The following is a 72089-nucleotide window of genomic DNA, read 5'->3' on the forward strand; positions in this document are numbered from 1 at the left end:
TTTGATGGTAATTCTGATGTACAAAGGGGCCCTGATGTGGATCCTGATGTAAGGGGGGACTCTAATAGTGACCCTGATGTAAGGGGGGAATCTAAAGGGTACCCTGGTGTAAGGGGGGACTTTGATGGAAACCCTGATGTAAGAGGGGACCCTAATGTAATAGGGACTCTGATAGGGATGCTGATTTAGGGGGGGACTCTGATGGAAGGGGGGACTTTGATGGGAATTTTGATGTAAAAAGGGGCCCTGATGTGGATCCTGATATAAGGGGCGACTCTAATATGGACCCTGATGTCAGTGGGGACCCTGACGTAATGGGGACTCTGATATACGGGGAAGCCCTGATAGGGACCCTGATGGGGACTCTAATGTAATGGGAGACTTTAATATGAGGGGGGAGCTCTGATAGGGACCCTGATGTAAAGGGGATTCTGATGGGGAACCTGATGTTAGAGGGAACTCTGATGGTGACCCTGATGTAAGGAGGGACTCTGATGGGGACTCTAATGTAAAAGGAGACTCTGATAAATACCCAGATGTAAGGGGGGAATCTGAAGGGTACCCAGGTGTAAGGAGGGACTTTTATGGAAACCCTGATGTAAGGGGGGACCCTGATGTAATGGGGAATCTGATAGGGACGCTGATTTAGGAGGGACTTTGGTGGAAGGGGGACTTTGATGGGAATTCTGATGTAAAAAGGGGCTCTGATGTGGATCCTGATGTAAGGGGGGACTCTGGTGGGATTTTTTTTCCACCCACAAACATTTGTAAAATATACATTGTGGCCCTCATGCTGAAAAATATGAAGTCTTCACAATAGAACATAAAACTTGTGCACAGTGTTGTGAAGTGTCTGTCCTATTGGACGCACACAGAACGTATCGCAGAGCAAATCCCAATTCATCCCAACTCTACACGGGTCCTATCATGTACAGGTGACGGGTCACACAGAAACTGTTTTGGAGGCACTGTCATGTCTAGAAGACAACACCAGAGGGAGCCCTATCCTATTCTGCATGACCATCAGTGTTCCTAGGTATATACTGTATACAGTACCTCTCAGAAAGGTGGTATAATGTCAGGTGTACGGTGTCAGGTGTACGGTGTCAGGTGTACTGTTTCAGGTCTACGGTGTCAAGTGTACGGTGTCAGGTGTACGGTTTCAGGTGCACAGTGCACAGTGTACGGTGTCAGGTGTATGGCGAATGGATTCATTCATGCTTCTGGGCATTTTTTCTGTCTAATGCACATTGCAGCATTTGTCACATATATACCATGTTGCCAGGTGTACGGTGTCAGGTGCGCGGTGTCAGGTGTACAGTGTCAGGTGCACGGTGTCAGGTGCATGGTGTCAGGTGCACGGTGTCAGGTGTACGGTATCAGGTGTATAGTGTCAGGTGTATGGTGTCAGGTGTACGGTATCAGGTGTATAGTGTCAGGTGTATGGTGTCAGGTGCACTGTGTCTGGTGTACAGTGTATGTTGTCAGGTGCACTGTATCTGGTGTACAGGGTATGGTGTCAGGTGCATGGTGTCAGGTGTACAGGGTATGGTGTCAGGTGCATGGTGTCAGGTGTACAGGGTATGGTGTCAGGTGTACAGTGTCAAGTGTATGGCGAATGGATTCATTCATACTTCTGGGCATTTTTCCCATCTAATGCACATTGCAGCATTTGTCACATCTATACTACGTTGCCGTATGCTCTGCTCTTGAACCATATTTGCTGCCTCTTTTCTGGCATCTGGATTTTAAATTATTTGAAGCGAAATTCTCTGCATTCATATAATGACCCAGTTTCTGAAGTGTGTCTGTATCTAGAACCTTTCTGGTCTCAGTTGGAGATCTTTAGTTAGACCTCATGTAGAATACTGTGTCCCGTTCTATTTATAAGGCGGGAAGAGTCCAGAGACGGGCAACAAAAATGGTGAAAGGACTAAGGCAGGGATCTCCAAACTTTAAAAACAAAGCGCCAGTTTACTGCCCTTAAAACTGAGCCCAGTGGGAGATGAAAATGCCCCAGCACTGGTGAGAGTAGACAATGCCATAAGCTCAGTGGTCAGTGGGAGGAATAGTGTCTCATCATTGGTATCAGTGGGAGGAATAGTGCCCCATCATTGGTATCAGTGGGAGTAATAGTGCCCCATCATTGGTGTCAGTGGGAGGAATAGTGCCCCATCATTGGTATCAGTGGGAGGAATAGTGCCCCATCGTTGGTATCAGTGGGAGGAATAGTGTCTCATCATTGGTATCAGTGGGAGGAATAGTGCCCCATCATTGGTGTCAGTGGGAGGAATAGTGCCCCATCATTGGTATCAGTTGAAGTAATAGTGCCCCATCGTTGGTATCAGTGGGAGGAATAATGCCCCATCATTGGTATCAGTGGGAGGAATAGTGCCCCATCATTGGTATCAGTGGGAGGAATAGTGCCCCATCATTGGTATCAGTGGGAGGAATAGTGCCCCATCATTGGTATCAGTTGAAGAAATAGTGCCCCATCGTTGGTATCAGTGGGAGGAATAGTGTCCCATCATTGGTATCAGTGGAAGGAATAGTGCCCCATCGTTAGTATCAGTGGGAGGAATAGTGCCCCATCATTGGTATCGGTGGGAGGAATAGTGTCCCATCATTGGTATCAGTGGGAGGAATAGTGCCCCATCATTGGTATCAGTGGGAGGAATAGTGCCCCATCATTGGTATCAGTGGGAGGAATAGTGTCCCATCATTGGTGTCAGTGGGAGGAATAGTGCCCCATCATTGGTATCAGTGGGAGGAATAGTGCCCCATCATTGGTGTCAGTAGGAGGAATAGTGCCCCATCATTGGTATTGGTGGGAGGAATAGTGCCCCATCATTGGTATCAGTGGGAGGAATAGTGCCCCATCATTGGTATCAGTGGAAGGAATAGTGTCCTATCAATGGTATCAGTGGGAGGAATAGTGTCTCATCGTTGGTATCAGTGGGAGGAATAGTGCCCCATCATTGGTATCAGTGGAAGGAATAGTGTCCTATCATTGGTATCAGTGGAAGGAATAGTGTCCTATCATTGGTATCGGTGGGAGGAATAGTGTCCCATCATTGGTATCGGTGGGAGGAATAGTGCCCCATCATTGGTATCAGTGGGAGGAATAGTGTCCCATCATTGGTGTCAGTGGGAGGAATAGTGCCCCATCATTGGTATCAGTGGGAGGAATAGTGCCCCATCATTGGTATCAGTGGGAGGAATAGTGTCCCATCATTGGTGTCAGTGGGAGGAATAGTGCCCCATCATTGGTATCAGTGGGAGGAATAGTGCCCCATCATTGGTATCAGTGGGAGGAATAGTGCCCCATCATTGGTGTCAGTGGGAGGAATAGTGTCCCATCATTGGTGTCAGTGGGAGGAATAGTGCCCCATCATTGGTGTCAGTAGGAGGAATAGTGCCCCATCATTGGTATCAGTGGGAGGAATAGTGCCCCATCATTGGTGTCAGTGGGAGGAATAGTGCCCCATCATTGGTGTCAGTAGGATGAATAGTGCCCCATCATTGGTATCAGTGGGAGGAATAGTGCCCCATCATTGGTATCAGTAGGAGGAATAGTGCCCCATCATTGGTATCAGTAGGAGGAATAGTGTCTCATCATTGGTGTCAGTGGGAGGAATAGTGCCTCATCATTGGTATTATTGGAAGGAATAGTGTCCCATCATTGGTGTCAGTGGGAGGAATAGTGTCCCATCATTGGTATCAGTGGGAGGAATAGTGCCCCATCATTGGTATTAGTGGGAGGAATAGTGCCCCATCATTGGTGTCAATGGAAGGAATAGTACCCTGTCAATGGTGTTAGTGGAAGTAATAGTTCCCCGTCAATGGTATCAGTGGAAGGAATAGTTCTTTATGATTGGTATCAGTGGGAGGAATAGTGCCCCATAACTGGTGTCAGTGGGAGGAATAGTGCCCCATAACTGATGTCAGTTGGAGGAATAGTGCGCCATCATTGGTATTAGTGGGAGGAATAGTGCCCCAAGGGCTGGAAAAAGGCAAGCAAAGGGCCACATCCAGCCCATGGGCTGCAGTTTGGAGACCCCTGGTCTAAGGGATAAAACATATCAGGAGAGACTTCAGGAACTTCATACAGTATGTACAGTCTAGAGGACAGATGGGAAAGGGGATACATGATTGAAACCTTTAAATACATGAATGGGATGAATAATGTTCAGGAGGGCAGGATTTGCATTATGAAGCCAAGATCAAGAACACGGGGATGTGACTTCAACCTAGCAGTTCAAAACTAATCTTAGAGAGTATTTTTTTTACCAAAAGAGTAGTTGATGCTTGGAGTAGACTCCCAGCACAGGAAGTGAGTCAGCCAATAGTAAGTGGATTCAAACATGCTTGGGATGAACATAGATCTATAATCAACAAAAAAGGTTAAATAAAGAACCAAACAAAACAAAAAGTGGCAGATTGGTGGACCACTTGGTCTTTTTCTGCCATCACTCTTCTATTTGTATGAGTAGGAAACAAATTAAAATTGCGGTCAGGTCTTTAGTGCCAAGTACAGGAGAAGTGAGAGGTGCTGGATTCTTTGTTCGATGACTAACCCAACTGGAACCCAAGTTTGACCATGAAAGACAGATTCTGTTTTGGCAGCTCCTTGGTGTTCAGCAGGTGTGGGCCGGTGCATATAATAAGCCAATTGCTGAGCAGGAAGGAAGGTTGCAGAAGCATTTCCTAAAGTCCAGATCCAGAAGATGATTTTATTAAAAGTCCATTAAGTAGAAGCCAACATGTTTTGGGCGGTTTGAAGAGTCCTTCTTCATGGAAACAGCTGAATATGCAAAAAGGAAACTTATACTCAGGGTCAGGCAAAGGCAGAAGACGCACCCACCTTTGGTGCCATTCTATGGGGGGTACAGATGGAGTGGGAGCTTCCCATGCCTTGTCAGCCTATATCAGGGGTGTCAAACTGGTTTTCCTCCAGCTGTTGCAAAACTAAAAGTCCCATCATGCCTCTGCCTTAGGGAGTCATGCTTGTAACTGTCAATGCCTCATGGGATTTGTAGTTTGGCAACAGCTGGAGGGCCGCCAGTTTGACACCTGTGGCCTATATATAGTGAATGGGCTACAGGGCTGGGCTACGGCAGAAGAGGAACCTGCCTTTTGTGTTGTCTTGCAGGAGATGCTTCTGAGACAGGAACCTCTTCTTCCTCTGCATTGTCCAGCTGCCCCCTGCACTGTGGAGGACCGAGCTGTCAAACTGGTAACTCCGTCCTGAAAATTACACAGGAAGATCACTTACCACTTACCAACCACTGCTGGATCTCCAAATAGAGCTACTGCTTGAGGGCACGATACTCTGGAAGCTTTGGCTGGCATAAGGAGGCTGTTAACTGGAAGGCACCGATCACCAAAAGTACGACACTTCACTCTATTCTGTCATATCCTCTGAATGGAGGACTCGACATTACTGAGGAGAGTTTGATCTGCTCGCCAGAGTGGTGAGAGCCAACAGGCACACTTATGCGGTGCTGTCGCCATTTGTGCAAATCTTTATTACCAACTAAGACCAAAGGTCATTGGCTCCACCACACAACAAGGGTTGTACCCCATTTATAGCCTATTGAAGATTTCCAATCATTACCCTGCTGTTCCATGATTGCGTGTTCTTACAGCGTTCTATGCTTAGGGCATTGGCTGTATCTGGACAAATTTGTTATCATTATCCAGTTCAGGGGTGGACTGACCATTCGAGCACTCAGGCACTGCCCGAGGGCCTGGGGTCAGTAGGGGGCCCCATGAAATGCCCCTGGTACCTTTTTGTAGGCTTCTTTGGGTGTGCTTTGAGTGTGGGCAAGGACACAGGGGCCCCATGATCCCCTATTGCCCCCCATGAAATGCCCCTGGTACCTTTTATAGGCTTTTTTGGGTGTGCTTTGAATGTGTGCAAGGACACAGGGGCCCCATGATCCCCTATTGCCCGGGGGCCCCATGAGTTGTCAGTCTGCCCCTGATCCAGTTCATCATTTTACCACCACGTCCAGGTCATGGGCTTTATCAGCCTGCCCTCTGTCTTCAATCTGATGGAGGTGTCTGGGTTTGGTGGTTGCCTGGAGAACGGTACTTGCCTGACTGTATTGTGCCAAGTGTAAAGTTTGGTGGAGGGGGGATTAAGGTGTGGAGTTGTTCTTCAGGGGTTGGGCTTGGCCCCTTAGTTCCAGTGAAGGGAACTCTTAAGACATCAGCATACCAAGACATTTTGGACAATTTCATGCTCCCAACTTTGTGGGAAGAGTTTGGGGATGGCCCCTTCCTGTTCCAACATGACTGCGCACCAGTGCACAAAGCAAGGTCCATGAAGACATGGATGAGCGAGTTTGGGGTGGAGGAACTTGACTGGCCTGCACAGAATCCCGATCTTAACCCAACAGAACACCTTTGGAATGAATTAAGAGCGGAGACTGCGAGCCAGGCCTCCTCCACTGACATCAGTGCCTGACCTCACAAATGTGCTTCTGGAAGAATGGTCAAACCTTCCCATAGACACCCTCCTAAACCTTGTGGATGGCCTTCCCAGAAGAGTTGAACCTGTTATAGCTGCAAAGGTGGACCAACTCAATATTGAACCCTACGGACTAAGACTGGGATGCCAATAAAGTTCATGAATGTGTAAAGACAGGCAGCCCAATACTTTTGGCAAAATAGTGTCTGTAACAATGTAGCAGAAGTTTGTTTTCACCTGAATGGTCATCTGAGCTGCTGGTTTGAATTGTGCTTGATGGAAGGATCATAGAAAAGCCGAACTAAAAGGGGTCTTTCCATTCCATGGAAGTGAAACATTTCGCAGTTGTATTACACCCACTCAACCCAACTGATACCCACCAATCAAGGCATTTTGATGGAAAATATTGAATTCCAAAAGTCAGAAAGGTATGTATTTTCTGTAACAAAAACTTTCCTCTCAGTGCCTTTAGTAATACCCAAAGTTTGAACCTCCTTGGTCACTGCTTGTCTAAGCCCTGGTTCACACATATGCAACGAGAGGAAACACTGTGATCCCTGTGCTGTTCCCACGCTGCATTGCAATTGCACTGTGTAACGGGAGTCACTTTGGGTGGGGGTCCCATGGAACCCAGCTCACTTTGGAGAGGTGGGGAGACCCCTGTCTCAGCTCCCCATATCCCTATTATGTGTAAGTCATCCTGTGCCTGTTAGGGGTACAGGGTGATCTGTCCTAATATTGGGGTGGGGGGTTGTTGATTGTTTAATGCCATGTGGTTGCATCCCATTGTTCTATTGTGTGTCTTGCTTGGGAGCAAACTATTATGGGATGTATGTGTTTATGTGTATTGGCTTGGTGGGGGTTGTCTCCAGCAGCCCTCCCTCCTGATGGGACTGTCTGATGGTGTGTCTCTTGTTACTAAAGGTAGATTGCCCCACCCCGTGTCATTATGCAGGGAGGGGGGTTGTCCCCTGAGTGTATATATCTTGTATCTGTGTTAAAATAAACTAGTCTACCTCCTGGTTTACTTCAAGATTGGTGTCGTCTAGTCTTGTATGGTCTGCTGCAGTGTCTGTGGTCGGTGTTCGGACGAGGAAGGTATCCTAAGGGAAGTACCCAAGTGCAGTCTGGGTCAGTTCCGTTACACACTGTGTTTGTGATCATCTGTAGGTGTCAATATAAAGTTAATGAAACCCCAAACGCATTGCAGTTTTCCTGGTACATGGTACAAAACAACCATGTGATGTGGCGCAGCTCCAAAAAGCGTGCCTGCACTTCTTTGGTGCAATGCGGTGCAATTGAGCCATTCAAAATGAATAGTTGGATTAGCGTCTGAAAATATTGAATCCATCCGATTCAAATCTGTCCAATTTGATAATACTGTATATCGCATATATAGCAATCTTCTCGAACAACTGCTAATTTTTTTAATCCACCCAGACCAAAGAATAGATGAAATGAATGCCAAAGATACTAAATGAATTATGAAAACAAATTGGTTCAACATAATGAATAGTATGAAATGAAATTCTTCAAAGAACGAATGCATCCGAAATGAAACGATAATTTATCGGCGTGCCCATGTCTAGTCTGAGCCGGGAATGGAACAGTCAGTTCTCAAAGCGGGTGGGAAAAGATGCAACTTTTTAGGGAGGGTTTCAGGTCTGAGCTGTATGTTGACTCACCTTGGGTTGCAAGGAGGTGGAACATGATCAATAGATGTAGTTAGTCATTTCAGCACATCCTTCATTTATAAAGACATCCTACTTTCTGATTCGGGTGATATTCTTCTTTAATCATTTGTCTACTAAGGTACATTTATAAAAGGCACAGTAGAAAATGCACCTCCCCCCTTCCTTTGGTGGTTCCCTGGCTTTTCCATTCCCCCGGGATCACCAGAACCTGCTCATACAACGATAGCAGAAGGAACACTGAAAACTTCAGTTCCCTGATACCTCCTGGAAGTGATGTGTAGTACATCACTTCTGGGGTTACAGCTGTAATTCCTTGGCTTGTGTAGCCGAGGATGCAGCTATTCAAGTATAATCTGTGCTTGAATAGCTGCATTAGAAGACAGGGGAGACATTGGGGGGGGGGGTCTAACAGACTCCAATGTCTTCATAAAGAGGACTTGTCACCTGCCAATGTCACCATACAGGGGACTTGTTAGCCCCCTTGTGATAGCAATAAAGTTTAAAAAAAGTTACAAAATTAAAAGTTAAATGATTAAAATTAAAATAAAAAAAATGTAAAAGGGTAAAAATTATATTATTAATATATAATAGATTATTAGAATTAAAATTAAAATTTTTTAAAAATGCTTAATAAATAATAATTTAAAAATAAATTAATATATGATATAATAGATTACTAAAATTAAAACATTTTAAAAGTGTCAAAAAATTGTATTATTATTATAAAATAGAATTAATTCAAAGAATTATATACAATTAACAAAAAAAATTTTTTTTAAAACACCACATATTGTATAAAAAACACAAAGTAGGGCGATTTTGTGTATGTTAACATCAGTTGTGCCCAGGGGCGGACTGACAACTCATGGAGCCTCCGGGCAATAGGGGATCATGGGGCCCCTGTGTCCTCGCCCACACCCAAACAATCCTATGAAAAGGCCAATGAAAGGTACCAGGGGCATCTCATGGGGCCCCCTACTGACCCCAGGCCCTCGGGCAATGCCCGAGTGCTCAAATAGTCAGTCTGCCCCTGGTTGTGCCACACGTACCATATTATAAAGTCCCTGTCTTGTCCCTTTCATTCAATGAGGCTCAGTAGCACATGTGGCGGTCGTACAAATTTTGTACAAATGGAACGCCCACTCCTCTAGACTAACACCCACCCATCAAGGCACTTTGATATTTGCATCCAGGCTGAGGGCTATGATGTTTTCAGGAAGTCATGTACAGCACCCTGCCAGCCCCTCCCACCAGCCACAATCTGCCTGCACTGCATGGAGAATCACAGGGACCCAGTGATGACATCACGGCTTCTAAAATAATGTATGTAATGAAAACCAGTATTAACTAAAAATGTAATTAGCACTTTGATTGGGGGGCTGTGGTGAGAGAAACCAGGGAAGGCTAAATTTCAACAGATTACAATTCAGCTTTAATTGATTTAAACAAAATGCTCCTTTGAGCTTTAAATAAAATGAACAGGCAAGTAAATAATGAGACGCAGAGGCAGATAGGTAAACGGGAAATTCAATATGTATTGACAGTACAATGGTAGACATATAAAATCAGTGCCATTAAACAGCCTTTCCAAGAGCAGGTATAGAGAACAGTTAACTCATGTGCTCTGCGGCAGCAGGAAACCGCCATTCGCGGCTCCCATCGCGGCAAGCTGGCTTATTTAATTTTAATTTTCTTTTTAGTATGGTATGCGTAGTGACAAGGTGGCAGGACATCAGAGCCTGGGTTCCTAGGGTACGATTCTTTAGGTCTTTGCGGATGAGATGGTCGACCCCTCCCGTTACATCCTCCCAAATTCCCATCCCTAAGCTTCTCCGAAAAAAAGGCGACATTTTTTTTTTTTTTTGCCGGTCATCTCTTTAACATTCACAAACAAAGAAAGGAAAAGAAAAAAAAAAGCAATAAAAGAGTCTCGGTTGCTTAATATTGTGCTGGGCAGTTCAGGCACCCCGTGGAGTCCTCAGTCCAAATTGTATAACGCCACCACCTTCTACCTGGAAGCTTCTTCCTTCATCTCTTTGTTTTTCCTAACTTCTTCTGCATGCTTATCCTGTAGAGGAGACAAGTCGCTGATGATTAGAGGGGGATGGGAGTATCACATTTTGCATGACTATAATATGTTCTTGATTCTTCTATACCTTTTACATGCTTCACATTTCATATTTTAATTATTATATTTTATAGTCAGTATTGTAACTGCTCCCTCTAGTGGCAACCTGTACATTAGGGAATGTGATTACCCTGCTTAAAGTGCATGTAACCTCCATTTGGATGACATTTATTAATGTCCTGGGCAGGGGCGGACTGACAACTCATGGGGCCCCCAGGCAATAGGGGATCATGGGGCCCCTGTGTCCTTGCCCAAACTCAAAAAACCTATGAAAAAGGTACCAGGGGCATCTCATGGGGCCCCCTACTGACCCCGGGCCCTCGGGCAGTCCCCGAGTTTCCAAATGGTCCTGGGTATCGTAACCAAGAGCATAAAAAGCTGAATCTTAGTGCTGCCAAATTCCTGTAACCTCCTTCAGCCATATCTCTGTACAGGTTCTTGCTCCAACACCATTAGTAAGGTGTAGGCTCTTGGACTTGCTCTGAAAGTCTTGAGGGGGACAGCACATGGTCTTATGGTCAAGTTTTCCCCCTCCCATGGGATTCTCCTACAGGAGAGCCCCACCTAGCCTTGGCTGAGCTTGCAACTTTTGTTTGCTTCCGTGGTTTCCTAATCTTACTACTGCGGTCTTGAAACATCCCAGATCAACCTCAGCACTGCGCATTGCTGGTTGACTAGAGGAGGTCATTGAAGCCAGTCTGGCAATGCCACTTGTGGCAATATAGAAACAACACATAAGATCATAGATGAGATTCTTGGTGACACCGTAGTATTGCCAAGAATTTGGTTGCCTTAACTGGAAAGCATAGCTCCATTGCAGACCGGAAAAGGATGACACTATAAATATTTCAAAACAACAATGTAATTGCCAAAATAATATTGATGGTTGGTCCAATTTATTGCTGCAGTCTCCATCAGACCCTTCAGCATTCGACACTGCAAGAACCATTGGATGACCGTGTTCCCTTCATCACGCTGTGGTTTCATCCTCTGGACATCCTCCTCCAGGACACAAGTGTGACCTAAGACTCAACTGATGGAATCGTGACATAGGGAAGGGGACACTCCAAGAAATGTTGAATGAGAAATGTTGAGTGTGAACCATTGGATGACCGTGTTCCCTTCATCACGCTGTGGTTTCATCCTCTGGACATCCTCCTCCAGGACACAAGTGTGACCTAAGATTCAACTGATGGAATCGTGACACAGGGAAGGGGACACTCCAAGAAATGTTGAATGAGAAATGTTGAGTGTGAACCATTGGATGACCGTGTCCCCTTCATCATGCTGTGGTTTTATCCTCTGGACATCCTCCTCCAGGACACAAGTGTGACCTAAGACTCAACTGATGGAATCGTGACACAGGGAAGGGGACACTCCAAGAAATGTTGAATGAGAAATGTTGAGTGTGAACCATTGGATGACCGTGTCCCCTTCATCATGCTGTGGTTTCATCCTCTGGACATCCTCCTCCAGGACACAAGTGTGACCTAAGACTCAACTGATGGAATCGTGACACAGGGAAGGGGACACTCTAAGAAATGTTGAATTCTGAAGAGTCTGACAGAAGTTGAAGCACAAGTAAGAGAAGTAGTGATGAGCTCAGCCATGTTCGGACCTTCCAGACAGCCGACCAAAAGATGCCACCTGTACTAGGCCAATCTTCTGCAGAGTGTATAAGTCTTGATGTAGGGATGACTTGGCCACTGATCATTGGCCTAGTATAGGTCACAGCTTTCTGGTGGGCTTGCTTAGGTGGGTTAGGACTAGAATCTGAAAACACCTGAGTTCATCCCTGTAGGTAAGTACAGTATAATACCTCTTCTTTTGCAGGGACCTGCTACGAAGATTTTTTTTTTTTGGCAACGACAGCATCACTTTTATGTTCTCAGAGGTGAGCATGAAGAAATGAAATTTTAAATAAAAAGTTTAGAACGCGAGACACCACTTTAACTAACCTTTAACTAACCTTCTCCTGCAGACGCTCGAGCATAGCGGCTAGATGGGCCTCCCTGTTCTCCTTGTTGACTTCCATTTTCTGTATCAGCTTCTCTTTGGCCATTTTGCTGAAATTGTTGTTCTCCTCGATGGCTTTCTGAATGACTTCACGCTCGTGTTCCCTTTTCTCTGCCAGGTGTTTGAGGAGCTCGGCTTCTTGACACTAAAGAAAAATCAAATGGGATTAGTATCTATAACACTTGCAGTGGTTGTAGCCAGTGGTGTATTTAGGTTTTGTGCTGCCCTAGGCAACAAAAAAATTGGTGCCCCCCCCATCAGGAAGAGCCTAACATTGACCAAGAACAGCCCTGCCCTCCACCTGAGCCTTCCACTACCACTGCCCCCCATATACCAGCCACCATCCCCTATGGTGAGAGTGAGAAAGACACTCACCTTCACAGCTCAGGACATCCGCAGGAACGCAAGTCGGGCTGTACATACACCGACATGAAACCCAAAGCATCTTATGGAACCCACCAGGTCCCCATGCCTCGTGTTTCCCTTCTTCCATGCCTTCTTCCAAGGGGCAGTACTGCCCCCCACCCCCGAAAAAAGCAACCCTAGGCAAATGCCTTGTTTGCCTTGTGGTAAATACACCCCTGGTTGTAGCTGTATTAGTGCACTTTTGCAACAACACTCATGAGTACTGCCCATGATACTTTTTTAAATTTGCCCTTTCATGACAAACATTTGCTTGCCTCCTAGTTCAAGGTCTAAGCAGTATTCTTTCTTGGAATGAGAAAAAGGGGGTAAACCTTGGAAAGCTTTTCTTGAAAATTGAACAAGGAAATAATAAAAAAGTATCACAAACACTCACTGTGTTGTGTCTATAATACAACATAAAGTAAAGGGAGGTCTCTAAAGATGTGGCCCTTTGCTTGCCTTTATCTACCCTCTGAGGCATTATTCCTCCCTCTGACATTAACAATGCGGCATAATTCCTGCCACTGACACCAATGATGGGACACTAATCCTTCAAATGATACCAATGATGGGCACTATTCCTCCCACTGATACCAATGATGGGGCACTATTCCTCCCACTGATACCAATGATGGGGCACTATTCCTCCCACTGATACCAATGATGGGGCACTATTCCTCTCACTGATACCAATGATGGGGCACTATTCCTCCCACTGATACCAATGATGGGGCACTATTCCTCCCACTGATACCAATGATGGGACACTATTCCTTCCACTGATACCAATGATGAGGCACTATTCCTTCCACTGATACCAATGATGGGGCACTATTCCTCCCACTGATACCAGTGATGGGCACTATTCCTCCCACTGATAGCAATGATGGGGCACTATTCCTCCCACCAACACCAATGATAGGTTGCTATTCCTCGCACGTACACCAATGCAGGGGCGCTATTCTTCTCATGTACACCAATGCAGGGGCGCTATTCCTCTCATGTACACCAATGCAGGGGTGCTATTCCTCTCATGTACACCAATGCAGGGGCACTAGTCCTCTCATGTACACCAATGCAAGGGCATTATTCATCTCACGTACACCAATGATGGGGCACTAATCATCTCACGTACATCAATGCAAGGGCACTATTCATCTCACATACACCAATGATGGGGCACTATTCCTCTAACGTACACCAATGCAAGGGCACTAATCATCTCACATGCACCAATGATGGGGCACTATTCCTCTCACGTACACCAATGATGGGGCACTATTCCTCTCACGTACACCAATGATGGGGCACTATTCCTCTCACGTACACCAATGATGGGACACTATTCCTCCCACTGACACCAATGATGGAGCACTATTCCTCCAACTGATACCAATGATGGGGCACTATTCCTCTCATGGACACCAATGATGGGGCACTATTCCTCCCACTGATACCAATGATGGGGCACAATTCCTCCCACTGACACCAATGATGGAGCACTATTCCTCCCACTGATACCAATGATGGGGCACTATTCCTCCCACAGATACCAATGATGGGGCACTATTCCTCTCACTGATACCAATGATGGGGCACTATTCCTCCCACTGATACCAATGATGGGGCACTATTCCTCCCACTGACACCAATGATGGGGCTTTATTCCTCCCACTGATACCAATGATAGGGCACTATTCCTCCCACTGATACCAATGATGGGACACTATTCCTCTCACTGATACCAATGATGGGGCACTATTCCTCCCACAGATACCAATGATGGGGCACTATTCCTCTCACGTACACCAATGATGGAGCACTATTCCTCCCACTGATACCAATGATGGGGCACAATTCCTCCCACTGACACCAATGATGGAGCACTATTCCTCCCACTGATACCAATGATGGGGCACTATTCCTCCCACAGATACCAATGATGGGGCACTATTCCTCTCACTGATACCAATGATGGGGCACTATTCCTCTCACTGATACCAATGATGGGGCACTATTCCTCTCACTGATACCAATGATGGGGCACTATTCCTCTCACGTAAACAATGATGGGGCACTATTCCTCTCACTGATACCAATGATGGAGCATTATTCCTCTCATGGACACCAATGATGGGGTACTATTCCTCTCGTTGACACCAATGATGGGGCACTATTCCTCTCACGTACACCAATGCAAGGGCACTATTCCTCTCGTTGACACCAATGATGTGGCATTGCTACAGAGGCCAGGAGATTTTCTGCTCCTACTGGCCACAGTCCAGCCCCGCTAAAGTCTGAAGGATGTTACACCGGCCCTTTGTTTAGAAAGTTTGGAGACCCCTGCTCTAAAGTACTGCACATCTTTGCTTAGACAGTGGTCACCAGAACAGGTTCTGGTTCTAGTGACAACTCAAATTTTTAGATTTTCTTTTTTGACTCCGATGACTCTGGTCAATTGGACGAATAGAAATAAAGTGAATCTTCTCAGTCAGGACCCAAACAAATGGGCCTTTTGTAACTGGCTTATGGACTGTTAAGCATGGAGAAGGTTGTACATGCCAGGAAGAGCTTGTGAGAGCTTCTTAGCTGAGGTGATAAGGACAGTGGGTTGGCCATGTTGAACGATCAAGTGTGATCATGAAAGTCAGTCTTCTGGCCTTATTTAAAGATGTTTATCTTTCCTGAAGGATAGGGAAATCAAAATGTCATAATGTTTTTAGTAGCCAGTCAGTTATGGGTGGACCTATGGTCTAGTTGCATGTCACGTTGTTGGAGAATTACATGAAACATAATGGCAGGATAGCTAAATGACGGCCATGCTGGTAAAAAATTCAGCATTTTGCAGTCGTTTGGACTGCTGATTTGAAGTGCTAGGATTCTGGGTTCCTAACCCTAACCCAAACCATGTTTTTGTTGGTTTATCAGGTTGCCCTTGTTCCTTACCATAGTCTGGCAGTAGGCAATCAACCAACACCCAAACTGCACCTTTATTCAATAGTTGGCACTAGGGATAGTCTATCGTCTATCATAACTGCAATAGGGAAACAATACTGTAAGCTCTTCTGGGGCAGGGACTGATATTAAAGGCTGTAAAGTGCCACCAAATGAACAGGGTCTATGAAAACTGAATAAAGACCTCTAGAAATGCAACCTTTCTGTCCTTGGACTCCAAATATCCATGGGTCATGTTTACTTTTGGGAGCCTAACCTAATAGATACAATTTGAAAAAAAAACCTGTTGAACCCGTTTTACATTTTTGACCAACATGAATATATTTGTGAACCCATTCTCACTTACCTTGCGTCTTTCTTCAGCAGCTTCAAGTCTTTTCTGGATCTCTTCCAGTGATGGGTCCCGGCGTTGGGGGAGTGAGGCATTTAACTCTGGGACACAATCAAAGCAAGGAGGCTTTAGGATGACCTCAAAAGCTTGGCCTGAAGTTCGTTTGTTTAATTCTATGACTTCCATGTCTGAGATGACACACCACGTGAGGTCCACTGTATCTGCTGTGGATGGAGAATAAAAAACTTAAATTGTATGAATCAACAGGATAGTTTTGAATGGTGTATTTGTGATAGGCAGTCACACATTCTCAAAAACATAATCATTTTTACAATGGGTAATTCTTTTACAAGAATAACACAGTTTAGGATACCTTTTTGAATGTTGGCATACCCTATATGGCTAAAAGTTTGTTGACACCTGACCATCACACCTACCTATTTGGCAAAGCATGTAGACCCCTCTCCAAACAACTAAGTTCAGGAGTTTCCAGTAAAGGGTACTGTTAATACTACAGCATACAAAGACATTATAGACAAGTGTGATCTTCCTACCTTGTGGTAACAGTTGGTGAAGACCCTCTTTTGTTCTTGCATGACTGTGCCCCTGTGTACAAAGCCAGCTTCATGGTTTGACCAGTTTAGTGTGGTGGAACTCGAGCACCCCACACAGAACCCTGACTTCAAACCCTACTAAATACGTTTGAGATGAATTGGAACAACATTGGAGACAGGTCTTCTCATCCAACATCGGTACTTGACCTCAACCGTAGAGAAGACCTTTTTAATGAGTTGCAACACCAATTGTAAGCCTGGACTTCTCATCCAACATCTGTAATTTACCTGTCAGGAATGGACTTGCCAATGGGACTCACCTGCCTTGTGGGCTGCAGTACCAGGGCTGGCCAGCGGGTGCTCTCAGCAAACAGAAGCTCACTCCTGCAGTCAGCCATCACCTGAGGCTGACTGCAGGAGGTGTATTTAAGGAATGGCCAGACCTGCAGTCAGTGCCTTGGTGTATGTTTCCCATGAGCCCCTGTACCTGCATCCTGTCTGCTTCCTGCCTGATTCCTGATTCTGCTTGATCCTGACCCTGAATGAACTCCGCCTGTCCTGACCTCGGCTATTCCTGACCACTCTCCAGCCTGCTCCTTTGGTACCTTGTCTGCCTGATTGTTCCTGACCCGGGCCGTCTGACTACGCTCTGCCTACTCCTTTGTGTCTTGTCTGCCCGATGATTCCTGACCCGGCCCGCCTGACCACTCCACCTCACCAGCACTGACTGCTCTTATCTGTGTACATTCCGTTATCAGTTGGAGGTTTGGTTTTGTTATATTGTGCGTTATATTTGTGTATAACCCTTAATAAATTATATTGTTACGCCATACTTGAGCCTGCGTTTCCCTGTGTCAGTCCACACACCTCTGGTCATACCCGGAGCCCTGACATTACCTCAACATTACTGAAGACCTGTGTAATGGATTGAAACACCAATTGTAAGCCTGGTCTTCTCATCCAACATCTGTAATTTACCTCAACACTACTGAAGACCTGTGTAATGGATTGGAACACCAATTGTAAGCCTGGTCTTCTCATCCAACATCTGTAATTTACCTCAACACTACTGAAGACCTGTGTAATGGATTGGAACACCAATTGTAAGCCTGATCTTCTCAATCAACATCTGTAATTTACCTCAACACTACTGAAGACCTGTGTAATGGATTGGAACACCAATTGTAAGCCTGGTCTTCTCATCCAACATCTGTAATTTACCTCAACACTACTGAAGACCTATGTAATGGATTAGAGCACCAATTGTAAGCCTGATCTTCTCATCCAACATCTATACCAGACCTCACCCTGCTGAACACTTTTGGGATGAATTGGAACACAAGTTGTGAGCCAGTTCTTCTTGTCCAACATTAGTACTTTAACACAACCGTACTGAACATCTTTGGAATAAATTGGAACACCATTTGAGAAACAAGTTTTCTCATCCAACATCGGTACTTGATCTCAACCCTACTGAAGACCTTTTTAATGAGTTGGAACACCAATTGTAAGCCAGAACTTATCTAACATCAGTACTTGACCTCACAAATGTTTTGGGTTTTTTTTAATGAATAGGTACACATTCCCACAAACACCCTCCAAAATCTTGTGGAAAGCCTTCAAAGAAGAATGACAGCTGTGGGGGACCAACTTCAAATTAATGCCCATGGTTTTTGAATGGGATATCCAACAAGTATATACGTGTTTAGATTGGATGGTCAGGTGCCCATATAGTGTACAATTACCAGCTAAAACATATATTTTTTATGTCTCCATGAAGGAATGGGAACTCTCACTTGTAAGGGACACAGACTGAAACAAGATGTTGAATTTTCATAAATTGTGGAAGGGTTTACATTTCTGTCAGGTTACTATTACTGTCTACAAATTCCTGCCCAGGTGGCAACATCACTCTTCATTTCTTGTCTTTGTGTCACAGGTTGTCACAGGGACAGGAAGTGAGTGAAGAGTTCCCTAATGGGGTCACAGACAGAAAATAAAACCCTACAAAAATGTCTACTCTTTTTTTCATTCAAAGGAAAAATTGTCATGGAGTCAAGACAGTGTTCTTACCATCATATTTGTAGGTCTGTTTCTTTGAAGGATCAGAGAAAAAACAGGAACAGAAGAGGGACACGAGCGGGAGCTCCTTCATCTTTTCTTTGTAGGCTGTGGGAGAAATCAGAAATGTTAGGGTATTTCGTTATCGAAGTTGTTATGGTCACATAGGAATCATGCTCAAATGTATAAAAGGCCCCCTTTTTTTGGATAGACTAAGGAGTGAGTGTTTTTTTCTGGTGGGGGGAGACTTTCTTTCACTTCCGGTCCTTGAAGCAGGGCAAGAAGTTGAAGGAAATCTCCTTATGGTGAAGGGAAAACCCTCTAAAGACTGCTGTCACTAGACCAGAGAAGATCTACCCTCTCTTTTGAAGAATGTAGAAGGTATGAGAGTCTGGTAAGTCTTCATTGTACATGACAAGATAGAATTCCAACGAATTTCGGGGGCTCAGAACTCAAAGCTGGCAGTAATTGAAGAGGATGACAATTTGCAAATCAGTGGATGAAGATTGTGCTGATTCGTGTCTACAGACATTGGCAATACATCCATTACTGTGTCTCTGATGTTGAATCTAAGGAAGGAGTAGACAAACTATGACCCTCCAGCTGTAGCAGAAGTCCTATCATGCCTCTGGGTGTCATGCTTGTGGCTGCCAGAGTATTGCAATGCCTCATGGGACATGTAGTTCTGCTGGAGGGCCAAAGTCTGCCTTCCCCTGACCTAGGGGCCAAGTCACATTGCTGTGTAACCACTATTTTCACCTGAACTGTTCCTCTTTAACCCACAATTCTTTGATTTATGAAGACCAAGGGTTCCCTTGCTCTTAGCTCACCCCACACCACAAAATCCCAATTTTCTAAGGTGGCAAAGAGGGACACCTTTAACACAAAGTATGTAGGCAAGGAACATGCCCCACCCCCACCCCCGCCACACCCCCCAGGGACATGGACCATTGACAATGAATTCACAATAAAAACTGGTTAAACCGCCATCTAATTACCCATAATATCAATATCCATTCATTTAGGGCTTGTAGGAAAGGTTTAGGTTGGTCTAACACTTTTGGTAGATACATAAGGATGTATTTATAACAAAAAAATTTTTTTAGCTACTTGTGCAGCAAAAGTGCATGTTCATTTGCTCTGTGCAAATGGGGGGAAAAAAATCAAACAGAATTAGGCTTTTTTTCTCCAGTGCAAATGTTATTCCTTCACAAAGAACAAGGAGAAATTCAGGAAAATACCACATTATGGCCACTAGATGGAGCTGACGGTTATATACCTAAATACTTATCTACTTTAATTTATAACTCCATCTAGTGGTGATAATTTGGTATTTTCCTGAATCACAGTGTTTAGAATGAATAAAAAGCATTTGACCTGGGGGGGGGGGGAACGTATGTTTTGCCAACCGCATAACACATATATGCAGCGGCAAGAAAGGTGGGCGTTAACACTGAGCCATTGAACATGTGCATCCCCAGCGGCCTGAGGTTTTGTGCTGATTGCATGAGTCAAGGCTACCGAATGACAGCTGTGAGAGGCATGTGACCACTGTGAGAGCCAATCAACGCAGTCATGTGATACAGAAGCCTTGTCATTCTTGGGCATTAACAGGCTGACAAAAGGTGGTGTTAAGGGGTCAAACTGTCTACATTTTTTAATATATGTAGCTGGCGATCAGCTCTAATCACTGCCCTGCAGGAACTTTCACTCCCATTTCCCTGCCCCCTTCTCCAATAGCCCCTCCCATGAGGAAACCGTTTTAAATCCGAGTAATGAAGGAAGGCAATGCTTTTCACGTCCATTATCCGTACAGAGCTGAGGTCCTACAACTCTTTAAGAAAGTAGCCGTGCCATTCAGCGCCTCCCATATATCACGAGTACCTGGGGGGACGTACCTGCTAGTGTCATATTGATGAGGTTGTTGATTGGTTCTCTGCGAGGTCTACAGAATGAGGTATGTCACCTGTGGAGAGAGACAGCACACTCTGGTTAATGACTTTATATCTGAAATTTACTGTTAGTCTGAACACAGCTCTTAGAAGATATCCAACATGTTTCGGGGTAGGACCTTCTCCTTCTTCAGGGCTTAAAGGTATGGCATTGTGATCATTTCTGGATCATTTCGATTCATTAAAATGAAAAACAAACAAACAAACTAAAAAGCCATGGTATCAGCATATTCTTGTGCCCACCATGTTGCTGGACTGGCACCATTAGTTTAAACCCTGAAGAAGGAGACACTTGCCCCGAAACGTGTTGGACATATTTACTATACTTTTCATTTCAGTATCAAGCTTTTTCACTATTTGTACTCGGTTCTACTAACTCTATACTAAAAAATGTCTTTATACTCAAAATGGATCATCTGCTGAGCGGCTTGTTCACCGTGGGTGAAGACCAAAAACGAGGTCACGTATCACCATGCCTTCATTATAGATTAATCCCCTCAAAGGATAAGTAACCGTTTGGGCTTCCATAAGGGTCCAACCATAAGGGTGCTTGCTGGAGCCCTTCCTGGTATCGGGTGATAACCAGGGGCAGACTGACAACTCATGGGGCCCCCGGGCAATAGGGGATCATGGGGCCCCTGTGTCCTTGCCCACACTCAAACACACCCAAAAAAGCCTATGAAAAGGTACCAGGGACATCTCATGGGGCCCTCTACTGACCCTGGGCCCTCGGGCAGTGCTTGAATGGTCAGTCCGCCCCTGATGATAACTGTGTCCCCTTGTCCCAATTGTGCTCCTGGTTGTCCCTCATTCACACAGGCTAACAATGGAGACTACAAGTGGCTTGTGGGCCAACACACATTGTGCAGACATGGTCCACTGTTGTCACCATCAGGAAGCAGCCATGAGAGATGCCGTGCAGCCATCACTGAAGTGCACGTAGACAGGAAGTGGTTGCAATTTGACAAAGGACAAAAACAAGTATTATGTTTCTGAATAACAATATATATACATATATTAGGTATATTAGACTAAAATATATATAATTATATATTTTATTAAAATATTATATTAAATATAATTATATATAAAAATATATATTAATATATTATATATGAATATATTATTATTATACAAGATTTATATAGCGCCAACAGTTTTTGCAGCACTTTACAAAATTAAAGTAGACATTACAGTTACAATACAAAACAGGGGGCCCGGCTCGTTAGAGTTTACAATCTAGGAGATATATAATTTATTTTTATATATATATATATATATATATATATATATATATATATATATATATATATATATATATATTATACATTTTTATATATATATATATAATATATTTATATATATATATATATATATATATATATATATATATATATACATATAATTTTTTTAAATAAATATATTGATATATGTATATAATAATTTTTTTATAAATAAAAAAAAATAAAATTAAAAATAAAATTAAAATAATAATAAAAAATAAATAAATATATATATATATATGTATTTTTTTAATACAGTATATAGTATATTTTATTACCTAATTATAATGATGTCAATGTATATTCATTTTTTTATGTTGCTTTAATGCTCTCTACATTTGCTGTTCCATATTTTTATCATTGTATTTCATACATTTCTAGGCTCCTCGTCTAGTGGAAGTCTACATCTCAGGTGGTGTATAGAGAATCTCCATATAACAGCTGATTACAGGATAAACCACATAGGGACTATATTGTTTTCAAGCAGTCTGAGCTGACTGATAGACTTGCAATGAGGGAAGGGAAGAGTACCCCCCATATATTCCATACACAGTAACTGATCAAACCATCCTATGTAAGTAATAACACGATGGTCATTCTATTTAGACATAGTCACTAATATAGGATTTAGACCCTTCTTTAAAGAGAACCTGTCACCTGCAGACATAATGTAGGCCTTTTTTAATGTGCTGCTGATGCTGCAGGCAGCAGGAAGCATTTCCTTAGTCTCCCCCCTCCCAGTGATCAGATTGTACATTGTAACAATGTAGCAAGTTACAAAGTGAGAGGCTGAAGCAAGGGCTGATCTGCGTCAGACAATTGTGAACACAACCAAGAACTGCATAGACACCAGGATTTCCATAACTGTGTCATCTCTAAGCCGGCATATCAATTCATAGTGACACTGGATGATGCCTGAACACAGATGGTGCCGTCCTTCTGAAAAGGAAAGCAGATGCAGGCATGGTCAGGGGGAGCACTGTGATCTGTGAGTGGTAACTGATACATAGCGTAGCATGCATGTACTGAACGTATCCCATGTTAGCTGACTATAGACGGGCAGATGTCTCCCTGAGAATAACAAGCGGTGAATCATATCCGCTCATCATCCCTCCTGCCGCAATTTCCTCTCTGACTTGGATGAGATGTTAGCTGGGCGCATGCTGAGAGATGCTTGTACAGTCAGAGGAGCACACAGCCCCCCAGGGATGACCTGCATGATCCCATATATACATCGTCATTGTGGTGCTCAAACTGGGCGTATGGTTTGCCAAGACTGATCCCTGTCCCACCATCCTGATCTCTGTCACACCATCCTGATCCCTATCCCATCATCCTGATCCCCGTCCCACCATCCTGATCTCTATCCCACCATCCTGATCCCTATCACACCATCCTGATCCCTGTCACACCATCCTGATCCCTGTCACACCATCCTGATCTCTGTCACACCATCCTGATCCCTATCCCATCATCCTGATCCCCGTCCCACCATCCTGATCTCTATCCCACCATCCTGATCCCTATCACACCATCCTGATCCCTGTCACACCATCCTGATCCCTATCCCACCATCCTGATCCCTGTCCCACCATCCTTATCCCTGTCCCACCATCCTTATCCCTGTCCCACCATCCTGATCCCCGTCACACCATCCTGATCCCCGTCACACCATCCTGATCCCCGTCACACCATCCTGATCCCTGTCCCACCATCCTGATCCCCGTCACACCATCCTGATCCCCGTCACACCATCTTGATCCCGGTCCCACCATCCTGATCCCTGTCCCACCATCCTGATCCCTGTCCCATCATCCTGATCCCCGTCCCATCATCCTGATCCCCATCCCACCATCCTGATCCCCGTCCCACCATCCTGATCCCTGTCCCACCATCCTGATCCCTCTCCCACCATCCTGATCCGTATCCCACCATCCTGATCCCCATCCCACCATCCTGATTCCTATCCCACCATCCTGATTCCCGTCCCACCATTCTGATCCCCATCCCACCATCTTGATCCCCGTCCCACCATCCTGATCCCCGTCCCACCATCCTGATCCCCGTCACACCATCCTGATCCTTGTCCCACCATCCTGATCCCTGTCCCACCACCCTGATCCCTATCCCACCATCCTGATCCCCGTCCCACCATCCTGATCCCCGTCCCGCCATCCTGATCCCCATCCTACCATCCTGATCCCTATCCCACCATCCTGATCCTCGTCCCGCCATCCTAATCCCTGTCCCGCCATCCTGATCCCCGTCCCGCCATCCTGATCCCCATCCCGCCAACCTGATCCCGATCCCTATCTTGCCATCCTGATCCCTGTCCCACCACCCTGATCCCCGTGCCACCATCCTGATCCCTGTCCCACCATCCTGATCCCTGTTCCACCATCCTGATCCCTGTCCCACCACCCTGATCTCCGTCCCACCATCCTGATCCCCGTCCCACCATCCTGATCCCTATCCCACTATCCTGATCCCTGTCCCGCCATCCTGATCTCCGTCCCGCCATTCTGATCCCCGTCCCGCCATCCTGATCCCTGTCCCGCCATGCTGATCCCCATCCCGCCATCCTGATCCCTATCCCGCCATCCTGATCCCCGTCCCACCATCCTGATTCCCTGTCCCACCATCCTGATCCCCGTCCCACCATCCTGATCCCCGTCCCGCCATCCTGATCCCTATCCTGATCCCTATCCCACCATCCTGATCCCTATCCCGCCATCCTGATCCCCGTCCCACCATCCTGATCCCTATACCACCATCTGGTTCATTTTTCACCCCTTTCTTTTTCTTCAGTTTAAATAGTGACATGTGCGTTCCGGTGCGTTTTTGATGCATTTTACCGCGTTCCAGTACAGTTCTGTGCAGGAAAAATGCCGCCTGTTCTACTTTTTTTTTCTTCAACTGGAACTGCAAGCACTGATGTGAACTCTGACATTGACAACCATAGAACCTACTTTCTGTGCATTTTGGATGCAGAAAAAAGCAACTGAAACGCATGGAGTGTGAACTGGCCCTTAACCTCTTTTACTGCTGATCTCCTGCATCCTCTTTGCAGCCACTTCCCATCTACGGCTCGGTTCACACCTACGCAGTTTGCGTTCGTTCCGTTTCTGCGGTGCGTTTTGCATTTCTGCTGCGTTTTTGATGCGTTTTGTGTTTTTTTTAACTTGTTGCTGGGCAGATTAAAATGTAAAACACGTCAAAAACGCATCAAAAACGCACAGCATGCTTTTATGCAGCAACTCCATTGAAGTCTATAGAACCAAAAACGCAATGTTTTGCATTTAAAAAAAGTCCCCGACCCTTTACCAAGAACGCAGCGGGTGAAAACCCGGAGATGTGATCCTGTCCCCTAGGAAATCATGTTCCATGGACTGCTGTGCGTTTCTGCAAGATGCAATGGAAAAGGTGTGAACCTGGACTACATGATCTTCAGGCGGATCTTAGGTACAGTTGTAGTCACCAACAGGGGCGGACTGACAACTCATGGGGCCCCCGGGCAATAGGGGATCATGGGGCCCCTGTGTCCTTGCCCAAACTCAAAAAAGCCTATGAAAAAGGTACCAGGGGCATCTCATGGGGCCCCCTACTGACCCCGGGCCCTTGGGCAGTGCCCGAGTTTCCAAATGGTCACCACCAGAAGCCCATGACGCAGGATGACAACCAGGGGCGGACTGACCATTTGGAGACTCGGGCACTGCCCGAGGGCCCGGGGTCAGTAGGGACCCCATGAGATGCCCCTGGTACCTTTTTCATAGGATTTTTTGAGTTTGGACAAGGACACAGGGGCCCCATGATCCCCTACTGCCTGGGGGCCCCATGAGTTGTCAGTCCGCCCCTGGTCGGGAGGCATCGACGGAGCGTTGTCACCCTAGACAAGGACCTGCCTGGCGGGGTGACAGCCACAGGCTGCATCCTATTGAACACAATGAAGGGTCTATGGGATGTGAGTGAAGGCCCCCAGCACCAGGGGCCCGCTCCTGCCTCTATTACGGGGCCCCTTTCCCTTGGAGGGCCAGGCATCGGTGATGGGAGTGTCAGGCTGTGCCAGGCATTGGCATCTGTTGTTTACGCCGACAACAAAGGAGGCGGCGAGGGAATGTGACAATACGCGGTCCAGCGCCATGAGCGGGCTGCATGACAGACGCATTGTGTCTGGAGTCTGGGGGCTGAGCTGGGAGGAAATCCATTATTCATGGGACTGCAGGCACCAGGCGAGTCCATGGGAAGCTTCCGGCATCAATGGAGCCATTATCTAAGGTCCCGACCAATCACATTCTCCCCCCAAATCCGGGCTGCCGGAAGTCCATTGGTTGCTCTGGGCAGGTTTTTGCATGTTTAAATGTGAATTTTAATCTGATTATATTTCTTATTCACCACACTAATGACAAGTCTGTTAATAAAACTGTGTTTCTGTGCTTCTCTATGCAATGCAGGCAGATTATGGCTGTTGGGGGCCAGCAAGCTGCAATTTAGTTTGTTTATATTTTGCCTTCCCTAGGCCCCCCTCCTCCATCCCTGCCCCCCCCCTTCCCCATCATGAACCCAATTACATAATCACTGAGTCTCTGTGCTTCTCTAGGCAATGCAGGCAGATCATGGCTGTTGGGGGTCAGCAAGCTGCGATTTAATCTGCTTATATTTTGCCTTCCCTAGGCCCCCCCTTCTCCATCCCTGGCCCCCGCCCATTCCCCATCATAGACCCAATCACATAATCACTGAGTCTCTGTGCTTCTCTAGGCAATGCAGGCAGATCATGGCTGTTGGGGGGCCAGCAAGCTGCGATTTAATCTGCTTCTATTTTGCCTTCCCTGAGCCCCCCTTCTCCATCCCTGCCCCCCCTCCCCATCATAGACAAAATTACATAATCACTGAGTCTGTGTGCTTCTATATGAAATGCAGGCAGGTCATGGCTGCTGGGGGGCCAGAAAGCAGCAATTTAATCTGCTTATATTTTGCCCTCCCTGGGCCCCCTTCTCCATCCCTGCCCCCCCCTTCCTTCCCCATCATGGACCCAATTACATAATCACTGAGTCTCTGTGCCTCTATATGCAATGCAGGCAGATCATGGCTGATGGGGGGCCAGCAAGCTGCAATTTAATTTGCTTATCATTTGTCTTTTCTAGCCCCCCCCCTTTCTATCCCCGCCCCGCCCGCCCCCCCCCCCTCCCCATCAACATGCTGCTGAAGTGTTTAAATAAAAACCTTATCATTGCACACCCCCACAATTACATAATCACTAGGTCTCTGTGCTTCTCTATGCAATGCAGACAGATCATGGCTGGTGGGAGGGGCCAGCAGGGCTTTCTGAAAACCTCACAGCATCCTGCTTTGAGGCAGGCAGCGGGAGGGGTTATGCAAATATCACAATGCCTTGATGGGAGGGTGTCAGTGGGTGTCCCTAGGCAGGCTGCGTTTGCTGTGATGCTGAGCCTCCATGATTGGAAGAAACTAAATGTAATGAAAAAAAGGGGCGGGTCAGGGACAGTCAGGTTGGGGAGGAAAGAGATGGATGATGCTGGATGTCCTCCAGAGGGCAATGAGGGGGGCTCTATCTGACATGCAGCGGCTTCTAACGCACAGAAGCTCATGGTGGGTGCCATAGCTGGGCTCTCATATTGAAAATGCTAGTTGCCTGGCTGCCATGCTATAAGCAGTAGTGGGCGTACCCAGGGGCGGACTGACCATTTGTAAACTCGGGCACTGCATAAAACGCACCTGAAATCGCACCGATATGAGCAGGCACTTAGTCACTAGTTACACCTCTGCGATTTGTGTGCAATTGCAGAGCGATTTCAGGTGCGATTTATGAAGACTTTATTGCTACTTGTGAAGATTTTCAATGATTTCTTGCGATTTGCACTGCGATTTCCATTATATTTGATGTATGTGAAATCGCAACAATACTACAGAAAAAGTCATGCAAGAACTACTTTAGAAATCGCACTGCAGCAAATCACACATGGTAAGTCACTGACATTCACATTCATTAGATGCCATTTCAGGTGCAATTTTGCAAATCGCACCAGTATGATCGGGCACTTAGTCACCAGTTACACCTCTACGATTTGTCTGCAATTGCAGCGCGATTTCAGGTGCGATTTCGCAAATTGCACCTGAGATTGCACCGGTATGACCGGGCACTTAGTAACCGGTTACACCACTGCGATTTAAAATCGTGTTCTTTGTGTGCAATTGCAGCGCGATTTCAGGTGCGATTTATGAAGACTTTTTTGCTACTTGTGAAGATTTTCAGCGATTTCTTGCAATTTGCAGAGCGATTTCCATTATATTCAATGTATGTGAAATGCAACAATACTACAGTAAAAGTCATGCAAGAACTACTTTAGAAACCGCACTGCAGCAAATCGCACATATTAGGATACTGACATTCACATTCATTAGATGCAATTTCAGGTGCGATTTCACAAATTGCACCAGTATGATCGGGCACTTAGTCACTGGTTACACCTCTGCGATTTGTCTGCATTTGCAGAGCGATTTCAGGTGTGATTTGTGGAGACTTTATTGCTACTTGTGAAGATTTTCAACGATTTCTTGCGATTTGCAGAGCGATTTCCATTGTATTCAATGTATGTGAAATCGCAACAAAACTGCAGAAAAAGTCATTCAAGAACTACTTTAGAAATCAATAAATCAATAAAGTCTTCATGAATCTCACCTGGAATCGCACTGCAGCAAATCGCACATGGTAAGACACTGACATTCACATTCATTAGATGCAATTTCAGGCGCGATTTCGCAAATTGCACCTGAGATTGCACCGGTATGACCGGCACGTAGTCACTGGTTACACTGCTGCGATTTAAAATCTCGTGCTTTGTTTGCAATTGCAGGTGCGATTTATGAAGACTTTATTGCTACTTGTGAAGATTTTCAACAATTTCTTGCAATTTGTAGTGCGATTTCCATTATATTTGATGTATGTGAAATCGCAACAAAACTGCAGAACAAGTAATGCAAGAACTACTTTAGAAATCGCGCTGCAGCAAATCGCACATGTTAGGACACTGACATTCACATTTATTAGATGCCATTTCAGGTGCGATTTCGCAAATCGCACCTGAAATCGCATCGGAATCGGTCACACCGCTGTGATTTAAAATCGCGTGCTTTGCATGCAATTGCAATGTGATTTCAGGTGCGACTTTGCAAATCGCACCTGTGTGGCCAGGCACTTAGGAACCAGTTACACCGCTGCGATTTAAAATTGCGTGATTTGTCTGCAATTGCAGCACGATTTCAGGTGCGATTTATGAAGACTTTATTGCTACTTGTGAAGATTTTCAATGATTTCTTGCCATTTGTAGTGCGATTTCCATTATATTTGATGAATGTGAAATCACAACAAAACTGCAGAAAAAGTCATGCAAGAACTACTTTAGAAATCGCACGGCAGCAAATCGCACATGTTAAGTCACTGACTTTCATTAGATGCGATTTCAATTCGCAAATTGCACCTGAAATCGCACCAGTGTGACCCCCTTCACACCTTGTTGCGGGAACGCATATTCCTGCTCTCTATTTTTATAGTGCGATTTACATGCGTTTGAATAGACTGCCCTATGTGCATTTTGTGGCGCAAAAGAAGCTCATGAACCTTTTTTGCGTGATGAGTTCACACCAAACCCGACTTTGAAATTGTGGAAGTTACAGTGAAGTCGCATGATTTCAAAATTGGTTGAGATGCAGATTTCAGGTGCGATTTGTGAGACATCTGACACAGACGTCTATGCAAATCACACCAAACGTAGTGCATGTATTACATTCAGGGGCGGACTGACCATTTGGAAACTCAGGCACTGCCCGAGGGCCCGGGGTCAGTAGGGGGCCCCATGAGATGCCCCTGGTACCTTTTTCATAGGCTTTTTTGAGTTTGGGCAAGGACACAGGGGCCCCATGATTCCCTATTGCCCGGGGGCCCCATGATCCCCTATTGCCCGGGGGCCCCATGAGTTGTCAGTCCGCCCTTGACTACATTAGAAATTGGTGCGGCTCCGACCAAGACGGAACCGCACCGATATGACCCCTGTAACTGCGGACAATAGGGTGCACCTTGGCATGTGATTTGCAAGTCGCATGGCATGTAAATCGCATGCCAATTCGCATCCAGTGTGACCGGGCACTTAGGGGCCCTTCCTGCCATCTGGGGAGTCACAGTAACAGGATCCTGACAATCACGTGATTGCTGTAAGGCCCCACTCACATTCCGCAATTTGGGATTGCGGCAGAATTGCCACAATGCTGCCTGCGATTTGAAATTGTGGAAAAATCGCACAAGGTTTGGATGCCATTATTGTTACACTGCGAAATTCGCATTTAAAAATCGCACTAAGGTCGTCTCCAAAAAAGGAGCAAAAGCTTCTTATGGGCGACAAAGGCACATAGGGCAGCCCCTCGAAGTGAATGAGCCGCCCTATTAGCGACACGCAACAAAAATCGCAAGCTTGTTCCCGCTCCATGATAGGTGAATGGGGCCTAATTGGCTGTCGTAATGGTCACATGACCAGAAGGTGGTCCTGCCAGCTCCCGACCATTACTTGAGACCGGGGGGCTGTCTTGGATGGCTTGGTTGCTGAGCTGGGAACGCACTGCAATCGCACGAGGTGTGTGGGCGTTAAAGCCCGCCCTATTTGCCGCGTTACGTGGGCGCACGCATATGTGCAGCAACAGAGGGGGATGGGCCTCAGGGGACTTTATTTTTGTGCGTTTCCATGCGGTGCACTCAGGTCAGCCCATTCATTTCACAGGGCGACCCTACGCATGTGAAATCAAACCACATGGTATAGCGATCCCGTGCATTTTGGCAGGCACCAACGCATGCACATTGGCCAGACGCATGGGGGTGTCATTAAAAATGAAAGGAACTCGCAGGGATCTGTAGAAAGCAGCACATGTTTGTACAGTTAGGTCCAGTTCACTCTACAGGTGTTTCAGTTGCTTTTTTTCTGCATCCAAAACGCACAGAAAGTAGGTGATATGGTTCTGGTTGTGGAAAAAAAAAAGTAGAACAGGCGGCATTTTCCCTGCACAGAACTGTACCGGAACGCAGAAAAATGCATAAAAAACACATCGGAATGCACGTCACTATTTAAATTGAAGAAAAAGAAAGGGGGGAAAAATGAACTGGAAAGAGTCAAAAACGCACAAGAACACGTACAAAATGCACCGGAATACTTCAAAAATGCATCAAAAACTGGACTGGAATACTGTGAATCGCATAAAAAACGCACTGGAACACATCAAAAACGCACCAGAACATGTAAAAAATGCACCAGAATACGTCAAAAATGCATAAAAAACTGGATTGGAATACTGTGAATCGCATAAAAAAACGCACTGGACTGCACATGTCCCTATTTCAATTGAAGAAAAAGAGAGGGGAAAAAATGAACTGGAAAGTGTCAAAAACACACCGGAGCACATCAGAACCTCACCAGAACACGTCAAAAACGCACCAGAACATGTAAAAAATGCACCAGAACACGTCAAAAATGCACCAGAACATGTAAAAAATGCACCGGAATACGTCAAAAATGCATCAAAAACTGGACTGGAATACTGTGAATCGCATAAAAAACGCACAGGAACACATCAAAAATGCCCCAGAACACATCAAAAACGCCCCAGAACACATCAAAAATGCACCGGAATACGTAAAAAATGCATCAAAAACTGGACTGGGATATGGTGAATCGCATAAAAAACGCACTGGAACACATCAAAAACGCACTGGAACGCACATGTCCCTATTTAGGGCCTGTTCACACCATAGAACCGTAGTCCAGATACGTTCCTGATGAGTTTCTGCATGCGCATTTTTGTTGCATTTTTGGCATGCTCCAGTGCGTCTTTGATGCATTCTGGTTTATTTTTTCCCCTCTTTTTTTCTTTAATCCAAATAGGGACATGTGCGTTCCAGTGCCTTTTGATGCATTTTACCATATTCCAGTCCAGGTTTTGATGCATTTTTTACATGTTCCGGTGGGTTTTGGATGTTCTGGTGTGTTTTTGACATGTTCTGTTGCAATTTGATGTGTGCTGGCGCGTTTTTGATGCTTCCTGGTTAATTTTTTCACCCTCTTTTTCTCCAATTTAAATAGGGACATGCGCATTCCGATGCATTTTTGCTGCATTTTACCGCATTCCAGTCCAGGTTTTGATGCATTTTTTACGTGTTTTGGTGCATTTTTTACGTGTTTCGGTGCATTTTTTACATGTTCTGGTGCATGTTTTACATGCTCCGGTGCGTTTTTGATGTTCTGGTGTGTTTTTGACATGTTCCGGTGCGTTTTTGATGTTCTGGTGCATTTTTTACATGTTCCGGTGGGTTTTTGATATGCTGGTGCGTTTTTGATGTGCTGGTGTGTTTTTGATATGTTCCAGTGTGTTTTTGACATGTTCTGGTGCGTTTTTGATGTGTTCTGGTGCATTTTTTATGTGTTCTGGTGCGTTTTTGATACTTTCTGGTTCATTTTTTCACCCTCTCTTTTTCTTCAATTTAAATAGGGACATGAGCATTCCAGTGCATTTTTGCTGGTTTTGATGCATTTTTTACGTGTTTTGGTGCATTTTTGACATGTTCCGGTGCGTTTTTAATGTGTTCTGGTGCATTTTTTACATGTTCCGGTGCGTGTTTGACGTGTTCCGGTGCGTTTTGACATGTTCCGGTGCATTTTTGACATGTTCCGGTGCATTTTTGATGTGTTCTGGTGCATTTTTGATGTGTTCAAGTGCGATTTTGATGCTTTCCGGTTCATTTTTCCCCCTCTTTTTCTTCAATTTAAATAGGGACATGTGCGTTCCAATGCATTTTTGATGCGTTTTACCACGTTGCAGTACAGTTCTGTGCAGCAAAAATGTTGCATGTTCAACTTTTTTTTCTGCATCCGGAACGCATTGGAACTGCAAGCACTGATGTGAACTATGACATTGACAACCATATCACCTACTATCTGTGCGTTTTGGATGCAGAAAAAAGCAACTGAAACGCATTTAGTGGGAAATGGCCTTGAAATTGAAGAAAAAGAGAAGGAAAAAATTAACCTGAACATGTAAAAAAACGCATCAAAAACGCACCGGAACGTGCTATAAATGCGCATGCAGAAACGTATCCGGAATGCATCTGGACTGCGTTTCTATGATGTGACCCGGCCCTAAGGTTAGGTTCACATCTATGCAGGTTGTGTTAAAGTCATTTCTGCATTGCGTTCTGCATTTTTGCACCTGCGTTTTTGGCGCGATTTGCATTTCTATTTTTTTTCTTGTTGCTAGGCAGATTTAAAACGCAGAATGCATCAAAATGTGGCAAAAACACAGCATAATACACTACATGCTTTTCTCCAGCTTTTACATTGAAGTCTATAGAACCAAAAACGCAATGTTTTGCGTTCAAAAAAGTCCCTGAACCTTCCCAAAAACGCAGCGGGTGAAAATGCGCAGGTGTGAACCTGTCCCATAGGATATCATGTTAAATGGACTGTACTGCGTTTCTGCAAAATACTGCGGAAAATGCTTAGGGGTGAACCTGGGGTAAGGGAAAACATGCGATTTTACATGCGTTCCGCACCGCACCTAACATGAACAAGCCCTCAAAGTCCACGTGCCACACATATATGTCCAGTGTGCACCACGGTTGTATGTTGAGAGCACGCTTACTGTCAGCTCCCCGTACATGAACGGTGGTGGGAGGGGCTCCCAATCATGTGACCGCTGTGGCAGCCAGTCACCACAGTCACGTGATCAGGTACGTCGCCTCTGCCTCCCGTTGTTGAAAACCCCTTAAAGGGCCAGCAGGGGGGTTAATGCAAAACGAGCCAATAGGAAGCTGTATAGGGAATGTAGAGTGAGCCAGGGGTGGACTGACAATCATGGGGCCCCCGGGCAATAGGGGATCATGGGGCCCCTGTGTCCTCGCCCACACCTGAAAAAGCCAATGAAAGGTACCAGGGGCATTTCATGGGGCCCCCTACTGACCCCGGGCCCTCGGGCAGTGCCCGAGTGATCAAATGGTCAGTCCGCCTATGGCGGGAGCACAACATCGCAGCTTCCATCCTCGGCTTCTCACACAGGCCTATGCTGTGGATGGATTGCCTTTCAGACACCTGCTTGCCTACGTTGTTGCAGTTATAATGATCCAATATTATACAATGGAACATTCATCCTAATGCCTAAAGATAAGCGCAACGCACGGCACGCATTTCAGTCTTAGAGGGTTTGTTCCAGAAAAAAATAGGTAAACACTTCGCAAAACTTTATTATTCAAGGACAATCGGAACGAAGCCCCACCTAGGACCTTATCGCCGACACTTTTGATCCACCATTGCGGGTAATCATAGAGAATCTTTGGTGGGTGAAATGCGTCAGAGGGTGCTTTGTGCATCTCATCTGGAATAATAAAGTTTTACAAGCGCTGGTTTTTCTCTGCATGCGTTGGTACAAGGGGCGGACTGACCATTTGGAAACTCGGGCACTGCCTGAGGGCCCGGGGTCAGTAGGGGGCCCCATGAGATGCCCCTGGTACCTTTTTCATAGGCTTTTTTGAGTTTGGGCAAGGACACAGGGGCCCCATGGTCCCTTATTGCCCGGGGGCCCCATGAGTTGTCAGTCCGCCCCTGGTTGGTAGTTGGAGGATGGGCCCCTGCTTTGCACCCAGGCAAGGGAGTGATCCATCATAGAGAACTCGGAAACCTCTACATGAACCCTGCCAGCTACCAGTGACATCATACTCCAGCTGAATAATTCCTAAGAGGGTTTGGACATACATTGGGAAAGATGCAACCTGTGACCTGCGACTGCTGGCAAAGTAGACATCCTACTTCTACATCATACGGCATGCTGGGACCTGTGGTTCTTCAAGATGAAGTCATCTGAAGGCTGCTTTAGCAGTAGACCACCTAAAATGATCCTGAACTAGTCAGTGAATATGGGAAACCCGGGCCCACCAACAGGACCATGTCCCACCTGCTTCGGCACTCCAAGTTCAACCAGCTGATGGTTTGTATTTGCCGGTCTAACCGGCACTCTTGACTCATTGGCCACTTCTGGTTACAAACCATTACATCACACCCCACCCCACCCCCATCCAACAATAAAATGAAGTGGACTCCCAATGGGTAGGCAAGTTAAATAGACAGAACTATATGAAGGTAATTCTTTCGGTTGGGTAGCTGTTTTTTGTCCGGGAGGCCATTATCTGCTTGGACAAGGCCAAGTTTGGTGACCACCTGGCCAATGCAAACAAAGATACACCTAGCCCTACCTAGGGCTTAGTACACAGGACTGTATGAAGTAAACCCATTCAGTTGGGTGCTGGTTTTAGTCCAGGATGCCAATATTTGCTTGGCCACAGCACAGTTTTGTGACCAGCGGAGCAATACATGTGAAGATACACCCAACCCTACCTAGCAGTGCCTGCACATACCGGCATGATCACGTGCTATTCACAGTTGGTTGGTTGATTCCAGCTACCGAGCAATACATTAACCCTAGTGATATAATAAAGTGGACCGCCTTGGGTAGGCAAGAGGTTCAATAGACAGGACTATATGAAGGTAACCCTTTAGGTTGAGAGGCTGATTTTAGTCCAGGAGGCTATTATCTGCTTGGACGAAGCCAAGTTTGGTGACTAGCAGACCAGTACATACAAAGATACACCTAGCCCTACCTTGGTGGTACAGAACTGTTGGAAGTTAACCCTTTCAGTTGGGCGGCTGGTTTTCAATTGCTTGGCCAAAGCCAAGTTTGGTGACCAGAAGACCAACACACATAAAGACACTCCTAAGCCTACCTAGCAGAGCCTGCACATACCACCTTGATCCCATACCAGTCACAGACAGGACTCATTACAATACACAAAACGATACACCTAGCCCTACCCAGGGCTGACTACACAGAACTGTATGGATTTAACCCTTTCAGTTGGTTGGCCTGTTTTAGTCCACAACATCATCAGCTGTTTGGACAAAGCCAAGTTTGGTGATCACCAGACCAAGACACATGAAGATACTTGTAGTCCTAAGTAGCAGTGCCTGCACATACCACGGGGGGCTCGTTAAAATACACACAAGGATACACCTAGCTCTACCTATGGCTAAATACGCAGAACTGTATGAATGTAACCCTTTCAGTTGGGTGGCTGGATTTAGTCCACGACGTCATCAGCTGCTTGGACAAAGCCAAGTTTGGTGACCACCAGACCAAGACAAACAAAGACACACCTAGCCCTCACCTAGGGGTAAATTCACAGAGCTGTATGAATGTACCCCTTTCAGTTTGGTGGCCAGTTTTAGTCCAGGAGGCCATCAGGTGCTTGGTCAAAGCCCAATTTGGTGACCAATACGCCCAAAGATACACTTATCTAGCAGTGCCCTCACATACCAGAATGAGCCCATGCCATTCACAGAGGGGGCTCATTACAGTACACACAAGGATACACCTAGCTGTATGTAGGGGTAAGTACACAGAACTGTATGAATGGGCATACCCTTTTCAGTTGGGTGGTCTAGGAGGCCATTGATTGCTTGAGAAAAGCCCAGTTTGGTGACCACCAAACCATTACACAGATACACCTACCTAGCAGTGACCACACACACAAGCATGATCCTAAGCCATTCACGGAGGTCGGTCATTACAATACACACAAGGATACACCTAGCTGTACATATGGGTAAATACACAGAACTGTGTGAATGTAACCCTTTCAGTTGGGTGGCCAAAGCCCAGTTTGGTGACCACCAGACCAATACACTTGTCTAGCAGTGCCCTCACATACCAGCATGACCCCATGCCATTCACAGAGGGGGCTCATTTCAATACAAACAAGGATACACCTAGCCGAACATAGTAGTAAGTACACAGAACTGTCAGTTGGGTGATCTAGGAGGCCATCGGTTGCTTGAGAAAAGCCCAGTTTGGCGACCACCAGACCATTACACACATACACCTACCTAGCAGTGACCACACATACTTGCATGATCCTAAGCCAATCACGGAGGTCGGTCATTACGATACACACAAGGATACACCTAGCCATACGTAGGGGTAAATACACAGAACTGTGTGAATGTAACCCTTTCAGTTGGGTGGCCAAAGCCCAGTTTGGTGAACACCAAATCATTACACAGATACACCTACCTAGCAGTGACCACACGTACCAGCATGACCCTAAGCCATTCACAGAGGGGGTTCATTTCAATACACACAAGGATACACCTAGCCATACATAGGGGTAAGTACACAGAACTGTATGAATGGGCATACCCTTTTCAGTTGGGTGGTCTAGGAGGCCATTGGTTGCTTGAGAAAAGCCCAGTTTGGTGACCACCAAACCATTACACAGATACACCTACCTAGCAGTGCCCACACCTACTGGCATGATCCTAAGCCATTCACGGAGGTCGGTCATTACAATACACACAAGGATACACCTAGCCGTATGTAGGGGTGAATACACAGAACTGTGTGAATGTAACCCTTTCAGTTGGGTGGCTGGTCGTAGTCCAGGAGGCCATCGGTTGCTTGAGAAAAGCCCACCAGACCATTACACACATACACCTACTTAGCAGTGCCCACACCTACCGGCATGATCCCGTGCCGTTCAGACAGCACCCTCAATCCTTGCACACTAAGCTCACCACACACACGTTACAATCTGATTGTACAATCTAATTTACATCTACCAACAAGTACGTAGCGCAAGGACCTGCCTGATTGACTAGTTTAGACGGGTCCCCATATTGCATCGTTTTGGTAGATCTAAGGTCGGGCGTACGGAGATTGCCTGGTCAGATTGTAACATGTATGGTGAACCTGATGGGTAAAATCTTACCAAAACAATATATATCAGAGTGTTCACAAACTGCACAAAGTCCATGAGAAGCAGGCGCCGGGTGCGTCAAGGGTCGCTGAACAAAATGAAAGGCATCTGATAGAACACAATCGGATTGTACACGTCTGCAGCTTCCGATGCACTCACCTTTGTCTTCTCGGAGACTGTGCTTGTACCAGCTGTACTCCCTGAATTAAATCCCTCACAACCAGCGCTCAGCATCAGCACCACTGCCCCGGCTCTCCCCATGACATCACTTCTAAGCTCCCCCATTGGCTGGCTCTCCCCGCTCGCTGATTGGCCAGCATCTTCTGGGGAAACTCAGTCTTGCCGAGTAACACGCTGCATATTGGAAGGGGATGATGTCACTGAGAAACCCTTTTCTCTCCATCAGCCGGGAGCTGGAGATAAATAAATAAAAGGCTAAAGTCCATAGAAAATCGCACACCTGATCCGTATCAGCGGCTATAAACAGCGATTATTGGAAATATTATTGATTGTCGCTATGACTAGAGCCGGCTCTGATCTGTGCCGGGGACAGTCTGTGGAATGAATCATTTGTTTTTGAATTTGGAGATCATCAGATTGATACAAAATGTTCATTTCCTGGCTTCTGACAATCGGAATATTTGTGTCCTTCCCTCATATATGAAGAGCGATGCCTAGGATGGGAGGGGATGGTGAATGCTGATTGGGTCAGGCGCAAGGGCGGACTGACCATTTGGAAACTCGGGCACTGCCCGAGAGCCCGGGGTCAGTAGGGGGCCCCATGAGATGCCCCTGGTACCTTTTTTGTAGGCTTTTTTGAGTTTGGGCAAGACCACAGGGGCCCCATGATCCCCTAGGGCACTGCCTGAGGGCCTGGGGTCAGTAGGGGGCCCCATGAGATGCCCCTGGTACCTTTTTTATAGGCTTTTTTGAGTTTGGGCAAGGACACAGGGGTCCCATGATCCCCTAGGGCACTGCCTGAGGGCCCGGGGTCAGTAGGGGGCCCCATGAGATGTCCCTGGTACCTTTTTCATAGGCTTTTTTGAGTTTGGGCAAGGACACAGGGGCCCCATGATCCCCTATTGCCCCCATGATTTGTCAGTCCGCCCCTGGTCAGGCGTCATTCACACCTAGCAACTTGGAGTCGCTGGCAAAATCTGATATCGCAACAAAACACATGGGTGCCATTCCTTCTTGCTGGAACCCCGGACATGGTGCGTTCTTGCTGCGATGGTCAAAAAATGCCCATCAACTGCGACAAAACGCCCATAACAAAATCACTCAAAAAGGTTCCTGAGCTTCTTTTGCACCACAAAACGCACATAAGGCAGTCCATTCCAACCAGGGGCGGACTGACCATTTAGGCACTCAGGCACCGCCCGAGGGCCGGGGTCAGTAGGGGGCCCCTGGTACCTTTTATAGGCTTTTATGGGTGTGGTTTGAGTGTGGGCAAGAACACAGGGGCCCCATGATTTCCTATTTCCCGGGGGCCCCATGAGTTATCAGTCTGTCCCTGATTCCAACGCATGTAAATCGCAATATAACATACGTTCCTGCAAGGAGATGTGAAAGGGGAATGTCCCCAGATGCAGGACTCAATGAGCCCTAAGCCCTGGTTCACACCGCCGCGATTTCAGGTGCGATTTGGGAATTGAAATCGTACCTGAAACTTAAGACATTGACATTCAATTTCATTAGATGCAATTTTAATTCCCAAATCGCACCTGAAATGGCATCTAATGAATGTGAATGTCAGTGTGCGATTTGCTGCAGTGAGATTTCTAAAGTAGTTCTTGCATTACTTTTTCCGTAGTATTGTTGCGATTTCACATACATCGAATATAATGGAAATCGCACTGCAAATTGCAAGAAATCGCTGAAAATCTTCACAAGTAGCAATAAAGCCTTCATAAATCGCACCTGAAATCGCACTGCAATTGCACACAAATCGCAGAGGTGTAACCGGTGACTAAGTGCCCGGTCATACCAGTGCAATTTGCGAAAATCGCACCTGAAATCGCATCTAATGAATGTGAATATCAGTAATCTAACATGTGCGATTTGCTGCAGTGTGATTTCTAAAGTAGTGCTTGCGTTACTTTTTCTGCAGTTTTGTTGCGATTTCACACACATCGAATATAATGGAAATCGCACTGCAAATTGCAAGAAATCGCTGAAAATCTTCACAAGTCACAATAAAGTCTTCATAAATCGCACCTGAAATCGCATCTAATGAATGTGAATGTCAGTGTCCTACCATTTGCGATTTGCTGCTGTGCGATTTCTAAAGTAGTTCTTGCATTACTTTTTCTGCAGTTTTGTTGCGATTTCACACACATCGAATAAAATAGAAATCGCTCTGCAAGAATTGCAAGAAATCATTGAAAATCTTCACAAGCAGCAATAAAGTCTTCATAAATCGCACCTGAAATCGCGCTGCAATTGCAGACAAATTGCAGAGGTGTAACCAGTAACTAAGTGCCCGGTCATCAGGGGCGGGCTGACCATTTGGAAACTCGGGCACTGCCTGAGGGCCTGGGGTCAGTAGGGGGCCCCATGAGATGCCCCTGGTACCTTTTTCATAGGCTTTTTGAGTTTGGGCAAGGACACAGGGGCCCCATGATCCCCTATTGCCCGGGGGCCCCATGAGTTGTCAGTCCGCCACTGCCAGCCATACCAGTGCAATTTGCGAAATCGCACCTGAAATGTCATCTAATGAATGTGAATGTCAGTATCCTAACATGTGCGATTTGCTGCAGTGCGATTTCTAAAGTACTTCTTTGCATTGCTTTTTCTGCAGTATTGTTGCGATTTCACACACATCGAATAAAATGGAAATCGCACTGCAAATTGCAAGAAATTGCTGAAAATCTTCACAAGCAGCAATAAAGTCTTCATAAATCGCACCTGAAATCGCGCTGCAATTGCACACATTGTCTTAACATACGCGATTTGCTGCAGCGCAATTTTCAGAAGAAGTTCTTGCATTACTTTTTCTGCAGTTTGTTGCGATTTCACATACTTAGACTGCAATAGAAATCGCACTGCAAAACAAAATGGGAGACGCAAGAAATCATTGGGAAATCTTTACAAGTTGCAAACAAATCGCAAGCAAAATGCGCAATTTTACATAGCCTTAGGCTTGGTTCACACTGGATGCGATTTTAAATCGCGCCTTTTGTTTGCTGCGTTTTCTGAAGATTTCCTAATGATTTCTTGCATTTTCCATTGCGTTTTGCAGTGCAATTTCTATTGTAGTCTATATGTGAAATCGCAACAAACTGCAGAAAAAGTAATACAAGAACTACTTTAGAAATCGCACTGCAGCAAATCGCACATGTTAGGATACTGACATTCACATTCATTAGATCCGATTTCAGGTACGATTTCAATTCCCAAATCGCACCTGAAATCGCGGCGGTGTGACTGGGGGCTTAGTCAGCAGCAGGGGCGGACTGACAACTCATGGGGCCCCCGGGCAATAGGGATCGTGGGACCCCTGTGTCCTCACCCACACTCAAACCATAGCCAAAAAAGTCTATGAAAGGTGCCAGGGGCATCTCATGGGGCCCCCTACTGACCCCGGGCCCTCGGGCACTGCCCGAGTGCTCGAATGATCAGTCCGCCCCTGGTCAGCAGTCACATCGCTGTGATTTGTGTGCAATTTCAGTGCGATTTCAGCTGCAATTTCTGAAGACTTTATCTACTTGTGAGGATTTCTTGCAATTTGCAGTGCGATTTCCACTACATTCTATGTATGTGAAATCGCAACAAAACTTCAGAAAAAGTCATGCAAGAAGTACTTTAGAAATTGCACTGCAGAAATTTGCACGTTAGGATACTGACATTCACATTCATTACATGCGATTTCAGGTGTGATTTGGGAATTTAAATCACATCTAATGAATGTGAATGTCAGTGTCTTAACGTGCAATTTTCTGCAGCGTGAAATCACCAGTATGACCAGGCACTTAGTCTCTGGTTACATAGGATGCGATTTGGCATACGATTTGCATGCCATGCTCCTTGAAATCGCAAATTGGGAATTGAAATCGCATCTAATGAATGTGAAAGTCAGTGTCTTAACGTACGATTTTTTGCAGCGCGAAATCACAGCGGTATGACCAGGCACTTAGTCTCTGGTTACACTGGATGCAAATTGGCATGCGATTTGCATGCCATGCGACTTGCAAATCGCATGCCAAGTTGCACCCTATTGTCCGTAATTACAGCGGTCATATCGGTGCGGTTCCGACTTGGTCAATTTCTAAAGTAGTACATGCCCTACTTTTGGTGAGATTTGCATAGCCGTTTGTGTCAGATGTCTTGCAAATCGCATCTCAAATCCGCATGTCACCTGTTTTTGAATTTGTGCGACTTCACTGTAAGTTGCACGATTTCAAAGTCAGGTTTGATGTGACCAGGGGGTAAGTGCGTGGTCATACCAGTGCGATTTCAGGTGCGAATTCAATTCCCAAATCGCACCTGAAATTGCACCAGTATGACTGGGCACTTATACCCCGGTCACACCAAACCTGACTTTGAGTTCGCATCTAATGAATGTGAATGTCAGTGTCTTAACATTTGCGATTTGCTGCAGTGCGATTTCTAAATGAGTTCTTGCATTACTTTTTCTTCACTTTTGTGGCAATTTCACATAAATAGAATGTAATGGAAATCGCACTGCAAATTGCAAGAAATTGTTGGACATCTTCACAAGTAGCAATAAAATCTTCAGAAATCGCACTGAAATTGTACACAAATCGCACGATTTTACATTGCAGTGGTGTGACCGCTGACTTGGTGCCCAGTCATACTGGATACAACTTGCCATGTGAGGCAAGTTTCAAATCGCACGGCAAGTCGCACCCTATTGTACACAATTAGAACGGTCATATTCACTTCAAGGGACTGCCCTGTGTGCCTTTGTCACCCAAAAGAAGCCTTTGCTCCTTTTTGGGTGACGAGCTTAGTGCGATTTTTAAATGTGCATTTCGCAGTGTAATTCTGTCACACAATAATGGCATCCAAATACGCATTGTGCGATTTTTCTGCAGTTCCAAATTGCGTAATGTGAGTGGGGCCTAACAGCGATCACGTGATTGGCCAGTCAGGATCCTGTTAATGTGACTCCGCAGATTGGCAGGAAGGGCCCCCAAGTGCCCGGTCACACTGGATGCGAATTGGCATGCGACTTTTAAATCGCATGCCAAGTCGCACCCTATTGTCCGCAATTACAGCGGTCATATCGGTGCAATTCTGACTTGGTCGGAGCCGCACCGATTTCTAAAGTAGCACATGCACTACTTTTGGTGCGATTTGCATAGACATCTGTGTCAAATGTCTTGCAAATCGCACCTGAAATCGACATATCATCCGACTTTGAAATTGTGCAACTTCACTGTAAGTCGCATGATTTCAAAGTTGGGTTTGATGTGACCGGGGCAGGGGTGGACTGACCATTTGGAAACTTGGGCACTGCCCGAGGGCCCGGGGTCAGTAGGGGGCCCCATGAGATGCCCCTGGTACCTTTTTCATAGGCTTTTTTGAGTTTGGGCAAGGACACAGGGGCCCCATGATCCCCTATTGCCCGGGGGCCCCATGAGTTGTCAGTCCACCCCTGGACCGGGGTATAAATGCCAGGTCATACTGGTATGATTTCAGGTACGATTTGGGAATTGAAATCGCATCTAATGAATGTGAATGTCAGGGTCTTAACATTTACAGTTTGCAGCAGTGCGATTTCTAAAGTAGTTCTTGCATGACTTTTTCTGCAGTTTTGCTGCGATTTCACATACATCGAATATAATGAAAATCGCACTACAAATTGCAAGAAATGATTGAAAATCTTCACAAGTAGCAAAAAAGTCTTCATAAATCGCGCTGAAATCAAGCGATTTTAAATCGCAGCGGTGTGACTTCTGACTTAGGGCTCATTGAGACTTGCAGTTGGAGACATTAAGTCCCTGGTCACACTGATACGACTTTGAAATCGTGCGACTTCTAGTGAAGTCGCACGATTTCAAAGTCTGGTGTCATTCCATCTTCAGGTGCAACTTGCAAGACATCCGCGGCTTGCAAGGCACAGATGTCTATGCAAGTCGCTCCTGAAGTAGTGCATGCATGACTTTCAAAATCGGTGCAACTCTGACCAAGTCAGAATCGCATCGATGTGACTGCTTTAATTGCGGATAATAGGGTGCAGGGGCGGACTGACCATTCGAGCACTCAGGCACTGCCCGAGGGCCCGGGGTCAGTAGGGGGCCCCATGAGATGCCCCTGGTACCTTTCCTTGGCTTTTTCATAGGCTTTTTTGGGTGTGGGCAAGGACACAGGGGCCCCATGATCCCCTATTGCCCGGGGGCCCCATGAGTTGTCAGTCCGCCCCTGATAGGGTGTGACTTGCCATGCGATTTGACTTGCATTGTATGGCAAATCACATGACAAGTCGCAACCGGTATGACCAGGCACTAAAACATACGGATGAGACGCATTTCTTACCGCCCCCCCTTAAACTGCAAAAACAGCGGATGGGGGCATTTCCCCATTCGCTTGAATGGCATTCGGTGGGTAACAGGAGCGATACTTTTTGCAGCTGGTGGGAAGCAAAGCCAAAAGATATATCACCACAGCTACATGCAAAATGTGATTCATTCAACGGCGCATCATGTGATTGGGCAGTCAGGATCCTGTTAATGTGACTCCGCAGATTGGCAGGAAGGGCCCCTAAGTGCCCAGTCACATTGGATGCGAATTAGCATGCGACTTGCAAACCGCATGCCAAGTAGCGGAAATTACGGAGTTAACACATGACCTGGGCAGGGGCGGACTGACCATTTGGAAACTCGGGCACTGCCCGAGGGCCCGGGGTCAATAGGGGGCCCCATGAAATGCCCCTGGTACCTTTTTCATTGGCTTTTTTAAGTGTGGGCAAGGACACAGGGGCCCCATGATCCCCTATTGCCCGGGGGCCCCATGAGTTGTCAGTCTGTCCCTGGACCTGGGTGAACATTTTTCCCATTTGCTCCAAGGGGTCGCGTTTGGCGGACAACAAGATAAATACATTTTCGCCACAGCTGCGATGCTTTGCTTCACGCCTGCAGCAAAAAGTACCACTCCCATCGCCCGCCGAACGCGACCCATTCAAGCGAATGGGGAAACTCCTCCTCTGCGTCTGTCATCGCAGACCTATTGTTTTAACCCTGTAATTTCCATACTATTGCGGTGTTTGCTGCACTTTTCTGTTCTCTTGAATAGGTAGCGTCTGGTGGGCAACAGCAGCGATAGTTTTGCAGCGATTGTTTTGCTGCGATAGTTTTGCAGCGATTGTTTTGCAGCGATAGTTTTGCAGCGATAGTTTTGCTGCGATAGTTTTGCAGCGATTGTTTTGCAGCGATAGTTTTGCAGCGATAATTGTTGCCACGTTGTGGTGCTTTGCTTGAATAGGGAAGTGCCACAAATGTCGCAAAAGTACCGAAATGATCGGGTTTAAACCAATGGGACCTGACTCGGTTTAACCTGTAATTTCTGTACATTTGCGACACTCGAATGAGTTACATATTTGCGGCGCTTTCCCATTCGCTTCAATAGGTCACATATGGTGGGCGTCAGCGCTTGCAGCACTTTCCCATTCACCATGGTGACACTGTACTGCTAGGGTGACAGTATGTAAATAAAAAAAACATAAATAATAATATAAAAAAATTAAATAAAAATGTAAAAAAAAGTTTAAAAATTAGAATTTTTGGTTATAAACTAATCTGGGTTTTTTTTTTTTTTTTTTACTAAAAAGATAACGGAATAAAGATTTATGATGAAATATTCAGTGCTCAAAAACACCCCATCAAAATGCACACTCACACTCATATTATTTATTTGCAAAATGTTATAAGAAAAACATTTTTTATCAACATTTTTGGACTTTTTCATTTACATAGCAAAAAAAAATAAAAATCCCTGTGGTGAATAATTACAGTGGGGCAAAAAAGTATTTAGTCAGCCACCAATTGTGCAAGTTCTCCCACTTACAAAGATGAGAGAGGCCTGTAATTGGCATCATAGGTAGACCTCAACTATGAGAGACAAAATGAGAAAACAAATCCAGGCAATCACATTGGCTGATTTGGAAAGAATTTATTTGCAAATTATGGTGGAAAATAAGTATTTGGTCACCTACAAACAAGCAAGATTTCTGGCTCTCACAGACCTGTACCTTCTTCTTTAAGAGGCTCCTCTGTCCTGCACTCATTACCTGTATCAATGGCACCTGTTTGAACTTGTTATCAGTATAAGACACCTGTCCACAACCTCAAACAGTCACACTCCATACTCCACTATGGTGAAGACCAAAAAGCTGTCGAAGGACACCAGAAACAAAATTGTAGACCTGCACCAGGCTGGGAAGACTGAATCTGCAATAGGCAAGCAGCTTGGTGTGAACAAATCAACTGTGGGAGCGATAATTAGAAAATGGAAGACATACAAGACCACTGATAATCTCCCTCAATCTGGGGCTCCACGCAAGATTTCACCCCGTGGGGTCAAAATGATCACAAGAACAGTGAGCAAAAATCCCAGGACCACACGGGGGGACCTAGTGAATGACCTGCAGAGAGCTGGGACCAACGTAACAAAGGCTACCATCAGTAACACACTACGCCGCCAGGGACTCAGATCCTGCAGTGCCAGACGTGTCCCCCTGCTTAAGCCAGTACATGTCCGGGCCCGTCTGAAGTTTGCTAGAGAGCATTTGGATGATCCAGAAGAGGATTGGGAGAATGTCATATGGTCAGATGAAACCAAAATAGAACTGTTTGGTAGAAACACAACTCGTCGTGTTTGGAGGAGAGAGAATGCTAAGTTGCATCCAAAGAACACCATACCTACTGTGAAGCATGGGGGTGGCAACATCATGCTTTGGGGCTGTTTCTCCGCAAAGGGACCAGGACAACTGATCCATGTACAGGACAGAATGAATGGGGCCATGTATCGTGAGATTTTGAGTGCAAACCTCCTTCCATCAGCAAGGGCATTGAAGATGAAACGTGGCTGGGTCTTCCAACATGACAATAATCCCAAACATACCGCCCGGGCAACGAAGGAGTGGCTTCGTAAGAAGCATTTCAAGATCCTGGAGTGGCCTAGCCAGTCTCCAGATCTCAACCCCATAGAAAACCTTTGGAGGGAGTTGAAAGTCCGTGTTGCCCAGCGACAGTCACAAAACATCACTGCTCTAGAGGAGATCTGCATGGAGGATGGGCCAACATACCAGCAACAGTGTGTGCCAACCTTGTGAAGACTTACAGGAAACGTTTGACCTCTGTCATTGCCAACAAAGGATATATAACAAAGTATTGAGATGAACTTTTGATATTGACCAAATACTTATTTTCCACCATAATTTGCAAATAAATTCTTTCCAAATCAGCCAATGTGATTGTCTGGATTTGTTTTCTCATTTTGTCTCTCATAGTTGAGGTCTACCTATGATGCCAATTACAGGCCTCTCTCATCTTTTTAAGTGGGAGAACTTGCACAATTGGTGGCTGACTAAATACTTTTTTGCCCCACTGTACCACCAAAATAAAGCTTTATCTGTCTCAAAAAAATGGTAAAAAATTCATATGGGTACAGTGTTGCATGACCGCGCAATTGTCATTCAAAGTGTGATAGCACTGAAAGCTGAAAATTGGCCTGGACTGGAAGGGGGTAAAAGTGTCCGGACTGGAAGTGGTTACCAACTCCCCGAAATCAGTCTGCAAAATGCTGTGCGATGTGCAGAATTGGATCGCATGGGTGTGAATACCCAGGCGATCTGATTCTAGTGCAGACCAACAAAAGGATCCTGCACCTTTTTGGTGCGATTTGAGCCATACATTTTGCACAGAATTTGCATGTGATTTGCACAGGAATGCAGTGCGGTTCCTGTGTGAATGACATGCGATATGCTGTACCGCACAAGTGTGAACCCGGGCTGAAATGAAAAAAAAAGCTCAAGCTCTAAACATGGCTAGTGCTTAGGTGTGTTTAGGAGCAGGGGCAGACTGACCATTTGTGCACTCGAGCACTGCCCAAAGGCCCGGGGTCAGTAGGGGGCCCCATGAGATGCCCCTGGTACCTTTCAAAGGCTTTTTTGGGTGTGGTTTGAGTGGGCTGAGTGTGGGCGAGGACACAGGGGCCCCATGATCCCCTATTGCCTGGGGGCCCCATGAGTTATCAGTCTGCCCCTGTTTAGGCGCATTTATTCTTGTTTACCCATGTCTATGCATTTTATCTGCCAAAACGCATCTTTCTGTAACACACAAGTGGTGTTTTTTTTTTTCCTCCCTGCCACTAAACTCCTGTAATTGCCTATGTGTGCATGGACGCATAGGCTAACATGAGGGGCACTTAGAGGCAGAAAAAAAAGTCAAACATTTGTAAAACAGGAGTTTTTGAGCTCAAGTGTTCACAAGGCCTATAGATGGAGTTGTTTTATTTTTGAAGTTTGGTAAGGCGTGTCCTAGGTCCTGAAGAAGTGGAATATCCATGAAACGCGTAGACAACATGACATTATACTGTCAGGACGTGTGACCCTTTCATTATCTGTTACACAATCCATGTGTCTTATTTATGTGTTTTACTTCTTGGATGTGCTAAACGATTTTAACTTATGTAATAAAAAGATGCAAACTTTAAGTTTTTGAGTTGCTGTGATTGGTTCTACTTTCTTGGGTTGCATAAGTCCCCTCTTTTTCTGTTGTGGCATTAGGTAAGTTTGCTCCTGCCTAAAATGACCCTAGTATGTGTACATACAAATTCACTATGTTACTGAGGAGGGTTGCAGAAAGACCTTTTGACCTACCTTAAAAAAAAATTCCAAGTGAATTCTATGGAAAAAGCTTTCAATGACTCAGAAATGGTGCCAGAGAGCTGATCCTTAGATCCACTGAGAGTTGAATATGACTGGACTGATATATGCAATGTACACATATACATATCCTCGCAAGACCTCCTACTCTCTAGCTCCCTCGTCTCCTCCTCCCATGCTCATCTCCAGGACTTCTCCAGAGCTTCCCCCATCCTCTGGAACTCTCTACCCCAATCTATCAGACTATTGACTACTCTGCTCACTTTTAGGTGATCTCTGAAAACCTATCTCTTCAGGGAAGCCTATCCTGCCCTCAGCTAATAATGTAATCTTCTACTCTTTCAACCAGTCCATCCCCCACAAATTACTACCTTTTGTACCACTAGCCCCTCCCTCTTAGATTGTAAGCTCCAAGGAGCAGGGCTCTCCTATCCCTCGTGTATTGAACTGTATTGTTGCTGTATTGTCTCCCTTTATATTGTAAAGTGCTGAGCAAACTGTTGGCGCTATATAAATCCTGTATAATAATAATAATAATATATATAATTATTATTATTATTATACAGGTTTTATATAGCACAGCGCTTTACAAAATGAAGGTAGACATTACAGTTACAATACATTTTGGTACAAAAGGAAACAGAGGGCCCCGCTCGTTAGAGCTTACAATCTAGGAGATATACAGTATATACGGATCACCCATAACTTTATCACCACTGACAGATAAAGCGAATAACACTGATTTTCTTTTTACAATCTCATCTGAAAGTTGATGGCACATATTAGGTAGCAGGTAAACATGTTGTCCCTGAAGTTGATGTGTTGCAAGCAGAAAAATGTTAATCACAGTTTGTTGTGTATGGAGCTGCATGGCCACAAATTGGTGACTGGTCAGGGTGCCGATGCTAAGTACTGCCCACAGCCTAAAGCTCCAACAATGGGCATGTAAGCATCAGAACTGGACTATGGAAGTAGGTGACCTGGTCTGATGAATAACATTTTCTTTTACATCATGTGGATAGCAGGGTGAGTGTAAGTCACTTTCCTGTTGAAGAGATGGCACCAGGATGCAGTATGGGAAGAAGACAAGGCAGTGGAGGCAGTGTGATGCTTTGGGTAATGTTCTGCTGGGAAACCTTGGATCCTGTCATTCATGTAGATGCTACTTGACATGTACATAGTTACATAGTTAGTCTGGCTGAAAAAAGACAAAAGTCCATCCAGTTCAACCATTTAAAAAAAAAAAAAAAAAAAGGTTATAATTCTATACCCACAGTTGATCCAGAGGAAGGCAAAAAAAACAGCAAAGCATGATCCAATTTGCTCCTGCAGGGAAAAACAATTCCTTCCTGATCCCCCAAGAGGCAATCGGATATTTCCTGGATCAACTTTACCTATAAATGTTAGTATCCAGTTATATTCTGTGTATCCAAGAAAGAATCCAGGAGTTTTTTAAAGCAATCCACTGAGCTGGCCAGAACCAACTCTTGAGGGAGTCTATTTCACAATTTCACAGCTCTCACTGTGAGAAACATCTCGGATTTTTCCAAGCCCGTAGACTTTACCTTACACATTACATGTACCACCTACCTAAACATTGTTGCTGATCAAATACACCCCTTCAAGGAAATGGTATTCCCGATGGAAGTGGCCTCTTTTAGATGAATAATACGCACTACTACACTGCAAAAATGGTTCAAGAATGGTTTGAAGAACCTGATGATGGATTCAAGGTATTGATTAGGCCTTCAACATCTCCAGATCTCAATCCAATTGAGCATCTGAGAGATGTGTTGGAGAACCAAGTCCAATCCATGGAAGCCCCACCTTGCAGTTTACAGGAATAAAAGATCTGCTACTGATGGCTTGGTTCCAAATATCACAGCATACCTTCAGAGGTCTAGTGGAGTCCATGCCTTGATGGGTCAGGGTTGTTTTTATCATTAGAAAGGGGACCTACTCAATATCAGGTGGATAGTTATAAAGTTAAAACTGATCGGTGTATATAGTTTGCTGACTGAACAATAAGCAAGGGCAGCAAATACTATAGATCAGGAGAAGAACTGCAGTTTCAAAACAGTATACAGTTGTGCTCAATCATTTTTCATCCCCTTGGAGAATTGGTAATATACGATATGTACCATTTTTAAAGAAAATATGAGTGGGCCGGCAAACCCATTTCTTTTATTTCTTATGGGATTCATACTCAACTGAAGGTCATAACAGAATGCGACAATCATAAAACAAAACATGGCAACAAGTAAAGAAATGAAATGCCCCTTGTTCAAAAGTCTGCATCCCCTTAGTTCTTAATACTGTGTATTGCCCCCTTTAGAATCAATGACAGTGTGCAGTCTTTAGTAATAGTTGTCTATGAGGCCCTGAATTCTTGCAGGTGGTATAGCTGCCCACTCTTCTTGGCACAATGCCTCCAGGTCATGCAAAGTCTTTGGTCGTCTTACATGAACCACATGTTTGAGATCTCCCCAGAGTGGCTCGATGATATTGCGGTCAGGAGACTGTGCTGGCAGCTCCAAAGCCTTCACCTTTTTCTTCTGTAACCACTGGAGGGTCACCTTGACCTTGTACTTAGGGTCATTGTCATGCTGGAAAGTCCAAGAGCGTCCCAAAATGCAAATTGTCTGCCAGTATTTTATGATAACATGCTGCATTCATCTTGCTATCAATTTTCACAAGGTTCCCCATGCCTTTAGAGCTCACACACCCCCAAAACATCAGTGAGCCACCACCATGCTTCACAATGGGGATGATATTCTTGTTGCTATAGTCCTTGTTGACCCCTCGCCAAACATAGCACTTATGGTAGTGGCCATAAAGCTCTATTTTGGTCTCATCTCTCCACATTACAGCGTGCCAGAAGATGTGAGGCATGTCAAGGTGTTGTTGTTGCAACCGGGCTTTTTTGTGGCATTGGCGCAGTAAAGGCTTCTTTCTGGCAACTCGACCATGCAGCTCATTTTTGTTCAACTGTCGTCGTATTGTGCTCCATGAAACAACCACACCGTCTTTGTCCAGAGAAGCCTGTATTTCTCCTGAGGTTACCTCTTTTTTTTTTTTTTGTATCCCAAACAATTCTTCTGTCAGTTCTGGCTGCAATCTTTCTTGGTCTACTTGACCTTGGCTTGGTATCAATAGATCCCCAAATTTTCCACTTCTTAATAAGTGATTGAAAAGTACTGACTGGCATATTTAAGGCTTTGGAAATCTTTTTATATCCTTTACCATCTTTATAAAGTTCCATTACCTTGTTATGCAGGTCTTTGACAGTTCTTTTCTGCTCCCCATGGCTCAGTATCTGGCCTACTCAGTGCATCCATGTGAGAGATAACAAACTCACAGCATATTTATACACATACAGATGTGGAAAATTAAACTTTAATTGCTATTTTAACCCGTGTGTGTCTGTACCAAGGCCAAACATTCCAGGGGATGGAAAGTTTTGATCAGGGCAATTTGGATGATTTATATTATCATCATGATTTAAAAAGGAGCCAAACAACTATGTGATAATAAATTACTTGATATGACCACTATTCTTACATAAAAGACGATTTTCTGGCATGATCAGTCATATTTTCTATATCAATGCCTAGATTTCATGATTTCTGCCAGGGGGGAAAACTTTTGAGCACAACTGTACGTAGTCCAATATATACATATTGCAGGAAAGTGTCCTGGTGGTCTTTCCTGCAATGTCAGCATCTACAGTTGGTGATCACCTGTGGGCAGCTAATATGTAGCAGAGATACTGGAAGGCAGGGTCCATGTTGGGTTGCTGATGCACTAATAAAACCGGAGGTGGGTCTTCAACAGCTCTAGAAGTCGATGGACAAACAATGGAATGGTTGCCTTTTTCATCCAGTATGGTACACTGCCTTAAAGCAAAACTTGCAAGCAGATCAAATTTTTATTTCAGACGTGAATTTGAGATCATTTTTTACACCTGGCAAAGGGTTTTGGGATACAGGCACCCCCCCCCAACAGTACAGCCCATGGAGGTTCCCGGGTTTTCCATTTCCTCTGGGAAGTATAGCACCATTGGAAATAGCTCAGCAGAAGGTGACTTTGGAACATCCATTCCCTGGTCCCCCCCGTAACTAATGAACCCAGAAAAGGTGTGTATTACTTCACTTCCTGATTCACAACTGTCATTCCTTAGGTACTGTAGCTGGGGATGCAGCTAATTAAGCATGATCTGTGCTTGATTAGCTGCATTGGAGAGCATGGAAGATATCGACGAAGGGGACCTGTCCATCCATAAAGAGAACCTATCCATCCATGAAGAAGACCTGTCACCTGCCCAATGCTATTACATAGGGGACTTGTTACCTCCGCTATAATAGCAATAGAGTAAAAAAAATGTAAAGCAAATCATATAAATAACACAAAAACATCTTCTTAAAGCACCCGTACCCTCCTTCAAACACACAGGGCAGGGCGAGCATATGTGTCTAAACATAGATTGCAACATGGGAGGTATCAACATGAACACCGGAGTGGGAAAATCAATTCTAGGGCCATAATTCACAGTTAACTCTAAAGTGATACCTTCTAAAGGGTTTTCAAGCATCGTTTATGAAAAACTTCGGGTACCATCATTTTTTTGTGATTTTCGGGGTGTGCAGTTTTAAGGCTTGACATGTTTGGTATCTATTTAGTTGATGCCACCCAACCTTTTATATTCTACCAAAGCACTGGGTATATTATTGTGCTTGTTTGCACTAAAATTCACTTTGGTGTAGTTTTTCCTGAAAATATAAATATCTGCGCAAATATATTGTGACATACAAATTGCAGGTGCCACCATTGTATTCTCTAGGTCCTCTATTTTCAGAAAATATGCCATGGTTTGGGGTTTTTAAAATAGATTCTAGCAAAAGAAAAAAAGATGCTAATTTTAACATACGTTAAAATTTTAAAATTAACAAGTGATAAAAATTTCTTTATATGTATCTTAAATCCTGCAGTCTTCTTACTGACCCAGTGACACCACGGGCCTTCCTCTTCTCTTTTGGTGGTGGACACTCCTTATTGATTATGTATTTATGTATATACTGTATGTATGCATGTATATATGTCCCAGAGTACTGTGAGCCCAGGCTAGTGTGATAACAGTGCCCATGGGGTGTAAAGGACACTATGAACTCAGTGAAAATGGGTTGGATATCTTTGGGCACCACTCAACCTAGAAGTCAGCAGGGAACAACTCCAGAGATCTCTAGGCTGTCTGTCACGCACTGCTCTTTTAAGGTCTATCCATAGATTTTAAATTATGTTGAGGTCAGGAGATTGTGAAGGCCATGGCAAAACCTTCAGTTTACGCCTCTTGATGTAATCCCCCGTGGATTTCGAGGTGTGTTTAGGATCATTATCCATTTGTAGAAGCCATCCTCTCTTTAATTTCAGCTTTTTCACAGATGGCATCAAGTTACCATCCAAAACTTGCTGAAATTTTATTTAATCCATTTTTCCTTCTACTCATGAGATGTTCCCTGTGCCACTGGCTGCAACACAACCCCAAAGCATGATTGATCCAACCCCATGCTTAACAGTTGGACAGAGGTTCTTTTCATTAAATTCTGTGCCCCTTCTTCTCCAAACGTACCTTTGCTCATTCCGGCCAAAACGTTCAATTTTAACCTCATCGGTCCACAGAACTTGTTTCCAAAATGCATCAGGCTTGTCTATATGTTCATTTGCAAAGTTCAAACGATGATTTTTGTGGTGAGGATGTAGAAGAGGTTTTCTTCTGATGACTCTTCCATGAAGACCATATTTGTACAAGTATCTCTTTATAGTGGAATAGTGTACCACAACTCCAGTGTCTGCCAGATCTTTCTGGAGGGATCGTGCAGTCAAACGTGGGTTTTGAATTGTTTTTCTCACAATCCTGCGAGCTGTTCTATCTGATATTTTTCTTGGTTTTCCAGATCTTGCTTTAACTTCCACTGTTCCTGATGACTGCCATTTCTTAATTACATTCCGAACAGAGGATATTGACATCTGAAAACGCTTTGCTATCTTCTTATAGCCTTCTCCGGCTTTGTGAGCGTCAACTATTTTCAGTTTCAGTTTTCTAGACAACTGCTTAGAAGAACCCATGGTGCTGATTGTTGGGGCAAGGTCAGATGAGTCTGGGCATTTAAAACCTTTGAGATTGACATCACCTGGTCTTCCCAGATGATGATTGAGAACAATCCATGACACTGGCAGGTCTCAGCTTGGCAAAGGGGGCAGTGCATGCTATAAATTTTGCAGGGTGCCTAAACTTTTGCAGACGCCATTTTTTTGTTTTCTGTTATTTTGAAAGTGTAAACGATGGAAATAAAATCTAACTTTTGTTGACATATTATAAGAATGTCTAATCTGTAATTTGATGCCTTTTGGAGATTTTTCCATCTTTCCTTGGCTTCTTTATGCACATTAAAACAAATTTTTAGCTGGGGTGCCCAAACTTTCGATCCCCACTGTATATATATATATATATATATATATATATATATATATATATATATATATAAACACACACATTTTTTATGTATTTATTTATTTTTTACATACATTGTTTCTATGCAGCTTTGTTTTATTTGGCTTTTCGAAGCCAGTTTAATATTAATGTTAAAATAGGCAGACTTTATTAAAAATAAAAAGCATCTTTTGCTGAAATACTCATCTCCTCTCTGGAACTGTTCCCTGCTGACTTCTTCTATTCAGCTCTCTACCTCCTTTCTTCTGAAATTTTCATATATTTTTTCTATGCATCGTTGTTTTATTTCGTTTTTCTAAGCCAGTTTTCTATTAATGTTATCAAAGGCGGACTATTTCAAAATATGAAGCATCTTTCGCTGAAATACCAAATCTCCGTACTAGTGCTTGCTGCAAAATCCAAGTTGAGTTGACAAACAAGTTTTATTAATATTAAACATTTTAAATATAATTAAATATTTTTAAACTATGTAAAAAAAAAAAAGATATATATATATATATATATATATATATATATATATATATGTATATATATTTTATTTTTTTGATAAAAATTACAACATGTAAAAATATAATTATCAATAAAGCATGTGTTGTAACTCAACTTGGATTTTGCAGCAAGCACTGGTACAAAGGTTTGGTGCTAAATGCACTCCTTTCATTAAGGCATCTCTTTGCTGCATAATGTTCCCTTATTATACATTCAGAAATGAGATCATGCATGCTTCAGGATCTGTGGCTCAGAATCGTCTTCTTTATCTCTAAAAGAGTTCTCCATTCTGGAACAAATATAGAGTTTGCATTTACCTGAAAGTGTGAGGACAGGACTACGGGAGCTGCCACCAGTTACATGTTTTTAAAATATAACCCCAAATAATTTTAAATCTATTGCCCCATGCTTCTTAATTTAACACAACTTTTACTGCAATGCTCACCTACTGTCTGGAGCTGTGTCCCTGGAAACCCAACTTTTCAAGGTCCAGCACCACCGGGTGAATGTCAGGTGGTGTCTTTCAACCCACTTCCTGTGAGTGCTGGATGTCATGGACACGCCCTCTTGGAGTTTAGCCTGACATTACAGTATAACCTCAAGGCTACTCTCTACAGTATAGAAGATCACCCACCATCACCACAGGGAGAAGAAGGAGAGGACACCAGGATATTCCATGATCATCGTATTTAAAGCAGTATTAAACCCAAAACCAAAAATGTAATATATTGCAGCTTAGCAATAATTATATGTCATTCAGGTTTTTTTCCCTCTGTTTTCAGCTGGTGATCTGCCCAGTAACACACCTGTGTATTAGAGTGCCCCCACTCTTGATGAGCCCGCTCTGCTCTATGGTTGGCCAGGTGCAAAATGAACTCCGCTGTCTGTTTACACCCGACTGCCATCCAATTCAGTCCTCCTAATTGGGAGAGAGATCCCCTTCCATTTTTTGTGGACAAGATTGGACCCAGAGGTAGGTGGGTGGTAATGGGCACAAGTCCATGTGCACCAGCCTGTCCATAGGAATGCATGGACCTTCCAATCAGGTCCGCCGAAAAAACTGAAAGGATCGGATCGCCTGTGTGAATGGGGCCTTAGGTAATACAGTTGAGTTCTGACCATTCAGCAACATGGATAGTCCATGTGTATTAAAGAATATGTAAACCCAACATTTCATATTCCTGATATGTGCCTGCTGTATCCTGTTCTCGTTGTATTGCTGACTGAAATTGTGTGAAATTCCTAGTGTTCCTGCCAGTCCCTCTGCTTTCCTATTAAAAACTGACCGCACTAAGCAGGAAAGTACAGCATGGTCATAACAAAGTGGAAGCAACTGGGAACAACAGCAACTCAGCCACCAAGTGGTAGTTCATGTAAAATGACAGAGCGGGGTCAGCGCATGCTGAAGCACACAGTGAGCAGAAGTCGATAACTATCTGTAGAGTCAATAGCTAAAGACCTCCAAACTTCATGTGGCCTTCAGATTAGCACAACAACAGTGTGTAGGAGCTTCATGGAATGGGTTTCCATGGCCGAGCAGCTGCATCCAAGCCTTACATCGCCAAGCGCAATGCAAAGCGTCGGATGCAGTGGTGTAAAGCACGCCGCCACTGGACTCTAGAGCAGTGGAGACATGTTCTCTGGAGTGACCAATCTTGCTTCTCTGTCTGGCAATCTGATGGACATGGCTAGAATGGTACTTGCCTGACTGCGTTGTGCCAAGTGTAAAGTTTGGTGGAGGGGGGATTATGGTGTGGGGTTGTTTTTCAGGGGTTGGGCTTGGCCCCCTAGTTCCAGTGAAGGGAACTCTTAAGGACTCAGCATACAAGACATGTTGGACAATATCATGCTCCCAACTTTGTGGGAAGAATTTGGGGATGGCCCTTTCCTGTTCCAACATGACTGCACACCAGTGTACAAAGCAAGATCCATAAAGACATGGATGATCCAGTTTGGGGTGGAGGAACTTGACTGTCCTGCACAGAGTCCTGACCCCAACCCCATAGAACACCTTTGGAATGAATTAGAGCAGAGACTGCGAGCCAGGCCTCCTCCCCTGACATCAGTGTCTGACCTCACAAATGTGCTTCTGGAGGAATGGTCAAACCTTCCCATAGACACCCTCCTAAACCTTGTGGACGGCCTTCCCAGAAGAGTTGAAGCTGTTATAGCTGCAAAGGGCGGGGCCAACTCAATATTGAACCCTACGGACTAAGACTGGGATGTTATTAACCTCCCTAACGGTATTCCCGAGTGTAGCTCGGGGTAAAGTTTCAGTACCAAAAGCGGTAACCCCGAGCTACACTCGGGCTTACCATGCGGCGCTGCATAGGGAGTCCCTGCAGCACTTACCTTGTCCTTCGCTCCCACGATGTGTCCCCTGCAGCGTCCCCGGCCATTTCCTCCGACCGATGCCGGCATCCGGCTCCTGTGTTCCGGTCCCTGTGACGTCGGGATGTACGGGCGCCGGCGGCAGCGGGAAAATTGAAAATTTAAAAAAAAATTCATTTTTTTCAAAACGATTTTACATAGTAAAACATTACTGTATCAAACCATTTCACATACATTTTGTCCCGAGTGCTTTGTCCTGTCCCCTGTCTGCATTTTGAATGTTCTTTCTGCCTGGAAACTTAGAAAAGTCCATGACGTCCAAAAAGTGTCCCTTTAGGTCAAAAGCGGTTTTAGACCAGCTAGAGAACAGCGATAGTAAATCAGAACCACTTGCAGAATTGAGTGATAATGATTTGTGGGGGAAATTCCTCATCAGACACTGAAAACGATTCTGTGACTTTGCTCAGCAATGTGCGAACTTGGAGCTATATTTCAAATTTCAGTGTTTTTGGTTTGATTATATTATTGAATTAAATGTATTATTATTATATTATTATTTTTTATGATTATTTATTAAATTATAATTTATGATTTTGTGTTTCAAATTTTATCCTACCCGGGATGTTTAATAGACTCTTGTTCGGACAGATTTCAGTGAGCTATTCCTAAAAATTACAGCCTACAATAAAAAACTACAAATTTCCATGCAAAATAATGGTACCGCTTTCAGCACCAAAAATCGGAAATAATCAGACCGCTAGGGAGGTTAAAGTTCATGTGCGTGTAAAGGAAGGCCAACCAATACTTTTGGCAATATAGTGTATTTGGTAATACAGTTGAGGTCTGAGTATTCAGCACCATGGACAGTCCCAGCACGTCAGACGGCACTATTGCTGTGTTTTCACAACTTGCATGTCACCCTGTGTATATTACTGAGTTGGACATCAGAACAAACTTTGCACCAGCAACTGCAAAAGCCCGGACAATGAATTATTAAACAGTGCAGCTGCCATGCCTCATATATCCACTGGTGACACCAGAGCGTCTCATCTTGAAACCACATCCTTCTGATAATACTGGTCTTCATCTATCAAAGTGCTTGAATTAAAGGGAAACTATCGTCCTCTTTTTGGAGCTCACCTTAAAGTTGAACTTTGGGTTAACTGACAAAAACACACAGGTAAAGTACATATATTTAAATTATTTATCCGAACAAAAGGCCAAAGCTTGTGGAGTCCAGTGCTGTCTTCCTCGGAGCTGATTCTTCACCAGGATTTGGCTCTTCAGTGTCACCATCTTGGATATGGGAGCCAGTTGTGACTTCCTTAACCTCCCTGGCGGTATGATTATTTCAGATTTTTGGTGCTGAAAGCGGTACCATTATTTTGCATGGAAATATGTCGTTTTTTTTATTGTAGGCTGTAATATTTAGGAATAACTCACTGAAATCTGTCCGAACAAGAGTCTAGTAAACATCCCGGATATGATAAAATTTGAAACACAAAATCATAAGTTATAATTTAATAAATAATCAAAAAAATAATATTATAATAATAATACATTTAATTCAATAACATAATCAAACCAAAAACACTGAAATTTGAAATATAGCGCCAAGTTCGCACATCACTGAGCAAAGTCGCAAAATCGTTTTCAGTGTCTGATGACGAATTTCTCCACAAATCATTATCACTCAATTCTGCAAGTGGTTCTGATTCATTATCGCTGTTCTCTTTTCTTTTTCTCTGGACTTTTCTAAGTTTCCAGGCAGAAAGAACAGTCAAAATGCAGGCAGGGCACAGGACAAAGCACTAGGGACAAAATGTATGTGAAATGGTTTGAAACAGCAATGTTTTACTATGTAAAATTCGTTTTGAAAAAAAATGAAATTTTTTTTAAATTTTCAAATTTCCCGCTGCCGCCGGCGCCCGTACGTCCCGACGTCACAGGGATCGGAACACAGGAGCCGGATGCCGGCATCGGTCGGAGGAGATGGCCGGGGACGCTGCAGGGGACACATCGAGGGAGCGAAGGACAAGGTAAGCTCTGCAGGGTCTCCCTATGCAGCGCCGCATGGTAAGCCCGAGTGTAGCTCGGGGTTACCGCTTTTGGTACTGACATTTTACCCCGAGCTACACTCGGGAATACCGCCAGGGAGGTTAAAGTGGTTGTAAACCTCAGACATGAAATGTGAACAAAGCATATCCCTCTATAGTGTGTACTTGTCTCAATCCAGAGCTCTAAGTGTCATTTCTGTCTGCTGCTTTGTTCCTATGCTATCAGTATGAATAATTTCTGAAGTGTTTTCCTGACACCAATAGAAAAAACGGTGACGGGGAGGGATCTGCAGCAGATTGACAGCTTCAGCTCTGTTCCTGTGAGCTGTGTGAAGGAGGTGTGTCTCTTCCCTCCAATCAGCTCTCAGAGCTCTCATCATTGAGCTCTGCAGTGTATAATTTCAGCTCTCTACCTCCTTTCTTCTGAACTTTCAGACAAGCTTTTTAAATGTAACACTTTGAACAGATGAGGAGAAGAGAACACTGAAGATGAACAGGTACAACTGATGTAGGAGGATTTGTATCATCACTGTGGCCTGAGGCCAGTCACTTCATTCGGTATATGGAAGAGTTTACAAACACTTTAAGTCCAACAACTGGCTCTCTATTGTGCATACACGATGTGGTGGGATTGGCCCTGCAAACTTCTGGAACATGTGAAGTACCCCAGGAGATTGCGGGAGGGGGGGAGCTAATCTAATTCCTGCCTAGGTGAGAACTCTAGGTGTGTTATGCATTTCATTTTGATTCGCTTTTCAGATGAAAATGTCATTTTCAGAGATTCAGAGGTATCCGAATCTCCAAATGGACACAGAAACGAATGGCAATGAATCTGAAAAATTTCTAACAAAATTAACGAATGCATTTATTTAAATTTGTTCCTTTCGTTAATTCGGATGCCCATGACGCCAGTCAATATTGACCAATCAGCTCATGCCATTTCTCTTGGCGGGTTGGGCTAGTGTCCAAAAATATTGAATCCGTCCGATTTGAATCCATCCAATTCCATAATATACAGAACATTTAACAATCTTCCAGAAAAAACTGTGAAATTTTTTGAATCCACCTGGACCAAGGAATATATGAAAAGAATGCCGAAGATAGAAAATTAATTCCGAAAACGAATCAATTCAACATAATGAATATGATGAAACCAAATTCTTTAATGAACGAATGCATCCGAAACGAAACGAAAAGTTCTGGAGTGCCCGTGTCTAGTTATTAGGCGCACCAACAAGGTTACCACTCTGCTCTCTCCTCCTATAAGTGTGTTCACACTGTTGCTTGACAGCACTGTGGATCTCTGATTGGCTGAGAGTTTAGCCCCTCCCTCTCCCTGTCTGCCATGCACAGGGTTACAGGAAGCTGATGTCAGGCTGCTATTTAGGTGCTTTTATATAAATTGCAGTCCAGGATTTTTTTTATGATCACAAAACCACCTAGACCAGGGGTAGACAACCTGAGAGCCGCAGGACTACAAGTTCCATCATGCCTCTGCAAGTCATAGCTGTAACTGTCAGTTTTGTAATCTATGCAATGCCTCATGGGAAATGTAGTTCCACAACAGCTAGAGAGCCACAGGTTGCCTACCCCTGACCTAGACCTACAGTCATGGCCAGAAAAAATGGCACCCCTGCATTTCTGCCACATAATGAACCACTTCGCCCAGAAAATTGCTGCAATTACAAATGTTTTGGCATTCTGATGCTTATTTCTTTTGTTTGTATTGGTATGACACAAAAAAGTTGTAAAACAAAAAGCCAAATCTGACACATTCCATGCAAAACCCCAAAAATGGACCGAACAAAATTATTGGCACCTCCCCAAAATTGTAAGAAATAATTGCATTCCATGTTTGTGATGCTCCTATATTTTGTCATTAAACTCACCTGTATCAGTTAAGAGGTGCTGACAATATAGAAATCACACAGACAACCAGTTAAAATGGTTAAAAAAATGGACCCAACCTTTCTGTTGTGTGTCTCTGTGTGCCACATGGAGCATGGAGAAGAGAAAGAGCAGTAAAGAATTGTCTGAGGATTGGAGAACAAAAATTGTGGAAAAGCATGGAGAGTCTCAAGATTACAAGCCCATCTCCAGAGATCTTAATGTTCCTGTGTCCACTGTGCACAACATTGTCAAGACGTTTACAGCCCATGGCACTGTAGCTAATCTCCCTGGAAGTGGATGAAAGAGAAAAATTGATCAAAGATTGCAACGAAGGATTGTTCGAATGGTGGATAAAGAACCTCGATTAACTTCCAGAGAAATCCAAGCTGACCTTCAGGCACAGGGTATAAAGGTGTCAGCTCGCACTATACATCTCCATCTGAATGAAAAGGGACGTTATGGTAGGAGACCCAGGAGGACCCCACTGCTGACACAGAAACTTAAAAAAAACAGATTGGAGTTTGCCAAAACTTACCCGAGGAAGCCAAAATCCTTTTGAGAGAATGTGCTGTGGACAGATGAAACAAAATGGCAGCTCTTTGGTAAAGCCCATCATTCTACTGTTCTCTGAAAAAGCAATGAGGCCTTTAAAGAAAAGAATACAGTCCCTACAGTCACACATGGTGGGTGGTCACTGATGTTTTGGGGTTGCTTTGCTGCTTCAGGCACTAGATGTCTTGGCTGTCTGCATGGCATTATGAAATCTGAAGACTACCAAAGAATTCTGGGGTGCAATGTAGGGCCCAGTGTCAGAAAGTTGGGTCTCCATCAGAGGTCATGGGTCTTACAGCAGGACAATGACCCAAAGCACACGTCAAAAAGGCCCCAGAAATGGTTTCAGACAAATTGCTGGAGAGGACTGAACTGGCCAGCAATGAGTCCAGATCTCAATCCCGTAGAGCACCTGTGGAGAGATCTCAAAACAGCAGTTTGGAAAAGGAACCCTTCCAATCTGAGAGACCTGGAGCAGTTGGTGAAAGAAGAGCGCTCCAAAATTCCAGTAGAGAGGTGGAAGAAACTCATTGCTAGTTACAGGAAGCCATTGATTTCAGTTATTTCTTCCAAGGGGTGTGCTACCAAATATTACATTTAGGGTGCCAATAATTTTGTCCAGTCCATTTTTTGGGGTTTTGCATGGAATGTGTCAGATTTGGCTTTTTGTTTCTCCATTTTTTTGTGTCATACCAATACAAAAAAAGAAATAAACATGAGAATGTCTAAACATTTGTAATTGCAACAATTTTCTGGGCGAAGTCGTGAATTATCTGACAGAAATGCAGGGGGGACAATATTTTTGGCCATGAATGTATACCTGTCTAGAACTAAAGCCCAGCTGAAGCCTCACACCTCTCCCTTCTCTTTATATTCCATTGTATGTCATAAAGTTTTTCTTTTTCTGCCTTTTACTTGGAAATGGCTTGAAATGAATATTTCTCTTAGAGGTGATGCACATCCTGCCCTCCCACTCCAGTGCTCTATGCAGACATAGGTAAGTCATGGTCACACACCCCTCATCGCCTGTGACCTCAAGAAGACTTCTAGCGGTATTTTCCCCCCAGCCCGGACACCACCCCCCATTGACTTCTCCATCACATCCAACAACGCCACCATCAAACCCGCCCCGCAGGCCAGAGTACTTGGTGTCATTCTGGACTCCAACCTATCCTTCCAGCCCCAAGTCCAATCTTTAACAAACTCATACAGACTCCACCTCGCAACATCACCAAAATACGTACGTTCCTAACCCTAGAAACCAGTAAACAGCTCATCCACTCCCTCATCATATCACGACTCGACCACTGCAACTCCCTCCTCACTGGCCTGCCTCGCCGCTGGCTATCCCCGCTTCAGTCGATCCTGAATACGGCTGCCAGACTCATTCACCTTTCCAACCGCTCCATCTCCGCCACCCCCCTCTGCCAATCCCTCCACTGGCTTCCGATTGCGCAACGGATCAAATTCAAAATCCTAACACTGACGTACAAAGCTGTCCACCATACTGCCCCGAACTACATCACTGACCTAATATCCAAGTACCGCCCAGCACACACACTCCGCTCCTCACAAGACCTCCTTCTCTCTAGTTCCCTGGTCTCCTCCTCCCATGCCCGCCTCCAGGACTTCTCCAGGGTGTCACCCATCCTCTGGAACTCCCTGCCCCAACCCATCAGATTATCACCTACTCTCCTCTCCTTTAGGCGCACCCTGAAAACCCACCTCTTCAGGGAAGCCTACCCCACCCCCTGCTAACTTGCCGACCTCCTCCACTCATCCTACCACTCCATCCCCCACAGCTATCTCCTCCTGTGCCACTATCCCCTCCCTCCTAGATTGTAAGCTTGAAAGAGCAGGGCCCTCAATCCCCTCATGTTTTGCATTGTATTGGTATTGTTCTGTCACATGTTCTGTCCCCCTTTGTAATGTACAGAGCTGAGCAAACTATTGGCGCTTTATAAATACTGTATAATAATAATAATAATAGTGTCAATGAAAAGGGAGGGGTGTGTCTGAAAAAGAAAAGGGGGGTGTCTGAGGAAGAAAGGGGGTGTGTCTGAGGAAGAAAGGGTGTGTGTCTGACCAGGCTTATGGAGCACACTGGGCAGTGTGGTCACACTCTGGTGATTATCGTACTGCTCATTTTTTTTCCTATATCTTCTACAACTGTAAGACAATGACAATGGAGGTTGTCAGTACAAAGTCTATCTGATTGCATATCTAGTTCTATGGCTTCCTCCCTTGTTTAATCCTTTACTTTGTACCACACCAAGGATGATGTTGGCAAAATAAAAAGAAAAAAGATGGAAAGTGAAGGAAAAGGCCCTTTCCATATATTAGAAATACAGATTTCCGGGGATCTAAAGCTCTTTGTTTTAGGTATTATGATATGAAGAATGAACTTTAGTTTTAGGCCTCTGAAATCTGACCTCCAGTTTTCCCTTCAGCCTTGCACAGTTGTGCAAGCTGCTCTCCTTGACTATAATTTCACTGCACACTGTGAGCTTCTCACAATGTGCATTAGAAGCTGCAGCAAGTCAGATAGAGCTCCGTCTCATTTCTTGGCTGTAGGACGTCCATCATCTTCTAACGCTTTCCTTCCAAGCCTGGCTGTCCCTGACCCGCCCCTTTCAATGCATTTGATTTTAGTTCCATCAATCATGGAGGTTCAGCATCACATATGGACATTACCTAGTGTGCACTGCATACAAATAGAGCAGCCACTCCTCCAAACTGACAGCCACCCATCAAGGCGGTTTTATATTTTCATAACTCCTCCCACTGCTTGCATGAGGGCTGAGGACTCTTGACAGGAGTACTTCAGCTGGCCGACTCCTCCCACCAGCCATGATCTGCCTGCATTTTATAGAGAAGCACAGAGATGCTTCACTGGTTCTAAAATAAGGCGTTTAACCTCCCTGGCGGTATTCCCGAGTGTAGCTCGGGGTAAAATTTCAGTACCACAAGCGGTAATCCCAAGCTACACTCGGGCTTACCATGCGGCGTTGCTCAGGGAGTCCCTGCAGAGCTTACCTTGTCCTTCGCTCCCGCAATGTGTCCCCTGCAGCGTCCCCGGCCATCTCCTCCGGCTGATGCCGGCGTCCGGCTTCCATGTTCCTGTCCCTGTGACGTCGGGACGTACGGCCACCGGAACTGGCGGCAAATTTGAAACTTTTAAAAAATGTCATTTTTTAAAAAATGATTATTATATAGTAAAACATTGCTGTTTCAATGCATTTCACATACATTTTGTCCCGAGTGCTTTGTCCTGTGCCCTGCCTACATTTTGACTGTTCTTTCTGCCTGGAAACTGAGAAACGTCCATGGCATCCAAAAAGCATCCCTTTAGGTCAAATGCGGTTTTAGACCAGCTAGAGAACAGCCATAGTAAATCAGAACCACTTGCAGAATTGAGTGATAATGATTTGTGGGGAAATTCGTCATCAGACACTGAAAACGATTCTGCGACTTTGCTCAGCGATGTGCGAACTTGGCGCTATATTTCAAATTTCAGTGTTTTTGGTTTGATTATATTATTGAATTAAATTTATTATTATTATATTATTATTTTTCATGATTATTTATTAAATTATAATTTATGATTTTGTGTTTCAAGTTTTATCATACGCGGAATGTTTACTAGACTCTTGTTTGGACAGATTTCAGTGAGTTATTCCTAAAAATTACAGCCTACAATAAAAAACTACATATTTCCATGCAAAAAAATGGTACCGCTTTGAGCACCAAAAATCGGAAATAATCATACCGCTAGGGAGGTTAATGAAAGCAAAAATATTTTTTTTAAATGTCATTATCACATTGATGAGGGGAGAAAGGAACCAGAGAAGACAAAATATAAGCAGAATAAACTTCAGTTTACTATTATACGGTATATAGTTAGCCACATTTGTGAAGACTTTTTTGCTCATTTATATATGAATTTGTAATGCACCGATAAATTAGCCTCCGAAAATAGGGTCACTGACGTTTTGCCAATAGAAAAAAAAAAAGATACAGATAATGGCCGAACAGATTCGCTTACCTCAATCATATTATGGCCAGTGCCGTGCCGTATAATACACAGCCATTACTCTGCCTACCGTCAATAGCCCGGCTATTATTAATATTTTAATTGAAATTCATGCTGTTAATTAAATAGTTAAATATAATACAATTTTTATATATATATATTTATGCATTTAAATTTTTTTATTACATTTATTTATTTATTTTTAAACTGTCCTTTTCAGTTTCAGTTTTCGGCCAAGTGCATCCTCAATTTTCAGTTTCAGTCCAAGAATTTTCATTTCGGTGCATCACTAATATTAATTTTTATGAATTCCTGGCTATTCTTTTTTGCTTGCTGTATACAGGTAGAGAAAGCCATTTTTGCTCATTAGAGAGAGATTTTGTCTTAGTGATTGTTGATCAGGAAGATTTATCTGAATTATAAAGGGTCACAACCGAGGGCAGACTGACAACTGATGGGGCCCCCGGGGCAATAGGGGATCATGGGGCCCCCTACGGACCCCGGGCCCTCGAGCAGTGAGCGAGTGCTCGAATGGTCAGTCCATCACTGGTCACAACAATATATCTGGTACAGCGTGTGTCTAAAAATGAGGAAACTACCTTAACCTCCCTAGCGGTCTGATTATGTCCATATTTCTGTGCTCAAAGTGGTACATTTTTTTGCATGGAAATATGTTGTATTTTTATTGTAGGCCTGTAATTCTTAGGAATAACTCACTAAAAAATGTCCGAACAAGAGTCTAGTAAACATCCCGGGTATGTTAAAATTTGAAACACAAAATCATAAATTATAATTTAATAAATAATCATAAAAAATAATAATAATAAATTTAATTCAATAATGTAATCTAACCAAAAACATTGAAATTTGAAATAGAGCGCCAAGTTCGCACATCGCTGAGCTCAGTCGCAAAATTGCTGTTCTCTAGTTGGTCTAAAACCGCTTTTGACCTAAAGGGACACTTTTTGGACACCATGGACGTTTCTCAGTTTCCAGGCAGAAAGAACAGTAAAAATGCAGGCAGGGCACAGGACAAAGCACTCGGGACAAAATGTATGTGAAATGGTTTGAAACAGGAATGTAATACTATCAGATTTTAGTGTATTTAGTGAATGTAAATTTTTTGAAATTCCGACCGGTTCCGTCTCTCATACGTCCCGACACTCACAGGGAACAGAACCCAGAAGACGGATGCCGGCATTGGCCGGAGGAGATGGCCGGGGACGCTGCAGGGAGACATAGCGGGAGCGCAGCACAAGGTAAGTGCTGGAGAGAATCCCTGAGCAACGCTGCAGGGTAATCCTGAGTGTAGCTCGGGGTTACCGCTTTTGGTACTGAAAGTTAACCCCGAGCTACACCAGGGAGGCATACAGACTGCTTCTACAAACATTTGTGAAAGAATGGGTCGCTCTCAGGAGCTCAGTGACTCCAAGCGTGGTCCTGTGATAGGTTGTCACCTGTGTAATAAGTCCATCCGTGACATTTCCTGGCTACTAAATATTCCACGCTCAACTGTTAGTGGGATTATAACAAAGTGGAAGCAACTGGGAAGAACAGCAACTCAGCCACCAAGTGGTAGGCTACGTAACATGACAGAGCGGGGTCAGCGCATGCTGAAGCGCACAGTGTGCAGAAGTCGCCAACTGTCTGCAGAGTCAATAGCTAAAGACCTCCAACCTTTATGTGGCCTTCAGATTAGCAAAACAACAGTGTGTAGAGAGCTTCATGGAATGGGTTTCCATGGCCGAGCAGCTGCATCCAAGCCTTACATCTCCAAGTCCAATTAAAACTGTTGGTTATGTGTTATAGAAGACACTGGTAGTGATAGCAGAATTCAGACTTTACTTGTGTGGCTTAAGTTACAAACATACAGAGCACATTTCACAGCAGACATATTACAGACACATTACTTCCTGAAGAGATGATAGAGAGGAGGAAAGTATCAGCAAGTTTTACACATACACAACTAGTAACCTTTAGCGTACAGTGCCATCTACTGGTCAAGTGATATTAACACAGAAATACTGTATATAGTACATGCTGTTGCATTCCCAACACCCCTTCTCAACGGCATGTGCATAATTATATGACATTTAGTCTCTTTTGTAGAAAACAATGACGTTCCCTTGGCAAAGGTTTGGTGAGTGCGTCTGCAGTCATCTTCTCTGATGGGCAGTACTGGATGTCGATAACCCCTTGTTCTTGCATGTCTCTGAGCAGATGATATCTTACATCAATGTGCTTGGTTCTTGGGTTAATCTTCTCAGAGTGTGTAAGCTTTATGCATCCCTGATTGTCTTCAAAGATGGGTGTGGGTTGTGACATATTCAGTCCCATGTCTAGTAGAAGTTGACGAATCCAAATGGCTTCTTTTCTTTCTCAAAGCCTGGTGGCTGTTCCATGTACAGATCCTCCTTGATGTCTCCATACAAAAAGGCAGTTTTGACATCTAGATGCTTTACTTGCATTCCCTTTCCGGCAGCAATACTAAGGAGTGTTCTTATAGTAGAATGTTTCACAACTGGAGCAAATGTCTCATCGTAATCTTCTCCAAATTTCTGGGAGTATCCCTTGGTAACTAATCTTGCTTTGTATCTATGGATGTTTCCTTCTGCATCATATTTTACTTTAAAAGTCCATTTGCTTCCGATGGTTTTGCGACCGGGAGGGAGTTCTGTTAGTGACCAAGTTTTATTTTCTTGAAGTGATTTTATTTCTTCTTCAGCTGCTTTTCTCCACTGATCGGCTTCCCTTCTCGGCAAAGTTTCTATGTCTTCCCAGGATGTTGGCTCCTGTGTTTGATGTGTTTTAGCAGCGTATGATAACCTGCGGGGTGGTATCCCTTTTGTTATTCGAGAGGATCTTCTGATTTCTTGTTGTTCAGTGGATTCTATTGGCTCGTTGATTGTAAGTTCCACTTCTTGTTCTGGCTCTTGTCCTGCTTCGCATGGGTCAGTGTCTCTTGCCGATTCAGTGTGTAAATCCTCTCCACATTTTTCAAGAATTGTATTATCTGGTGCTTCACTTTCATCAAAATAAACACTGCGGCTTACTGTGACCTTGTTGGTCTTTGGACAAAGGATTCTATATCCCTTATTCTGCTCACTGTAGCCAACCAGAATGCCTTCTATGACTTTGTTCTCCAACTTGGAGCATTTCTGACTTGGAATGTGGGCATATGCTTTACAGCCAAATACTCTGATATGTCCTATGTTGGGTTTTGATCCATTCCACATTTCATATGGTGTACTCTCAATAGCTTTTGATGGGAGCCTGTTTTGTAGGTATGTTGCAGTCATTATTGCTTCTCCCCAGTATTTATTAGGTAAGCCAGCGTCCGTAATCATACATCTTGTCATTTCTACAAGAGTGCGATTCTTTCTTTCCGCTACACCGTTTTGCTCAGGAGTGTGTGGTACAGTTGTTTGGTGTATAATACCTTGTTTCTTTAGGTATGATTCCATCTCTTTATTCATATATTCCCCTCCATTGTCAGTGCGTATTATTCCAGGTTTCCTTTGAAACTTGTTGTTTGTCATAGCTACAAACTCTTGAAGTTTTTCTAATGTCTCACTTTTGTGCTTCATTAGATACGTTATTGTGTACCGGGAATAATCATCGATGAAAGTCAGTAAATATCTGTTCCCGCCAGGTGTGATGGTTTTCATTGGTCCGCACACATCACTGTGTATCAGTTCCATGGGTTTAATGGTTTTACTCTGACTGGTCTGTGGAAGAGAGGTTCGGGTGGCCTTTGCTTTGATGCAACACGTGCACTTGCTGAGTGTGTGGCAAGGCAATATATTCATGTCTTCTGATAGACCTCTCTTTGCAAAGTCCATTATAGCGTCTGGGTTTCGATGCCCCAGTCTTCTATGCCACAGGTGGATGCACTTGTCATGTGGGTTATGAGTTGCCGCATTAGCCTTCTCACTTTCAGTGATGAGTTTGTACAGATGTTCATTTAATCTTCCTCTTGCTAGAATTTGCTTTCCATTTTGAATTGTGCATTCATTACCTCTGAACTGGACAGTGAGTCCATTGCTTGCAAGGGTTTCAACTGATAGGAGGCTTCCTTCTAGGCTTGGAACATATAGAACATTCTTTACAAGGATGCTCTGCTTGCCCCCTGATGGCGTTTTGCAGTTCAGAAATCCCTGACCTTTACCTTCTGCTGTAATACTTTTCCCATTTGCTAGGAAGACTTTATCTTTTACACTAAATTCAATTTCTGTGAAGAATGTCTCGTCGCTTGTCATGTGACTTGTTGCCCCTGAATCAATGTACCATCCATGTGAGGTACTATTCTGAGTCACTTTAAAAGTACCACTCCATGATGCACTTTCATTTTCTTTCATGACTGCTTTAGCTCTTTCTCTTGTGGGTAGCTCCCGCTTTCGCTGCTCAGCTTTCCAAATTGAACAGTTCTTTTTCAGGTGACCGGCCTTTTTGCAGCGAAAACATACCCTGGTTTCTTTGCTTTGTCTTATGCCTTCATGCACCTTCGGAGCTGCCTCTGGTCTCTCGTTCTCTTCACTATGCAAATTTTCCTTTCTTCTGCTGTATTCATCAATTAATTTTCCCCTAACATATTCTAGCGTCAGTTCAGTTTCCAGTCTAGTTTCTAGAGCATTTATAAGGGCACTGTATGATTCTGGAAGGCTGCACAGAAGTATTGAAAGAATATGGTTGCTTTTTAAATCTTCACCTATTGCACCCAGCTGGTCCACAATTCCTAGCATGGCATTTACATGTTCACCCATTTCCTGCCCTTTTTCCAGCCTCATCTTGTACAGTTTGCGTAGCAGATATAGTTTACTGTTTAGGTTTGCACGTTCATGCAGCTTTTGTAATGCAGTCCACATACCTTTAGCTGTGCTTTCTTTCCTTATATAATTGAGTTGATCGTCCTCCACTAACAGGCTTATGACTGCTTTTGCTTGCCTGTTTTTTCTGTCCCATTCTTCTGGGTTGTCATTGGGTCTGTGTGTATCTAGTACCTGCCACAAGTCATCTTTGGATAACAGCATTTCAAGCTTAAACTTCCATAGCTGGTAGTTGGTATTGTTGAGCTTTGCTATTGTAAACTTCATATCTGAAGCACTTGCCATCTTTCAGTGAATTGGATTGTAAATGCAGCACTTGCTTGTAGTTTTCCTTTTTCCAGTGTCTGGAGCTGGGCCTATAACCTGTTGGTTATGTGTTATAGAAGACACTGGTAGTGATAGCAGAATTCAGACTTTACTTGTGTGGCTTAAGTTACAAACAAACAGAGCACATTTCACAGCAGACATGTTACAGACACATTACTTCCTGAAGAGATGATAGAGAGGAGGAATGTATCAGCAAGTTTTACACATACACAACTAGTAACCTTTAGCGTACAGTGCCATCTACTGGTCAAGTGATATTAACACAGAAATACTGTATATAGTACATGGAGTTGCATTCCCAACAAAAACAGCCAGATGCAGTGGTGTAAAGCACGCCACCACTGGACTCTAGAGCAGTGGAGACATGTTCTCTGGAGTGACCAATCACGCTTCTCTGTCTGGCAATCCGATGGACGTGTCTGTGTTTGGCGGTTGCCAGGAGAACGGTACTTGCCTGACTGCATTGTGCCAAGTGTAAAGTTTGGTAGAGGGGGGATTAGGGTGTGGGTTTGTTTTTCAG

The 72089-nt window shown here is 44.4% G+C and overlaps 1 protein-coding gene across 2 annotated transcripts; it reads right to left on the reverse strand.

Moving 5' to 3' along the window:
- Positions 1–9684: 9684 nt before the first annotated feature.
- LOC149453057 (stathmin-4) lies at positions 9685–37987 on the reverse strand. 2 transcript variants are annotated; one of them, XM_089688742.1, is made up of 6 exons: positions 37867–37987; positions 20518–20585; positions 18632–18727; positions 16020–16228; positions 12267–12458; positions 9685–10237 (listed from the first exon to the last, which is right to left on the reverse strand). In XM_089688742.1, the coding sequence occupies exons 2-6, from the start codon at positions 20528–20530 to the stop codon at positions 10178–10180; spliced, it is 570 nt and encodes a 189-aa protein (XP_089544868.1). In that variant the 5' UTR covers positions 20531–20585; positions 37867–37987; the 3' UTR covers positions 9685–10177. The 2 variants fall into 2 exon arrangements, with proteins under 2 accessions (XP_089544868.1, XP_089544869.1); XM_089688743.1 differs by having other exon boundaries at positions 12256–12458.
- Positions 37988–72089: the final 34102 nt, after the last annotated feature.

This window comes from Staurois parvus, unplaced genomic scaffold (assembly GCF_062004578.1).
Source record: "Staurois parvus isolate SC_StPar_1 unplaced genomic scaffold, SC_StPar_1.0 ptg000453l, whole genome shotgun sequence".
Lineage (NCBI taxonomy): Eukaryota > Metazoa > Chordata > Amphibia > Anura > Ranidae > Staurois > Staurois parvus.

What these genes read in the sequence shown, in the direction of transcription:
- LOC149453057 (XM_089688742.1), bottom strand. An exon ending in ACAGACCTACAAATATGATG is followed by an intron (nt 16,229 to 18,631) that starts GTAAGAACACTG and finishes CTCCATCCACAG; the next exon opens with CAGATACAGTGGACCTCACG. An exon ending in CTGCTGAAGAAAGACGCAAG is followed by an intron (nt 12,459 to 16,019) that starts GTAAGTGAGAAT and finishes ATTTTTCTTTAG; the next exon opens with TGTCAAGAAGCCGAGCTCCT.